We start from the raw sequence: 72,089 nt of genomic DNA on the forward strand, positions 1-72,089 counted from the left end.
CCTTTGAAGCAGTCCATGTGGTAATGCACAGTTCACTGCATGAGTACCTGCGTACTGACTGAATCATTAAACTACTGCTAGGAGACTGCCAGGATGAAACTTTTAAGTTTTTCGGTTTTGGCACAGTGAGTAGATTAGTACATGGTACTGGATCAGTCACTGGAGACGTTTAAACAGTCCTTGAGCTAAGACCTAGAGACACTGCATGATTACCTGGGTACTGACTGAATCATTACACTACTGCAAGGAGAGTGCCTGGGTTAATCTTTTTAAGTTTTTGTGTTTTGGTGCAGTGAATAGATTACTACATAGTGCCAGATGAGTCAGTAGAGGTGTGGAAGTGGACTGAAAGAGTGGTTACTGAAGTTTATAGATATTGTCTAATTAATTTAAAAAGTGAAAGACAAATGTGTAGGTGACTAGAGGCCTGCATGCATACTGGACAGACATTTGAAGCACTCCATGGGCTAAGGCGTGGGTCACTTCATGAGTACCTGGGTACTGACTGAATCATTAGAGTACTGCAAGGAGAATGCCTGGATAAATCTTTTAAGATTTGGGGTTTTGGTGCAGTGAATAGATTAGTACATGCTGCTGAATGAGTCACTGGAGGTGTGCAAAGGGAGTGACAGGGTATTTATTGGAGTATATAGATACTGACTGGGCAAATGAAGGTGTGAAAGACAATTGTGTAGGTGGTTAGAGGCCTGTATGCATAGTGGATAGTCATTTGAAGTTGTCCATGTGCTAAAACCGGGTTCACTACATAAGTACCTGGGTACTGAGTGAATCATTAGAGAAGTACAAGGAGAGTGCCTCAGTGAATTTATAAGTGATTGGCTTTTGGCGCAGTAAATGGATTAGTACATGATGCTGAATGGGTCACTGGAGAATTGTAAGGGGAGTGATAGGGTGTTTGCAGAAACTGTATAAATACTGACTGGGATATTGAAGGTGTGAAAGACAAGTGTGTAGGTGGTTAGAGACCTGCATGCATACAAGACAGACATTTGAAGCAGTCCATTATCTAAGGCCTGGGACACTGCATGAGTACCTGAGTACTGACTGAATCATTACACTACTGCAAGGAGAGTGCCTGGGTTAATCTTTTTAAGTTTTTGTGTTTTGGTGCAGTGAATAGATTACTACATAGTGCCAGATGAGTCAGTAGAGGTGTAGAAGTGGACTGAAAGAGTGGTTACTGAAGTTTATAGATATTGACTAGTTAATTGAAAAAGTGAAAGACAAATGTGTAGGTGACTAGAGGCCTGCATGCATACTGGACAGACATTTTAAGCACTCCATGGGCTAAGGCGTGGGTCACTGCATGAGTACCTGAGTACTGACTGAATCATTAGAGTACTGCAAGGAGAGTGCCTGCATGAATCTTTCAAGTTTTTGGGTTTGGCGCAGTGAATAGATTAGTACATGGTGCTGGATGAATCACTGGAGGTGTGCAAGGGGAGTGACAGGATGTTTATTAGAGTATATAGATACTGACTGGGCAATTGAAGGTGTGAAAGACAATTGTATAGGTGATTTGAGGCAAGCATGCATAGTGGAAAGACGTTTGAAGTAGTCCATGTGCTAAGTCCGGGTTCACTACATAAGTACCTGGGTACTACCTGAATCATTAGAGTACTACAAGGAGAGTGCCTCTGTGAATTTATAAATGGTTGGGTTTGGGTGCAGTCAATGGATTAGTACATGGTGCTGAATGAGTCACTAGAAAAGTGCAAGGAGAGTGATAGGATATTTGCTGGAAGTGTATGGATAATGACTGGTGAATCGCAGGTATGAAAGACAAGTGTGTAAATGGTTAGAGGACTACGTGCATATTGGATAGGGGTTTGAAGCAGTCCATGTGCTAAGACCTGGTCACTGAATGAGCACTTGGGTACTGACTGAATGATTAGAGTACTGCAAAGACACTGCCTGGGTGAATTTATAAGTGTTTGGGTTTTGGCGCACTGAAAGGATTAGTACATGGTGCTGAATGGATCAGTAGAGTAGTACAAAGGCAGTGTCAGGGTGTTTCCTGGAAGTGTATGGATATTGACTGGGGGATTGAAGGTGTGAAAGACAAGTGTGTAGGTGGTTAGAGGACTACATGAATAGTGGATAGGCATTTGAAGCAGTTCATGTGCTAAGGCCTGGCTCACTGTATGAGTACTTGGGTACTGACTGAATGATTTGAGTACTGCAAGGAAAGTGCCTGGATGAATTTATAAGTGTTTGGCTTTTGGTGAAGTGAATGGATTAGTACATGGTGCTGAATTGGTTACTGGAGGAGTGCAAGGGGAGTGACTGGGTGTTTGCTGCAGTGTATGGATACTGACTAGGGAATTGAAGGTGTGAAAGACTAGTGGGTAGGTGGTTAGAGGACTGCATGCATAGTGGATAGGGGTTTGAAGCAGTCCATGTCCTAAGGCCTGGCTCGCTGCATGAGTACTTGCATACTGACTGAATGATTACAGTACTGCAAGGAGAGTGCCTGGGTGAATTTATAAGTTTTTGGCGGGTGTTTGCTGGAAGTGTATGGATACTGACTGTGGAATTAAAGGTGTGAAAGAGAACTGTGTAGATGGTTAGAGGACTGCATGCATAGTGGATAAGCATTTGAATCAATGCATGTGCTAAGGCCAGCCTCACTCCGTTACTACTTGGATATTAACTGAATGTTTACAGTATTGCAAGGACAGTTCCTGGGTGAATACATAAGCAATGACTGCCTTCTAATTCTACCAAAACTTGAGAACAGGAAAGGTTTTTAAGCAGTTATGTGTATGCAAAGATATGAAGTAGCCAAATGCTTCTCTCACAGTGGTTCCCAAATGCACACAGACTCACAGTGTGATTTTAGCCAAGCAACACTATCCTAGGAGTTTACCAAAACTCATTTACTACTCTGGAAGGGGTAAGGGTACTAGACACAATCTATATATTTCAGTACTGCACTTGAGTGTCAAAGCCTGACTCATTTTATCAATACATAAGCAATGACTGGCTTCTAATGCTAGTAAAACTTGACAACATGACCAGTTTTAAAACAGTTTAATGTCAGCAAATACACGATGTTACCAAATACTTCTCTCACAATCCTTCCCCAAATGCACACAGACTCACAGTGTGATTCTAGACAAGCAACACTATCACTAGGAGTTTACCAAAACTAAGTCACTACTGTGAAAGGGGTAAGGGGACTGCACACAATCTACATATTTCAGTACTGCACTTTAGTGTCAAAGCCTGACTCATTTTATCAATGCATAAGCAAAGACTGGCTTTTAATGCTACTAAAACTTGACAACATGACCGGCTTTAAAACAGTTATCTGTCAGTAAATACACGATGTTACCAAATGCTTCTCTCACAATCCTTACCCAAATGCACACAGACTCACAGTGTCATTTTAGACAAGCAACACTATCCTAGGAGTTTACCAAAACTCATTCACTACTCTGGAAGGGGTAAGGATACTGCACACAATCTACATATTTCACTACTGCACTTTAGTGTCAAAGCCGGACTCATTTTATCAATGCATAAGCAAAGACTGGCTTCTAATGCTACTAAAACTTGACAACATTACCGGATTTAAAACAGTTATCTGTCAGCAAATACACGATGTTACCAAATACTTCTCTCACAATCCTTACCCAAATGCACGCAGACTCACAGTGTGATTTTAGCCAAGCAACACTATCCTAGGAGTTTACCAAAACTCATTCACTACTCTGGAAGGGGTAAGGGGACTGCACACAATCTACATATTTCAGTACTGCACTTTAGTGTCAAAGCCTGACTCATTTTATCAATGCATAAGCAAAGACTGTCTTTTAATGCTACTAAAACTTGACAACATGACAGGTTTTAAAACAGTTATCTGTCAGCAAATACATGATGTTACCAAATGCTTCTCTCACAGTGGTTCCCAAATGCACACAGACTCACAGTGTGATTCTAGACAAGCAACACTATCACTAGGAGTTTACCAAAACTAATTCACTACTGTGCAAGGGGTAAGGGTACTGCACACAATCTACATATTTCAGTACTGCACTTTAGTGTCAAAGCCTGACTTACTTTATCAATGCATAACCAAAGACTTGCTTCTACTGCTACTAAAACTTGACAACATGACCAGTTTTAAAACAGTTATGTCAGCAAATACACAATGTTACCAAATGCTTCTCTCACAATCCTTACCCAAATGCACACAGACTCACAGTGTGATTTTAGACAAGCAACACTATCCTAGGAGTTTACCAAAACTCATTCACTACTCTGGAAGGGGTAAGAATACTGCACACAATCTACATATTTCACTACTGCACTTTAGTGTCAAAGCCTGACTCATTTTATCAATGCATAAGCAAAGACTGGCTTCTAATGCTACTAAAACTTGACAACATGACCGGTTTTAAAACAGTTTAATGTCAGCAAATACACGATGTTACCAAATACTTCTCTCACAATCCTTCCCCAAATGCACACAGACTCACAGTGTGATTCTAGACAAGCAACACTATCACTAGGAGTTTACCAAAACTAATTCACTACTGTGCAAGGGGTAAGGGTACTGCACACAATCTACATATTTCAGTACTGCACTTTAGTGTCAAAGCCGGACTCATTTTATCAATGCATAAGCAAAGACTGGCTTGTAATGCTACTAAAACTTGACAACATGATAGGTTTTAAAACAATTATCTGCAAGCAAATACATGATATTCTCAAATGCTTCTCTCACAATGCTTACCCAAATACACACAGACTCACAGTGTGATTGTAGACAGCCAACTATCCCTTATACAAAATACATTTACTAGTCTACAAGATCTAAGGTGACTGGACACATTACAGAACATTTTCTACTACACATTAGTACCAAAATGTTTCTCTCAAAATGATTCCTAAATGCACACAGACTCACTGTGTGATTCTAGACAAACAACATTATCCCTTGCACTATACCAAAACACATTTCTTAATCTACGAGTACTACATTTTAGTGTAGAAACATGACTCATTTCGAAAATTCATAAACAATGACTGGTTTCTAATTGTACCAAAATATAAAAACAGCACAGTTATCTGTCTGCAAACACATGAAAAACACAAATGCTTATCACATAATGATTTCTACATGCACACACACTGTCAATAAGATGTAGACAAAAAAAAGTACTCCCTGCACTTTAGCAGGAGAAACACATTAGTTTGATTAAAATCAAAATAGACCACATACATCCCCTCACAATTAAATAACTCGCCTTTCAAGTTGTTTTGTAGATTAAGAAGTATATCAGTCACACACCAGATTTTCTTATACAGAATTTCTGCACTGTGCACCTGTCAGCAAAACCAAAGAATGGCAAAGTTTTCCTCTCATTTTTCACACATATACATGTAAACATCAAATCACATTCCTTCCCACATAAATTCAAAAGCTAACACACATTTATATTGGTTAAACATTTCAACACTTTCCAAATGACATAAATTTGAACCCTACCCCCAATCTGCCTTCTGCCTGTTACCATAGAAACAGGTCATGGAACACTGAACTGAGCCCACAGGTCACAAGTTCAGCACACAATGTTGCTAATCAAAACAGCAAGTGTGCTTGACTTTTCAACATATCAGCTTATCATATATAATGTTCCTTTCAATCAGTTTTTGTTAACCAATAAGAATCATGCGTTTAAAAAACAGAAACATGCACCCTACCTTTCAGTGTAGAAGATTGTCAAACAACCAATGATTTCTTGTCTTTTTTCAAAACTGCATCTTAGCCACCATCTTAGAAAAATCTTACTTTTCAAACTGCCATTTCATTTACTTACAGAGACCATCTGAGTGCATCCAGACCTCCCTTCAAGATGCTTAGAGTGTGGATTGTGGGACACAGCTATATTTTCTGGAGCCGAAGGTATGCAGAAAACAAAGGCATTCACAAAGACCTAGGTTTGCCAAATGTAGACAATAAATGGATTGGACAGAGAGGGTTAAAGTGGCACCAATTGGTGCCATTGGTAAAATCCTTTATGCATATCCAACACCCTGACCTCATAATAGTGCACTGTGGTGGCAATGACCTAGGCACTTTGACTGGGGTAGGTCTGGAAATGCTAAAGAAGGACACCTTTGCAGAATTGATTTCACTTTTTCCCAAAACTGCCTTTGTGTATTCTAACATATGCCAGAGGCAGAAATGGAACTGGTCCAATCATTTTTGTCCACAGATTGAGAAAGCTAGGAAATATGTGAATAAATCTGTTTCTGCTTTTCTCCGAGACTATAGAATGGGGTCCATTTACAATAACAATCTGCGCTTTCATATGCAAGAGATGTAGAGGAGAGATGGAGTACACTTTACTGATGAAGGAAACAGAGTCTTCCTCAACAACTTTAGACTCTGTATAGGTACTTACTTATGAGTACCAAAAACTCTCAATGAACACAACGGCTCTTTTTAGAGCCACTCAAGAATGAAACACTTAAGCTTGATGTTTATATCCCAAAAAATTCAGTTTTTTTCCTTGGATCCGCGCACACAACGCGTTAGGAACCGCGCACCCAAAGCGAGAGAAACCGTGTACCCAGCGCGTTAGGATGTGTGACTCCTAATTTTTCCGTAAAAAATAAAATAGCCCCTATCACTAATTTTTATTATCCCCGGGGACCCCATCCCCCGGGGTTTATTAAAAAACGTTGGGGACTGTGGGGTGAGCCCCAACGCCCCCACGGTCCCAGCCGGCTGCGTCCTTCGGGAGTCGGCATTGCTTTCCCACATGGGGAGCTGCTAACATGCAGCTCCCCGTGTGGAAAAGCAATATCGTTTGGATTTTGAAAGAGAGAGCAGGTTTCCCTGCTCTCTCTTTCAAAATCCAAACGAAGTTTGCTATGGGAGGGCGGGAGACTCCCGCCCTCTCATTGCAAACAACAGTGCCCCGAGGGTGGGCACCCCAGGACACTGTAGGAGCCGGCCCTGGGGGGGTGGCGGTCCCCAGGAGCCTCAAGGGCTCCAGGAGGGGGGCCACGCAGCCCCCCTCCCTCATTCATTTTTAAAGATTTTGCCCCCGGGATTTGGCCCCCCCTGGGGCTAATTATTAACGAAGCGCGGAAGCCCGCACTTCGTTTTTTTTTTTTCGGCCGGATCCGCGCCCCCTGTGCGCATTTCGCCGTTTAAATCTTTCACACACTTATTTCCCTTACTTAATCAGCATCACTTCTACCGAGGCACAAAATGGCTGCCAACAGTTCCTGGTTTCGAATGTAGACAGACACTTGACAACCAATTAGCATTCAGCGCGTGATCGGGAGGGTGCGCGCTCGGTTCGCAGAGGGTGCGCTTAGGGTGCGCATAGGGTGCGCAGATCCTCCGAGGCCATAGATATATCTTTTTTTTTTACTCTAATTTTCTCAGGAACTACTTACACCATTTATGTAAAAGGCACGAGTCTGAACTGAGGACTACCTCTTTGCCAAATTTGGTGTAATTCCGTTCAGCAGTTCGGGCTATAGCTGGGTCAACAGGTCCCATGGGAAATAGCATGGGGCAAAGGTGTTTTGGGACCCCCCTTTTTTCTCAGCCCCCGTTTGACGAATCACCACAAAACTTTCAGGATAGGAGCGGACCAGAGCTGGCCAAAAGTTTGGAAAATTTCACAAAAATTCGTCAACCGGTGGCAGACTTATTGGGAATAGAATGTTGCGGATTTCCTATGGAAAATAGGTCCTAACTAGAACTACCTACTGGTGACCGCCAGTAGGTAATATATATATATTATATATTCAGCATAAGGTTAGAGTCAGCTTCAACAACAACCACACTGCACTCCCAGGGGATTATTTCATTCAGCTTTTCTTTATTGATGAGTTCACATCAACGCGTTTCGATGGCCTCTCGCCACCTTGTTCACGATAGTGAAAAACCATTTGTTTCTCTTTTTTAACAGACATGTGACATACACAACATAAATGAGGGACTACCAAAATCTTATCATCAATCTGGTGAAAAGGTAGGTAAAAAGCTGCCACCATTTTGGAATGTCTTTTCGTTTCCATGCCTTTTTACACATTTGCTACATTAGCATTATGAACAGCTGTTCCAACACAATGTTTTCATTGGCATATATCGCTTTGAATTTTTTATAAATGCAATTACTTAATAATCACATATAAATTTGTATATACAAAAAACAAACCTTGACATATTTAATCTTTCCGCCTATTCATAAGATAAATAGCAAGTGCTATTAATTATCTCATAAGGTGCTTGTGCTTTTTTAGATGTAAACATTTACACTTAATTTCAATAAAGTGCTAGTGCTCATCTCCGTTTACAAAGTGCTAGTGCTTATTAAATGTAAACATATACTCCTTCTTCAAAAGTGCTAGTGCTTCAAATAAATCAGTGTAAACAATTACTACATTGATGTTAATTTAATCATACAGTACTGTTTAACATTAGAAATAGATTAAAAGGTTTTTTGACGTATATACAATTCCTACCTGATTACCATAAAATGTATGTAGCTCCCTCTTAAAACAAATAGTTCAATGAATATCCAGCATTTTTTACTTCAATGTTAGTTCAAGTGGGATTTTCTCTTTTTAAATCTTTTCCCCGAACTTTTTTTCTTTCAAGTTACTTTGACTTTTCAAATTTTTCTTTAGCAACTGACACATTCCTCAATATAGACAAGTGTGTAGATCTTCATCCACATTCAAGCCCTGTGGTTCCCTACAATCGAACTCCAAAATATAATAGGTTTCTAATTTACGGAGTTCTTTTTCTCGATCCCCTCCTCGTTTTTTCTTGGGAATCTCTGCAATACAACTGTATTGTAGACCTATTGGATCACTCTGATGGAATGTTTCAAAGTGTCTTGCGATTGGATACGTCCTATCTTTGTTTACAATCGCTCTTCTATGTTGCAATACTCGTTGGAATACTGGTAAAGTGGTGCTCCCTATGTACATCTTTTGGCAGGGGCATTGTAAGGCATAAACCACAAAACTGGATCTACACGTTAAAAAGCCTCTAATATTAATAGTTTTATTAAAAGATGTTTTAAAATGCGTCCGATTCACTCCATGCTGGCACGCCTTACATTTAAAACACTTCCTAAAACCCATTTTGCGTGTCAACCATGTGGGTGGTCCCAATTTTTTACTTTCGATGAATTCACTACTCACAATACGATCCTTTAATGATTTGGATTTACGAAAACTAATATCAGGACGTTTTTTCATTTTTGGACCTAGTATTGAGTCATTTTTCACCAAATGCCAGAGTTTATTTAAAATAATTCTGACTTCTTTGTGATTCTTATTAAATGTGGTAATAAACCTACAATCACCTTGTCCTTGTGTGGAATTCCTCTTCTTCTGTTCTGATTTTGAGGGTTCAAATAAAACTTTTTTTCTATCTAGTTTCCTTGCTTTTAAGGCTGCCCCCTCTATCATGTCCTGTGGGTAGCCTCTTTGTAGGAATCTTTGGCTCATTTCCTTTTCAACTTTTAGGTATTCTTCAAGGTTACTACATGTTCTCCTAGCTCTATAAAATTCACCAAAGGGAATACTTCTGATTAAGGGGGCAGGATGAGCACTCCCAGCATGTAAAATCTTATTCCCTGAAGTGGGCTTCCTAAAAACAGTAGTTTCTAGTTTGCCATTAGCAGCCTTTAGTCTTACATCCACAAAGTCTATACAGGATTTACTGTATTGTCCAGTGAATCTCAAGTTAAGTGTATTACAGTTTATCTCATTAATAAACAATTCGATTGATGCTTCCGTGCCCTCCCACAGCACGAAAATATCATCGATAAATCGCACCCACAAAAGTATATTGTCATTCCAGTGTTCCAAAGGTGGGCCCCTGAGCACCTGCTCCTCCCACCAGCCAAGATGTAAGCTGGCATAGCTGGGGGCGAAGCAGGTGCCCATCGCCGTCCCTTGTACCTGTTGGAACATTTCTTCTCCAAACAAGAACATGTTTTTGGTTAAACACCATTGCATCATTTCTAAAATCATTTCATTTTGTTTTAAAAACCTCAAAGATCTTCTGATTAGATAAAATTCAGTTGCTTTTAAACCATCAGTATGCCGTATACTCATATAAAGAGTAGTAATATCAAGCGTTAGTAACAACATACTGTTCTCATCCCATCTTATATCAAAAATACACTTTAAAAAATCAGTGGAATCCTTAATAATAGGAGGTCAAGGTTTTGACTATAGGGTTAAAAAAATAATCTATATACTTTGAAGTATTTTCAAAAAGACTCCCACAAGAAGAAATAATAGGTCTTCCCGGTGGCGACGCAACGTTCTTGTGGACTTTGGGAAGCATATAAAAAACTGGGAGAATTGGATTATTTTGTTTTATAAATTTGTACTCATCTCAGTTTAATAATTCCTCTTCCTTCCATACATCTAATCTGGCATGGAATTTTTCTTTCACCAAAATAAACTCTCGCATATCAATACATACACATATATATTATCTACTGGCGGTCGCCAGTAGATAGTTATAGTTAGAACCGTGTTTCCATAGGAAATCCGCAACATTCTATTTGGAATAACTTTGGCGCCGGTTGACGAATCCTCGCGAAATTTTCAAAATAGGTGGGGCGTTCCGCTCCTACCCTGAAAGTCTCGGGGGGGATTTGTCAAGCGGGGGCTGAGAAAAAAGGGGGGTCCCAAAACGCGTTTTCCCCATGCAATTTTCCATAGGGACCTTTAGTCCAAGGTACAGCCCGAACGGCTGAACAGAATTACTTGAAATTTGGCAGAGAGGTAGTCAGCTCAGGGATGTGCCTTTTGCATATATGGATTACAACAAACAAATGATGGACGGAATGCTGACAATGCATACATTCTCCCCCAGTCAAGAGATCTGGGTTAAATCCATCGTTCTTTTGCCCACTACACCACCCCAGTTTAGACATGGACATATGCAAATCAGTCTTGACCCTGTGCCTCATGGGAACAGTCCAGCCCGAACTGCCAAGCCATGTCTTCCCTGGACCGGAATCAAGCATCCTAGGACCGGTTTCTGGCTATCAGCCGTCATCAGCCAGGATAGCTTGACTCCAGTGGCGTAGTGAGCACGGGTCCCACGTCTGGGAATACCCATCCCACTTAGGGCGAAAAGCGTTACAACAAACAAATGATGGACGGAATGCTGACAATGCATACATTCTCCCCCAGTCAAGAGATCTGGGTTAAATCCATCGTTCTTTTGCCCACTACACCACCCCAGTTTAGACATGGCCATATGCAAATCAGTCTTGACCCTGTGCCTCATGGGAACAGTCCAGCCCGAACTGCCAAGCCATGTCTTCCCTGGACCGGAATCAAGCATCCTAGGACCGGTTTCTGGCTATCAGCCGTCATCAGCCAGGATAGCTTGACTCCAGTGGCGTAGTGAGCACGGGTCCCACGTCTGGGAATACCCATCCCACTTAGGGCGAAAAGATTTCGCCCTAAGTGGGATGGGTATTCCCAGACGTGGGACCCGTGCTCACTACGCCACTGGAGTCAAGCTGGAGTTAAGCTATCCTGGCTGATGACGGCTGATAGCCAGAAACCGGTCCTAGGATGCTTGATTCCGGTCCAGGGAAGACATGGCTTGGCAGTTCGGGCTGGACTGTTCCCATGAGGCACAGGGTCAGACTGATTTGCATATGGCCATGTCTAAACTGGGGTGGCGTAGTGGGCAAAAGAACGATGGATTTAACCCAGATCTCTTGACTGGGGGAGAATGTCTGCATTGTCAGCATTCCGTCCATCATTTGTTTGTTGTTTTGCATATATGGAGTCAATCTGTTCAGTAGTTCCTGAGAAAATCAAAAGTAAAATCATATATATATGTGGGCGGAGCCTAACCACACATCTCATCCTGAGATCTGATTGGCTGTCAGCACTTCATCCAAGAAGTGTTGGCAGCCATCTTGGGACCAATATACATGATAGCACCTCATTAAAAAGCATTGCAGTTAATAGAAGGTTTTTAGACTTTAGTTACATTATAAATCATTTGTTGATGGTACCATACTCATTTTAGGAATTGTGGTATGTTCTAAGGTGATTTCACCGTGTGAAAAAGCCTTCTGCTGGGATATCATGATTGAGAGAAAAATATTTTCTCATGCTTTTCCCACAGAGGTTTGGAAGGTGATCTATAAGCTAAACTGAGAGCTTATTTTCTGTAAATTCACATTATCTTTCTCAGTCATGTGAGAATGAAGTCTGACATTCTCAGTAAAACATGTACATCCAACAAGGGCAGAGACTGTCAGTTGATTCCTTTGTGTTCTACTGCAGCTTCCCAGAGTGTTCCAAACAACAACTAGAGCGCTAACAGTCCTACTTATGATAAACGTATGGCACACCTGAAGCCATCTTGCTTGGATTAAGGTGGTAACTCTTAAAACATTTAATTTAAAAAGGAACAAAATGAGGGGGTTCATTTTTCCATAAAAAGTATGATTAGTGCTGCAGAAAGTAAAATTAGGGCACATTTTGAGTGACTTCTCAAATCCTCTTCTATTTCATTAAAAAATTATGACATGCAGACTGAAACATGCACTTTCAATACCAGCAGCAGTTTTCCCTGGTGAGCAGTAGCTTTACTACAGTGATCTAATGAGCAAAAAGAGTGCTAACATTCTGAATTTATGGCAAATGTGTGACACATCTGAATGCCTTCTTGATGGAATCAAAGTAAAAAACTGAAAGTATTTCCTACTGAGGAGACTGCAGTAAATGAGGAAATTAGGAAACTTCATAACAAATAAGTCTCCCAAGATGGCCACCAGAGACAAAAGAGCCCAAATGTAGCCCAAAATCACCCAGATGTAGCCCAAATATAGCCCAATGACAGAAGTGTGCAAAACACTTAATATTTTGTGTTTTTGCAATGTTATATAGTGCAGACTTGTCAGGTATTGGAGTGCTTTACATGAGCATTGGTTACATCACACAAGAACAAATTCATTTTGGTTGTAGACATGGGGAGACTAAGTGATTTGACCAGAATCACAGAATGTCGAGCTGAAGCAGAAACTGCAACCCGGTTCCCCAGTTGCAAAGTTTGCAGTTCTGGAAGTAACACCACATCCTCTCCCCTAAGTGCAACATTTAATCAAGTGGTCAACTGGATAAAAAAACAAAGATAACAAATAATTTAAAAGTGCTTTGTCGCTATTTGAAAACTCAGAAAATATGTCCTTATTTTAGTCTTTTAGAGCACTAACCATAATTTTGATGCCAATAAGACCCTCTCATATATGTAATTTCTAAAGGAAATGCTCTAGGTATTACAGTTTTGATCACATCAAGATGACGTCAGGCGTTCCACACTTTTGTAATAAATATAGAATGTTAGCAATATAGAATGTTAGCAATCTAGTTGTTCATTAGGATACTGTTGAGAGGCAGAGGCCAGGGGCACGGACTCTGAAAATTGAAGGCAGGTAGGAGGGTGCAAAGTCAACAATTTAACCACACTGAGCAGGCAGGAAGGGCCGTGGCAGCACAACAGACTATGGAGGGCAGTGGAAAGGGGGGCAGGGGCAACAAACCAACAATACAGGACTTGCAAGAGAGGCTGTGGCAATGTAATAGACCATTGTGGGCAGAAGGAAGAGGCAATGGTAGTACAACCATACATGCCAACAGACCCGATTCAGCCAGGAAACGTCCAATGTTTTTAAGCTCAAATAGGCTTTATTTGATCTGTCTCCTGTCTACAATCTCCTCTTTTTCAATGTAACTCAAAGGGGAAAATCAATACCTCAGTTTTTTTTCAAAATCTCCCTCTTACCAAGTTCAAAATGCTCGCAAGTATGGTACATTGGATCATGGAAGGAAATGGGGTAGGGACATGGACTTGGATAACAGAGGACAGGAGGGACATGGAGAGGTGCACCAAACTGACCCTGCAGGGCAAGCATCAGGGTTTGCAGCAGCACAATACACCACACAGGGCATGCGGGACGGGAGTGCAGCACAACAATCCATAGAAAGCAAGAGGGAGGGGACAGGACCATGCACATGGACAACAGAGAACAGAGGGGCAAGAGGCAAAGGTAGCTAGCTGACCATAATGGACAGACAGGAGAGAAAGCTGCAGCAGAACAGACCATAAAGGGCAGGAGGGACGGATCAGGGGCATTACAATGGAACAGACAAGCCAGGAGGGAGGGAGTAGGGGTCTGTACATGTAAACAGAGGGCTGGGGGCAGGGCAGGAGCAGCAAGATAGCCATGGAGGTCAGGCAGGATGGGCACTAGAAGCAAGACACACCATGAAGAGCAACAGTGAGACTGTGATGGCATACACACAGACCATGGAGGGAAGGTGGGAGGGGGTCAGGGGCAGCTAACTGAGCACACAGGGAAGGTGGGAGGGGCCATGGCAGCACAGAAGACCATGCATGGCAAGTGGGAGGGTTAGTGTTAGCACAATGGCTATGATTAGCAAGAAAGAGGGTGCAGGGGCATGCAAAAAGGACGATGGAGGATAGAAGGGAAGGTCAGGACCTGTGCACAGACAAGAAAGTTCAGGGGAAGGGGCCTCACAACAGACCGCACGGGGCAGGCAGGAGGAGCAGTTGCAGCACAACAGACCAGGGAGGGCAGAAGGGTGTGGCAGTACAATGGACCATGTAGGACAGGAGGAAGAGGATAGGGGCATGGCATGTGGACAGGCAGGGTGGAGGTGGCAGGGACAGGTTACAGTCATCTGACAATGCTGGGCAGGTGGGAGGGGAGTGGCAGCTCAACAGAACACTCAGAGTAGATAGGAGTGGCAGGTCCATGGAACATGGTGGGCAAAAAGGATGGAGCAGGGGCATGCACAAAGACATCGGAGGGCAGGGGGAAGGAGAATAGGGGCAGCAAGCTAAGCACAGAGTTTAAGCAGGAGGTCAATGATGGGGCATAGAATTGGGCAATGGAGGGCAGGAGGAGTGGACTGGTACATCGTACTATATTGAGGGCAGTGGCAGCACATCAGACCATGCATGGCAGGAGGGATGAGGCTAGTCCATGGATTCACACAACAGAGGATAGGGAGGAGGGGGATGGGGCAGCCAGCTAACTGTTCAGAGAAGGCGGGTATTAGGAACTTTATTGTTTTTAAAACGTGTGTCTGTGCGAACTAAAATATGAACAAGTATGCAGCATAATCTCACTTTTATTCATGAAGAAGAGGACGTTTGTGACTGTGACTCCGGGCTCACTTGGCAGAAACACCCCCTGACCCTCCACCCCCTATCCCAAAATGTAATGCCCGTGAAAAGGGTAGATGAACACAGTGTTATATAGAACATAGTCCTGAGAGCACGATTGAAAATGAAAACTAGATATAGTGTATGGTATAAACTATGCACCAAAAAGTGTGATATAAGATGAACCGGGCGTGAAATATAATATGCAATACATTGTGCGCAATGACAGATTCATTGGAGAGCGTGAGATAGCACAGGCACTAGCGCTTGCTATGCAATATGCGCCTTGGAGTGTAATATGCACAGGGCAGTGTTGTGTAACCTAACTAGTCTCTAAAATTGTAATATAAAATATGTGCTGGGGAGTGTAACGTTGCATATGCACTGTGACAAAGATATGGATCCCAGATTATAATATGTATGGCATAGCGCTGTGCGTTATAACATACACATCGAGGAAGGCACGTTAGATGCGGCAATATAACCGGTGCGAAGACAAGTGTGGCATGACATATTCACGGGGTGATGTTACAGTGCACATGGGCTAGAAAGTGTCATAGCATATGCACTAGCTAGTGGAATACAACACAGAGGTGTGTGGCACTCAGCAGGCAATGGTGGGTGTAACACAGCATTGGGCTCTGCCAGGAGCGCGCTGTGACTCTCAAGTGATGTTTGTCCCCTTTCCAGAGAGTAAAATAAAAAGTATTACACATCCGGCAGTGGATGTGTGTTTTATTAACCGTGAGGGGGGTTTCTTGCATAGTTTTGGTTGAATTTTTGTCGAATCCTCTTTGAATGGCTTGGCGTGCATGTGTATTAAATGTGCCCGTCAATAGCTACCCATGTTTGTATAAATAAACGACAAGGGTGTCTACCGGGATTAGGCACGGTAGGGCATCAGACATGTCAGAGCTTCACTAGTGGTGTAAATACATTCCACGTGGATTCATTGTATGCATAGTCGCCTTTTAATGAATATCATGCAAATCGTCATGGTGATAGGTACGTACGGTTTGTCCAGCATGTCCTAGGTGTGTCTATAAATATATATTTTTTGAAAATAATTAAAAACTGTGGCCGTCCCTGGGGATTGGGGTCAAAAAAATATAATTAGGAGACAGGCCCTGGGGGATGGGGTCATCAGGGCCAATAAATTAGAACAAGAAGGGGAACCACACAGCCCCCCTTCTTAAAAAATTAAAATAAATAAAAGACTGGCATCGTGCCGGAGGCCACGCCCCCTCCTTGCAGCACTCTGCAAACGCGCCCCCTGGCGAGTTGTAAGTTGGGACATTAATTCCTCTTCAATACTGAGGGTCCCTGAGGGCCAACTAGCCCAACAGGCATCTCCAGTATGCGCCAGGGAGCTGCCTGCAGACAGGTGTTCTGAGGCCAAGCCCCTTTTTACACCTCTCTGCAACGCAGCTCCCTGGTGCTTACTGGAGGTACCTAGTGGTCTAGTTTGATCCTAGGGACCCTTAGGATTCAAGGGGACTTAATCTCTCAACTTAGAACAGCCACAGGGCGCGTTTACACAGTGGTGAAGGGAGGGGACAGGGCCTGAGGTGACATGTGCAAACACGCACTATGGCACGTTTTAAATTGGGGATATCATTTCCCTTCAATACTGAGGGCCCCTGGGGGCTAACTAGCCCACCAAGTGCTTCCAGTAAGCGCCACTGAGCTGCATTGCAGAGAGGTGGTCCAGGCCGTGCCACTTTTTACACCTCTCTGCAATGCAGCTCTGTGGCACTTACTGGAGGTACCTAGTGGGCTAGTTGGACCCTAGGGACCCTCAGGATTCAAATGAACTTAATCTCCCAACTAAAAACGGACACAGGGCGTGTTTACACAGTGGTGAAGGGAGGGGACGGGGCCTGAGTTAACGTGTGCAAAAGCGCCCTGTGGCCTGTTTTAAGAGATAGTTTTAATCCCCCTGCCCTATTATATACTAGGGGCTTACAGAGGAGGTCATGCTAATCACAGGGGGACCCCAACGCATAATGTTCCCTAGTGTATGTAGGTGTTTTCACTGTATTCTAAGTGTCTTTTAACATTGCACTGGCTCTAGGACTGGTTAGTCAGACTCAGTTACCACCAGCATCCGTCTGAAAAAGTTGAGGGTACAGGATGATTTTGCAACAAGGCTTCTTTCTGCTCTTCTTTTTGTTCTTTCTGCACGTTATCCTTCTTCCTGCACTTTTCTTCGTCTTTGAGGACTTCTGATGCTTCTTTCTGCACTTCTTTTTTTTCTTTCTGCGCATTTTTTCTTCTTTCTTCACATGTCCTATCTCTGTAGGCATAGTTATAAATTAGCATTTAAAAAACCTTTGAAATTCACAGAAAAAACCATAAGTTTCAGGCACGTTATAGTTAGGAATTAGCATTTAAAAAACCTCAGAAATTCACTGAAAAAACCATAGGTTTCAGGGGTGTTATAGTTAGCTGGACTTTTCACTTGTACAAAACCATTGAAATTCCCCCGTTATAGTTAGTTCAGCTAACTATAACTCGCGCGCCCGCAATGCACTGCTGATGACGTCACATATTACATCACTCATGACATGGTCAGTGACGTCACTCATGACATCACTGATGACATCTCAAATGACATCACTGATGACATCATCCTTGTGATAGAGTGGCAGACCTCCACTCACCCTAATATAACCTTTGATACACACATTCAAAAATAGAGACTAAAATTTTCAAAACAATGGACATACCAATACCAGTTACAACAACCTCTTCAGTAATTCTAAGATCCACATACACATACACTCATTCACCAACAGTCCTATACAGTCACTCATACATGTACTCACTCATCATATGTACTCATACACCTATACATCCTGTTACACAATGTCACTCATCCATAGAGTTACTCACACACATAGTCACTCATGCTAATAAAGAATCAAACATACATTTACTTGCATATACAGTTATACACACACCACCACACTTACTTCTACGGAAACTTACACATACTTAGTCTTTTGAACAATCACTTATAGAAACACATACTTATTCATACAGGAACTCTTTCAATCTCTCACTCTCACATATACTCACTTATATACACCAACAGTCACATATACTAGTTTAAAACATATGAAGTTACTCATAAAGACACTATTGAGACAGTCATTCACTCACCAACACACCCATACACACACTCATCCACCCATACAGTCCTGCACACATGCTGTCATCAACACATACAAACAGTGAGTCACTCATTCATGCACCTATGCACTACGTAATACCCCCCACCGAACCATGCAGACACTCAGACTGATACTCAAAAAAACAACTAATAACCTATATAGACACCCATGTAGCTACTCACCAACCCATGCAGCCACTTATACACAAAGTGAGAGACTGATACAGATATTTACATATTTAAACATTACTCACTAAGCCATGTATTCACTATGATACACTTAGTCAGTTACACAATCAATTTTTCAGAAAAAAATCATCCATTTAGACACTTATATACCCATTTATTCTTCCATCGACCGAGATATACATATATAAAACATATTTAATTTTCAGAAAAACACACATTCACTGGATGATGTCATCAGTGATGTCATTTGAGATGTCATCAGTGATGTCATGAGTGATGTCACTGACCATGTCATGAGTGATGTAATATGTGACGTCATCAGCAGTGCATTGCGGGCGCGCGAGTTATAGTTAGCTGAACTAACTAGAACGGGGGAATTTCAATGGTTTTGTACAAGTGAAAAGTCCAGCTAACTATAACACCCCTGAAACCTATGGTTTTTTCAGTGAATTTCTGAGGTTTTTTAAATGCTAATTCCTAACTATAACGTGCCTGAAACTTATGGTTTTTTCTGTGAATATATATATACACATATATATATATATATATGTATATATATCTACATAAAGTGAAGTCTGGACTTTGTCTGTAGTGGCAGGCTGGGACACATGCTTTTACTTTGTCACATTCATGGTGGCACAATAAGTGCTGCAGGTCATGAGGGACACTAACTTGCAGGCTCTAGGTACCGCAGGTACCAAATACTAGGGGCTTATAAGTAAGATAGTTAACTTATGCCAATTCGGTATAAGTCAATCAAACATACATTTTGACTGTCAAAGTTCCGGCACTGAGGCATGGTCAGCGAACCTCAATGCAGTCAAAAAATCAACAGCATCAATCCAAAGCACTGGGGGTGATTATGCAAAAAGAGACATAACCAATGAAACATATATTTATAATGTGCAACTGCTGCTTCATAAGAAGCGTCCAGGCATTTGCATAAGTCAAATAGGACACAAATTACAGCTCACCAACAGAACTATCTTCAGCTGTGCCTTAAAAAAACTTTTGCTACAGATGGCCCGAAGGAAGGGCGGGAGGTCATTCCAGAAAATGGGACCAAAAAGGAGGAGGACATGCCCCCAGATCTGGGTCTGCAATATTTAGAGATACATAATAAGCTATGATTAGAAGAGAGGAGAGCCCTTGCAGGAAGATGTTTTGTGAGCTTCTGTTGGATGTAGCAGGGGCCCTTCTGGTAGAGTGGACTCAATGTGATCATGAGAGTCTTAAATTTGTTCCTGGATTTGATCAGTAACCAGTACAGTTATTTCATCCATTGTCTGATAGAGTGTCATTTAGGGATATTCAGAATGAGCCTGGCTGCAGCATGTGTCCAAGCTGAAAGCCAAGCCAGCAGATTCTGGGGGACACTCAGATAGAGTACGTTATCATAATCCAACCTAGAGATTATCAGCGCATGTACAATACCTTTACATGTGTCTATGGGAAGATATTTTAGGACCTTCCTTAATGTTTTTAGCAACCCAAGACAAGTAGCAGAAGTGGCCTGAACCTGGGGTTTGAAGGATAGAGCTGTATCCATAAAAAAAAACCAAGTTCCTGACCACTGTAGAAGAAGTGGGTTCATGCAGGCCCTAACACAGATGGCCAAAGTTTCCTCGCATCAAGTGGGCAGGAGGTGCCAAACATCAAAATCCCAGATTTATCAGAGTTAAGTTGTAAACAGCTGTTACGCATCCATTGAGCAACGGATATAAGACATCCCTGAAAATCCCCAACCACAGTTGCATGGAGCTAATGAAAAGTTGTGCATCATCAGCATATGAGATGATGTTCATACACCAACTTTGAGCAATTGAGGCAAAAGGGGTCAGATAAATATTGAAAGGGGTTGGACTTAATGCTGATCCCTGAGGAACAGCACAGTTTAGGGCTATAAACTAAGAGGAAAAGGATGAAAGAAAGTCCTCCTGCTGTCTATCAGCAAAGTAGGAGCAAAGCCATTCCATGGCACAGGCTGAAATTCCCACATACTATAACTTTTGTGCAAGGATCCTGGATGAGACAGTGTCAAATGCAGCAGAGAGATCTAATAAGATGACCACCGCTTTCCACATACCTTTCTGGTTTTTAAGGGCATTCGATGTGAAGGGGGACAAAATGTGCCTGGTCTTCATTGATAAGCAGGTTGCATTTGATACAATCAATAGAAACAACTTGTGGTTTACTCTGCATACAGAAAAGAAAAGAAACGCAATAAGTAATTGAATGAGGCAACGGAAAAGCCCTAGACTTTGCTCCTCATTGAGGGAGCAATGCCCATTTGAGGGGTGGGAACTGGAGGGAATTGATGCAATGTATTAAGGTAAAAAGAGGTGTTTCAGGGTTTGTCCTGGAGCACTGACAGTTTATCCTGTACATACATTCAGGGTATGCTATATATACTGAATAAAGGGAGCCAGAAGTCCCAAAGACAGAAGAGCTAAGAGTACCTATTCTCTCATTAGCTGATGATGCTAAGTTTGACAATGCCTTGCAAGGCTTTTGAGTGAGCTTAAGTAACATGCTACACTATACCATCTGACATTAGGAAGTTTAAAATAAAACAATAGAAGTGGAATGGCGATACAGTCTAACAATCAACAGTCTCTAAGCTACAGGAATGAGGAAAAATAATCCTTCTATTTTATAAAGGGAATTCAATTTATAAGACACTGATCTCAAAGCAACCATAAAGACAAAGTTAACAAGCATTGTCATTTCAATAGGTCTCGCATTAGTGAAACTTTTAGCTACTGGCATTGTAAATGATTACGTTTGTTAAAAAAATCTTCCCCAAAAATATCCCAGCAATAGCATAAGGAATAAAAGAAAATCCACAAAGCAAGGAAATGGTGCAGTACCCAAGGCTGTTACTTGGTGTCCCTGTGGAGAGGTACTGAACCCATTAATGCAATTATAAAGTGAAAGATTCTAACTGGGCATGCCTTTCCATTTGTGGAATGAGTTATTACCACTGGGACCAAAGAAACAGCTAGCAGCACTGACTATAAGACTAAGAATGAGGACTTACCGACGGGACCAGAGAAGCAGTTAGCAGCACTGTCTGGAGGACTTAGAATGGAGGAATTTCCAATCGGACCAAAGAAGCAGCTGTAGCACTGTGTAGAGGACTGACAATGAGAAATTACATCTGGGACCAGAGAAGCAGCTGCAGCACTGCCTAGAGGACTAAAACTGAGGAATTACAAGTGGGAGCAGAGAAGCAGCTGCAGCACAGCGTAGAGGACTTAGAAAGAGGAATTGCCACTGGGAACCGGTCCCAGGATGCTTGTTTCCGGTCCAGGGAAGACATGGCTTGGCCGTTCTGATTTGCATATGGCCATGTCTGAACTGGGGTGGTGGAGTGAGCTAAAGAATGATGATGGATTAAACCCAGATCAGTTGACTGGGGGTGAGTGTTTGATTTGCTCAAACGCTCCGTCCATCATACCCTCTGGTATCGCTTTGTTTGTCCTAAGTTGGCAGGGTATGCCCAGACGTGGGTCCTTTGCTCACTTTGCCACTGGATTCAAGATAGCCTGGCTGATGAGGGTTATGAACCCGAAACCGGTCCCAGGATGCTTGTTTCCGGTCCAGGGAAGGCATGGCCTGGCAGTTCGAGCTGGACTGTTCCCATGAGGCACAGGGTCAGACTGATTTGCATATGGCCATGTCTGAACTGGGGTGGTGGAGTGAGCTAAAGAATGATGATGGATTAAACCCAGATCAGTTGACTGGGGGTGAGTGTTTGATTTTCTCAAACGCTCCGTCCATCATCCCCTTTGGTATCACTAGGAACAGAGAAGCAGCTGCAGCACTGCCTAGAGGACTAAGAACGAGGAATTACCACTGGGAGCCGGGAAGCAGCTGCAGCAATGCCTAGAGGACTAAGAACGAGGAATTACCACTGGAAGCAGGGAAGCAGCTGCAGCACTGCCTAGAGGGCTAAGAATGAGGAATAACCACTGGGAGCAGAGAAGCAACTAGCACCACTGGCTAGAGGATAAGAATGAGGAATTGCCACTGGGACCAGAGAAGCAGCTGCAGCACTGCCTAGAGGTCTAAGAAAGAGGAATTAGCACTTGGAACATAGAAGCAGCTGCAGCACTGCCTAGAGGACTTAGAATTAGGAATCACCACTGGGAACAAAGAAACAGCTGCAGGGCTTAAAATGTAGAAATTACTAACGAGACCAGAGATGCAGCACTGTTTAGAGGACTTAGAATTATGAATTACCAACAGGAATAGAGAAGCAGCATTGTCTAGAGGACTTAGGATGAGGAATTACTAACTGGACCAGAGGAGCAGCTAGCAGCAGTGACTAGAAGATTAAGAATGTGGAATTGCCACTGAGAACAGACGCAGCTGCAGCACTGCCTAGAGGACAAATAAAGAGGATTTAGCACTGGGACTATTATAAATTAAAGCGCTTGTAAGAGAAGTGGGACTACAGTGTATGGTGAAGTGGTTGGCTGGCTGTAAAGTTACCAAACATTAAAAGATGTACCGAAAAAGGTTGCAGTGAAACGCAATGTAAAGCTGTGAAAGCCCTTCGGTAATAAATAGACTGAACCAAAATAAGGTGAGATGAACTGAAATGAGTGGCTGCTGTATTTTTATATAATTGGCATTCTTTAGGAAAGGGTACTAAAAGATCCTGTTATTTACAATAAGGCACAGAACTTCAAGGTGACCTTCTCTTTTCCACGTTCAAAGACAGACTTACAGAGAGTAGGATTTCGAGCCATTTGCCTCCCTCCCCCTTGTAAACACTGTGCTTGTCTGATCTCAAGATGCCCTTTTCTCTGCAGCTCTTGGTGCTGCTGTACCTTTACAATGCGGAACAGTGACTCAGTTACATTGAAAATGGAATGTCACCATTTCACTGGTGTTTCGAAACCAGCAGAATGTTTCCTCCTGGTACCTCCTCCATCCATGGTTGCTGAAACCCAACAACATTTCTTTCAAAATAACTGCCCAAAATACCATGTCAAGCCAGTGGTGCTTTGCAGTGCCTTGTGCAAAGCCGGTAGAAAGCGGGCAACTTGAATCTTTTATTGATTAATCTACCCTGCCCAAAGGTGCAAGGATGCGTTTTGTAGCTAAAGTTAAGGTGGGGGAGGTGTCGGTGAGGACGACACTGGTAAACATTTTACCACACCAAGGTTTTTAGACTGCAGTTCGCAAGGTATTTTTAGGTCTCGCCTGAGACCGCGCATGCTGTCTCTTCGAAACATTTAGTAAGTGGCTTTTAAAAGTGCCACCAGAGGCATTTGGTGGCCTAAAGCTTGAGTGCACGCGAGCGTGCACGCCCGCAGCCGCCATCTGCCTTCCTGTCATGGCTCATTAAGCCTCCTCCACCCCCTTGCTGTCTGCTCTCCCTTCTCCCCCTCCCTTCTCCCCCCTCCCTCCTCGTTAGCTTGTTATTCTTAACATCGGAAGCATCTGATGTGAATTCTTCAAGGAGCAATTCACTTCCAACTAAGCCAATGCCGCCTCAGACAGTAGACATTTTCTGGTGCTTTTTGTGTGTTTCTTTTTGTCGCATTTGGCATATAATCACTGTATATAACGTTACACCATTAAGCACTCTTAGATCTTTTTCACTATGCGGTAACTTGTTGCACAGTGCCCGTTTTTGATTTAATTATTTAATTCTTTAATTTGTTACAATTAGCGTCTAGTTGTATTAACTTTCTCCACCCTGCTTTGCTGTTTTCACACTAGTTGCCCCGTCTACTGTTGGGGTTTCCGTTTGGACTACATACAGTTGGGACGGGTTTGTGGGGTTACATTGCACGTCAGCCTGTTCATGCAAGCCACAGCACTTTACCTATGGGATTCCCTTAACCAGCACTGCGCTGTGATTAAGCCATAAGCCCTATCTTTCATTGAGATCGCACTCGCATCTCACCGTCTTTATGGCGTTTAGCTCCGATGCTCGTCAGGCTTTAATGCGAACATATGCTAGTTCACGTGTCTCCTTCACCTTTTTATTCCCCCACTGTGCCGCCACTCTCATTTCTTTACTTCTTTCACTGTCCTCAGATCCTCTCCCATTTCAGCATCGGATATCTATACACGATTTGGGGCATTGTCCTGATTGTGCATGTCATGCTCTGCTGCAAAATTACAGTTAATCAGTTTGCACTGTCATTATATTTCACGTTCACCGTAAAACACACGCATCTCGTCACTCCTAACGTAATGCAACTCAGTTACCTGCCTATAAAGCTGCTACCTGCACGTAGCCTGGTCTGTGCCCGTGTCTTCTTTGCTGCCTGCAACCACTACGGGACTTGCTGATGACATATATTTCCCCACATTTCATGATTTTCATAGTGACGTGACCAAGATTGCAAGCTTTTGTGAAGCTGCAACAAATTTCATAGACTTTTGCCAAGTATACATTTCTGTGCAATTTGTATGGACTCATTCAAAATATGGAACCATCTTTATAGTCAGTGAAGAGGGAGGCCTCAGCAGAACAGGAATATATGTTTGCTATACATGAACGCACACATGTATAATCAGATCAGACTCTTTATTTCCAAGAAATGCATTCTTACAGAAATATTGCACATTATTCAATTCATTGACATAAGCAATTACAAATATCATAAAAAGCTACAATAAATAACAATTAATTAAATCAATACAGCAAACACAGAACACCAACCTAAAACAAATATAAAATGGTATATAAATTAAAATATCTTAAAATTAATTGAGAGATCTGCAGCCCATTATCCCACACATATCAAAATATTTGAAAACGCAACAGTTTAACCAACACATGCAGAGCTCATTCCATCAGTTAAGGCTACAGGAGAGCATTATACAGGCCTACATAACATAAACCGGCAGAGAGACAATCCATTTAATACAAGCATTGGCATTGCCAATAGGTTTCGCTTTTGGGACCTTATAAGTATTTAGTTATGCAGCACAATATCCTTGGTGCAACAACATCAACTGTTGCATGGCTAAACACTTATAAGGTACAAGGTTTAGCCATGCAACAGCTGATGTTGTTGCACCAAGGATATTGTGCTGCAAAACGAAATACTTATAAAGTCCCAAAAGCGAGATCTATTAGCTATGCCAATGCTTGTTAAATTTTGTACTTGTGCAGGGCACATTAATGAAGAATGTCGGTCATGTCTTGTCATATATGTCTGTGGTGTTGTGATATGTACTCATGTTATTGTGTTCTTGTGGATGGAGTGACGGAGGCCTCTGCACGTTGTCCATCACTGTGTGGCATGCATAGCTGCATGTTTGCCACCCGAGACGTGCCATTGTGCAGACAGCCGAGGAGTGGAGCTGTGCGTCTGTCATGCCTCAAAGATGAGCAGTTACATGTGCGTCAAACTGATCCAAAGGCCATAACTCCCGTAGTCTGAGGTGTAGTTGGCAGTTAGCTAGGCCAACAAATAAACTTACCTGATAAAGGGTGATTTTGAAACATTCATGCATTCAGAGTACATCTGAGTGATGGCACTTTTCGCACCATATGTTTACCAACTGGAGCACTCCTTTTAAAAAAGTGGTGGACGCATGGAACCACTCCTGCAGAAGCAGACTGATGGCCACTGATACGGAGTTTATAGACTTATACCTTCGGAGATTCATAAAGGTTCTTTCAAGGAGAACACACTCTAAAACAATTGCCACTGTAAAATACTTATTTTTGGATCCAATTTATTTATCATGCAATGGAAAACAACAGTAATTAGTTCTCAACGCACAATCGTGTTTCTTTTTTTTATCATGACTCGGGCTTCCTTAAACAAATGAGGTTAATGCCATTTATAATTACAAGTTTAGGGCGGGGTTTAGTTAGGGTGACCAACCGTAAATTTCACGGACCGTCCGTTATTTTAGTATGATGTCACAAGGCGTCCATAATTTGAGGTCCCCAAATTACGGATGCCTTACAGACATCAGAGCAAAATCGAAATGGAAATTTCAGTACGGTTTCCCTGTGAGAGGCCCCATGACTTTAAAAGATTTCACTCGGGGCCTCTCGCACTTATCTTTTAAACGATAGAGGTTGCCTGCAGCAGCCCCTCCTGGACCTCGCGCAGACTGTGGACTGGCCCATTGTCATTCTGAGACTGCAGCTGATTAGCACTTATAGAATGACAATGGGCCCAATTGTAGTGACAGCATGTGCCTAACAATTTGCTGGTGAAGATGGCTGATGACAAGGGTTCTACACCAAAGCTGAAAGATCTGGCTTTCCTGAAAGATAAGTTGGAAGGATTGCAGCGTTGGGTGGATGAGGACGTGCAAGCTGGCTGACCCAGTAATGATCGTTGCTAAGTTCTCCATTTCTGAAGGGCTTCCTCGCGGGGTATGTGGTGGCCTAGCTCCAACGCTCATCTGTCTCAGGGTTTGCTATTGGTGACTGCACCGGGATCTATGCAGCTCAGAACTATGCTTTTCCAAACGTGGAGCAAACTATCCGTGATTACCATAGCTCTTTGAAGAAAGGGCGGCTGGACTAGCAAAGCACCCCAGATATTGCAGCTCTCATGCTGCTAACCTTAGACAATATGCACAGTGAAATATTTGCACACCTTCTTAATGAGAGAATTATATGCTGTTTTATTGTTGACTTGGACAGGTGTTTGACAACTCAGCCGGTCTGCTCACACACTACGTATTAGGAGACTTAGTTTGAGGGTCAATACTGGAACTAAGGAGCCTTTTCATTTCCTTTTCTGACCTGAAGACTCTTAAGATATAGTTGTATTATTTTAATAGTTGATGTATAAAGAAAAAGTTGGCTTTATTTCAGCAGAAATCTCTCATAACGGAAAGTGTACATTATTTCAACTAGTATCCAAAGGTCAAGTTGTTGTTGATGCTTTTTCTTAAATTCTAAAGTAGCTCTGAATTGCAAAGCAGAAGAATGTGGGTCTGCTGCAGCCAGATTTGTACTCTGCTTCTCAATGCTACGAGGTCTCTGCTGCAGTGTTTTTGTTTGGGAACATAACTTCTGTCGCCTAGTTTCTTGAAAGTACGGTTCAGTAAAAGGCTGCAAATAAGAAACCTTCCTGCTCTATACTCAGCAAGTGGTTTGGTGCCTTTACTTTATTGTAGCATTGAAGTTTTGTATCGAATTTCAAGGTCTTCAGTTTGAAATCTTTAAGGTTTAGGACTAACTGTATTAACCCCTTCAGTGCCCGCCCCTTTCCCCGCCAAGTGCCGGCCGTTGCATTAGCGGGCGGGGACTATGACGAGCTGGACTCGTCATGGGCACAGCGCCACCGCGGCCCATGACGAGTCCAGCTCGTCATGGGCACTGAAGGGGTTAAGTTTGGCCCAGAATCATCACAACTATCTGCATGCTTATCAAACAAAGCGTATTGTACCATAGGTCTGAATTTGCTATAAAATGTGTTGTTCCTTTCTTGCTCTGCTTAATAAATTATGTAGCGAACTTGCTAGTGACAGCATGTGGTGTGCCTTCTCCTGCATCGGACTAGGGCAAGGCATTCTGCTTTTGTCTTGGCACCATGCCGGAGAACATAAAATAACTAACAGCGTTTTCACTGTACATTTAAAGGTCAGATTTCAACATACAAATAAAAAAATACAATTTAATTTTTGTTACATTAGCACAAATCTTGATTGCAGAAAGGGCCTAATGTCGCTTTGCCAAGCTGTGCACATACTGAAAAACTGTGGAGTGCACGATTGTCCCAACCTTATATCAACTAATTTTGACTTGTATTTATTTTGGTTGTCTATTTGCATACTTGCATATTATTGTGCCACCTCCTCTGAGATGTCTGTAAAACGTATGTTTTGTCTCAAATTTTTGTCCTGAATTTGGACCTTTTGTCCTGAATTTTGACCCTTTGTCCTGAATTTTTACACTGACCGTCCTGAATTTACACCCATGCCAGTTGGTCACCCTAGGTTTAGTGTTTCACGAACGGAAGCGCTGCCATGGTCCACCCACTAACTAAGTACTACGTGGCTCGTTGTTGGAGGTCCTGGGAGTCACAATGGAAGGGAGAGCTACACACTGAATAAAACCTTTCACCTCGATACAGGTCCTCGAAGAGTAAGGGACCCTCTGCATTGTTGTGATATCAAGATGCCAGACTCAAAGCAAACCATGCAGGCAGCCGCGGTCCGTGCAGGTAACAGCGGTGGGGTGGTGGGGCTGGGTAAGGGGATATTTCGAGGGACGAGGCTGAGGGAAAATTTAATAAATAATTAAGTTTCCCTCTGCATCGTCCCTCAAAATCCGCCCTTACCCAGCCCACCACTGTTACCTGCACGAACCGCGGATGCATGCAGGGGCAAAATAAAACAAGCAGGAGGGGTGGGGCAGTGCACAGAACGGAGGAGACGCCCTCATAATGACTCCGACTACAGCTAATTGTTTCAAAGAAAATACTTTCAAATAAAATATAAACCCAAAAGCAGCATTCAACTTCAATATCTTACATACCTTGTGATGCCGAACCATGAAGGAGCAAAAAAAAAAACAAGTGGGAGAGGAGGGGGAAGAGCAGGGAACAGGCACCCTTGGAAGCCGTTATCTACAACTAACAGGGCTGTCAGTAATCCAACATAGGCTTGCCGCGCTACTTAAATAAATTTAAAAAACAAAGCGATGGGGGAGAGCATGTCCTATAGCAGGCAGGGAAAAAAAATATTTGCAATGCAATAGGTCTCGCAATTAAATGCGAGACCAATGCCGCCTTTGTACCGGCTGCTTCGAAGGAGAATGTAAGCAAAGCACGTCATGCCTACAGTAAGAGAATTTCAATAAATAAAATAGTAATTACAGACTTAAGAACACGTACCGTGTAACAACTGAAGTAAAAGGGCCAGTAAACAAGGGAGGTTACAAAGGAAGAAAAGGCGGTGTCAGGAAGGAACTAACAAGCCTATTTATGAATCAGAAGTCAGTATGTACAAAGGACAATAACACAAGTCAATGACAAATATGGACGGAGAGTGGGCGGGGCTTCAAGTACATACCCTAATACAGCGTGCCTCACAGAGCGAGCAGAGCATGCCCGCTGCTGCTAGGCTCGACCTAAAAAGGTCAACACCTCAGAACGTTTGAAGTAGATACTTGTAAAAACGGTCTTGAGAGGCTGCGGTGCCCAATGAGATTGCACCCAGTACGGTGCGTTAACCATCTGACTATTTGATTATAGACATGTTAAGATCAGGTGCATTTACTCTGCCCTTCAATGAACTGGCAAAGGGATAAAGAGTATGTTATGTCTATTATATTCCCATGATAACTGACAAGGAGTCAATATATTGTACATTTTTTGTCATTTTAATCTTCTTTATAGGGCACTGAACTTAGGAGGGGCACACTGCTTCCACCATTCACGAAGATGCAGATGTATTCTGTAAACAGCTAATATTTAAAATGTGCTTTTAGACTTATGAGGTCATTTATACTATGGCGATCAATTCCGCAGGCCGGTCGATGCATGGAGGACCCCACTGCCCTATCGAAAATGCTTCTCTGGTGTGATGGAGTATTTTTGTCCACGTGGGGCACCATGCAGTGGAGTCCTTCTCTATATGATTAATTTTGTTCTGCAAAAATACCTCCCAAATGGGATTTCTGTTCAGAAAAAAAAAACTATCTGTAAGGAATTTCAAGGACATTTTTATTTATCCCTGTGTGGGTGCACTACGCTTTACATGCCGGTTTTGGCCAGGAAAATTCAGTGGCAGAAGCTCTGGCCTAAATATGGCAGGGCTTCTGGTAATGTGATAAAGCAGCACTTTGATGCTTCAACCACCCGGAATAGGTGTCCGACAGTAGAGCAAGAGAGGTTCTGCCATCAGAATCCTGGCAGCTGCCACACTGCTAAGTGAAGAAGGCAACAGCAAGTTTGGGGGTATGGGAGCACCAGCCATTTGTGGCTTGGTTCTCACTTTACCACACCATATATGAAACTTTCAGAAAAGTTAATAGGGATATTACATATAGCTTGCACATTTGGTGCTGTTATTCTATTGTTGCCCTTAGGTTTAGTGATTAACATGCACTGCTTTGCAAATGAGTGTTAGGTCTTGATAAATGGGTAGATTTTACGTTCTATCAATATAGAGGCTAGAACATTATACAGGATTAAGGATTTAAGATGGACATTTTTATTTTGCTTTACATTTTCTGTGTATTAACATTTAAAATGTACTGCTAATCTAGTGATGAAAATACTAATGAACTTGAATTGAAGCTGAACAAACTCAATGCATGTACAGAAAACAAAATGATAGTTTTGACCCCATTATTTGCTACGCCTTCCTCCCACCACCGCTCCCACTTGCATGCTGAACCCTTTTTTTGTGCTTGGGCTGTTTGCATTTATAGTTATTTTTTCCACAAAGGTGTCCTGGCCAAATTTTTGTCCTTTTCCCCTCTCGTGTTGGAGAATGTAAAGGTAGCCAAGGTTTGTGGATTTCCCTGAAGGTACCTGAGCAAATAGCCAAAGCATTGAAAAATGTTTTTTTAATTGAAAGAAATAGGAAAAAGCGCCGTGCAAGAAAGAGTATTTTTTTTCTAAAAAGACATCAATTAAAGGATTACTGTGCTATGGTCTCCAGCTTCACTGCTTTCCGTAACAAGATGCATTATAAAAACAATTGCAGAAGTGTTGTGCTTTTTTCTAGAAGCCTATTGGTGAATCCATAAAGCTATACACTTGTAAAAGTGTGTAACATGTGTAGATTGCTTATAGTTAACAGACTAACATGTCAACCGCTCAAATCAAATTCATTTTCCTATTCCCCTACACTAATTCACCACTAATCCTTCTTGGGTTCCGGAGTACCATGCTACTCGCCGAAAAGTGTTTCAACAACCTCATACAGGGTAGGAAGCACTATATAAATGCAAACCCTTCCCTTTTCCCTCTTACATCTCTCTACTATCCTTATCAATCCAAATAACAGACTAACATGTCCACTGCTCGAATTAATTTCATATTTCCATAGCCTAATTCACCACTAATCCTTTTTTTAATCTGGAGTAGTGTGCTACTCTTTTTTTCAATTGTTTTTCTATCATTTTTTATTAGAACAGGAAAATATAAAACAATCTTAATAACATCTAAAAAAGCGTAGGTAATAAATAGCTTACAGCAAAACAAGCAATTGACAGGTCTAGTTAACTACAGGTAAAAAATCCAGTCCAAAATAAATACATGATGAATCTTATCTATCAAATATACAACATATTTCTTAATGGTCCCCAGTTATAAGATGGCTAATAACAAATATATACTCCCTAATTATTATTTTTTTTTATCCATTTCATACTCTCTGATCTAAAATAAGAAAATACAGTGGATGACATTCTTATATAAAGTGCATATATGTATATAGCTGCTGATGTATTTCTAACCATTTAATTTTTTTTAATAAAGTATAAAGTGCAATGTGCAAGAGAAAACCGAAAACCAATTTTAACGGATATGTCAATGACATGCATTTTTTTAAATGTATTGTTGTGCTGATAGGGGCCATAAGGACCCAAGTTTTATGATCAGTTTTCAACAGCAGCCTCATTAGAAGAAAAATTACTCCAAATACCCCTAAATCTTACTGTCGCTCCAATATGTTTAGCATAGGCTTCCTCTACTCTACAGGTCCTGGACATTTTATTAAACAATGCTCAATGAAGGGTTGTATATTAGTTCTCCAATTTTGAAGAATAAGTGACCTGGCAACTGCGATAGTAATTAAAGTAAAGTACTGTTGATATTTTGTAAAGCATTTCACTTCTCCAGAAGAACCAAATAGCACTAGCATGGCTGATGACTCAAAATCAAAATCAAAACCCAGCTTTATTCGATTTTGAGAATTAAAATCATAAAAGCAGACATGCAGATAAAAACAACAATTAAAAAGCAAGACATAGGTTAAATGTAAAAAGTGTCATTACACATCACATAGAAATATATACAGAATAATAAAGTTGGGTTCATGTAGACCGTATAAAGTTCCTTAGGCAATGGTATCGCCCTGACTGAATCAACCTATGGCGGGAAAGCCCATCACTGAGCCAGTACAGTAACAATTTTCCAGCTTCTGTAGATACAAGAAGGCTGGACGACATTGCCTCCATTCACCTTGTTTTAGGAAAGGGATCAGCCATCTGCGTCTTTCATTAACATAATATTTACAAAATAAAATTACGTGTAGTGTGGTTTGCGGTGAAATGTTATCACATGGGCAGCGGCAAAGATCCCTCGACCAGTCGTTGGTGTTTGGGTGAGTAATAAGGCGATGGAAAGACCCAAATCTAAATCTGGAATGCAGGTATCTGTCATAACCTCCTGCCACACATGTTAGGTATGGTTGAATCTCAGTTGTAACAGAGATAATTTGGTGATGAATCACCGTATTTTTGTTCAGTTCCAGGGCTAGCCTAACTTCTTCAAGGTGGGTCATGCAAGTTTTTTGAAAATCCTTTCGATTGGTAGAGGTCATATTATCAGGTGAGGAATAAAAGTCTGGGCGTCCAATATCCTGCATGAACTTTTTGACGTAACTAAGCCAGGGTATTTTATCCACATTAACCAGTCTCATGGCACCAGTTAATACTTCCCTGTTAAGACCCGTGCTAGCTGATGTCCAAATTCTGTGCCATAGCAGAATTGGTTGGATTTTAATTAGGTTAGTGATGTAAACGGTTCCTAATTCACTATGGCAATTGAAAACTGAGGTGCTAACTGGGACTCCCAGGATGTACCTAAAAAAAACATTTTCGATACATTGTGTCGACCTACAATCCCGGAAACCCCATATCGCCGCCCCGTAGATTGCTATGCTTACGCATTTTGCTTGATAGATTTTTAGCAGCATTACGGGCGGACGTTTCCCCAGTTTTCTCGAGAAGTTTTTTAGAGCGGCTATAGACTTCATAAAAAGTAAGCTCCTGGCCTTAACTGCTGCAGTCCATGAACCTGTTCTATTAAAAAGGACGCCCAGGTAGCTGAACAGGTTGGTGGTTTCCACCCGGTTTCCACCCACCTGATAACTTCTAGCTTTGCTTTTCATCCCCCCACAAGTCATGACGAAGCTTTTTTTTGCATTCAGCTTAAGGCCAAGCCTATCCATAAAACACGTGTAAAAGGAAAGGGCCCTCTGTAAACCAACCTGTGTGCGAGACATAAGTACTGCATCATCGGCATAGACGAGGGAGACTATCGGGCATGCGTTAACTATCGGGGGATCCCTAGTGTGTGACACCAGCTCCTGCTCCAGGGCGTTGGTATAGAGTGAGAACAGGAGTGGTGCCAAAACGCAACCTTGCCTAACGCCCCTCTCCACCCTGAATGGCTCCGTGCACTCTCCCTTAAGTCCATAACGAACTTTTGCCCTTGCGCCTGAATACAGCTGTCTCAAAAAAAGTAATAAAACAGGGTCGACTTTTAGTTCGTTGAGGACTTCCCACAACTTGCTATGTATTACACAGTCGAAGGTGGCTGAGAGATCGACAAAAGCCAGGTAAAGTTTCCCTGGCTTTGCCTGTGTATATTTACCAATTAATACACTAAGATTCAGGATCTGCTCATTAGTACCTAGCCCAGCTCTAAAGCCATATTGTACATCGCTTAAAATATCATTTTCTTCTGTCCATGCTTGTAAGTGATCAAGGACAATTCTGCCAGCAATCTTCATTAGGGAGTCCAGCAAGGATATTGGGCGGTAACAGGCAGGGTTCCCTCGCTCGCCCTTTTTAAAAATGGGAACTGTAATCGATTCTGAACAGGTGCCTATAAAACCCTTTTCACAACATGCTTGTAGGACTCTTGTCAAAATGGGACCCCAGATCTCCAGGTTTGACTTATAGAGGTCTATTGGTATCCCATCCGGGCCAGCGGCCTTACCTCCACTACTAGCCTTCACTGGCACAATCACATCTTGGAGTGAAATGTGTAAATGGATTGGGCTAAATTTCAGTTTTCCACTAGCAATATCTTGTTCCTCGTCATTAGACTCCACGTCACCCTGTAATGAGTACACGTTAGTAAAGAAGTCTATCCAAGTTCTCTCATCGATTGCTACTTCGATGGAAGGTACATCCAGGTTATTGTTTAAAAATGGGGCATTCACAGCCGACCAGAATTTCGAGCTGTCTTTGCTCTCAGCTGCCTCGCAAAGGTTTCGCCATACTTTATCTTTCAGCTCAGACACCCTAGATTTTCTTGCAGCATTGTACAATTTTCTGCAAGCCCTAATCTCGCTGCTATCTCTTTTAGAGCTATGCAATGCTCTCTTGAAATTTGAGTAGCATTTGGTGCAATTTTGGTCGAACCATCCCTTCCTGGGTTTACCTATACCTTTGCCTTCCCTGGACAGCGTACTTTTCACAACCTCAGTGATGCTATCAAAGGCTTTTAATACATCGTCATGCGATGGTTTGTCACTTAAGCATGTTAAGATGGGATCTATTGCCTTAGAGACAATTTCGTAATTTAGCTCGGTGGGATCCCGGCTGGCCCATCGGATAGCATAGCCGTTTTTCCTACCCAACTCTATATTCTGCACCCATGCAGATCTATTACGTGAATTCCGAGGTACGGAGTTAGAGGCTGCTATGTTCACGCTAATTGCCAGGTGATCGCTCATTATGTTATGATGGATTTTATAGCCTTTCACGTAGCTGACGTGATGATTTGGAATGAGGATAAAATCAATAGTTGATCCGGCACCTCTACCTATAAAAGTGTGGCCAAAATCCACCTTGGGCGTACATAGGCAATTAGCAAAGCCAAAATCGTTTTTAAACATGAGCTCATTTAAGAGCTCACCTTTTGTTGTATGTTGAAAATGGGCCAGAGGGTCATTATTATTCAGGGTTAGACCACATTTTCCCAGATCCGCGAATGGGCACAAACTGGTATTAAAATCGCCACCCCAAATGGGGATTAAAGTAGTATCACCTCCTAGTTTTAGATTGTTTATGTCATTGTTGAGATTTTCTAATACAGTCCCCAATTTATCCTTCTCTACATTATTATAAAAATTGATTAAAACCAGGACGGTGCACAAATCCATATGTATCAGGACAATTTGGTAAAAAGTATCTGCACGCACCATCTCTAAATTACATGCCCCCAACATATTCGATAAATATACACATAATCACCCTTTCGGTCTTCCAAAAGTTGATCTAATAGCAGGTGTGTGATATGTTTTAAAACCATTTATGTGGACTCTATCAATAACCCAGGTCTCTTGTAAGCATAGGACATCAAAATGACTGACAAAATCCAGCCAGGCCGGGTCGTTCACTTTATGCTTTAGGCCTGCCACGTTCCAAAAACAGACGCTACAAGTTCCTGCCTGGTGGTCTGTTGGGTCCGCCGTGATCCCCAAGGTGATGTTTGTCCTAGATTCAGTACTATCTTCCTCGTTCACTTGTTCTACCACAATTAGGTCCTGCAAAATTGTCAGGCCCCGCTTTATGCTAGGGGGAGGGGAGGGTGCCCTCTGGGGTTGTGAGCTGTTAAGTGATGGTCATTCATTCTCGTCTAGAGCAGATAGGGGGCCGAATCTGTTTGACACTGCTAAATTGTAATGAGAACCCTCCTTATTCCCACGGTACTGGCCTTGATTTTCCACTGGATATTTAGATGGGAGGTGGTAAAAAGAGTCCAGCGGACGTACTTGAATGCTGGTGTTGGAGAGGTTCGAATGGTAGGTTCTTGACAAGATTTCACTAACAAGGGCTGGTGAACCTAGCGATAACACTATACAATCTCCTTTATACAGTTTACAACTAGTTCCAACCCAGTCAACTCTCCTCACCATCTTGAATTCCCTAAAGAGTGCGTTTGTTAGGCCAGTCCTATTACCCAACCAGTTTACAGTTTTATTTCTTAGGGCTTGCCAGGTTTCAGTTGTTGCTGGGTCCAGTATAGGTACATTAGCTAAGATGATTGTGTATGGGGTAGCAGCCGGAGGGAGGTTGAGTGTTTGGACTCTGCGGTCCACCATCTTGTTAATGTTTTCTCCCCCTTTACATTTATCAAGAGATTTATGACCTGTGATACCCATCTCGTTATACCTAGAAGGCTTACCGACTACTGGGGGTCCACTAGTATTAGCCATGGGCCCGTGTTTAAACGGGTCCAGGCGACCGTCCTGCCCCTCGGCTGCTAAAGCGCCCCTATCGGGCTCCAGAGCTGCACCGCTTAGAACCACCCTCTCTGTTTGTCCGCTACCTCCCCGCGGCCTCTGAGTCTCCACGCCTATCCCTGCAGCGTCGTTAGACTGGGCCGCTAGCATTTTTTCCATCCCTTTTTCCAAATTTTCTAGCCTGGTAGAAAAGGTGTTCATTGATTGCATGACGAACTCCTTTAATTCTTTGATGATTTTATATAATTTAGCTGGGTCACATGGGGAGTCACTACATGGTTTTTTCCCCTTTGGGGTGCTCATACTCTGTTGTGCATTATGTTTGGTGTGTTTCGATTTCCCCGGGCACTTTTTTGGCTGGATCTTAGTTTGTCTAATGGTGGGGGTTGGATGGATTACAACCACTTCCTCGTCGGGGGTAAAGTTTGCTAGCTTTGAAATTGGTACGGTGCCTTCTTTATTAGGTAAGGAGAGGGGATCACAGGCAGTTATTCCTACAAGGGCGGCATCGTTATTCTCCAGGATACACCCATTGAGCTGTTGGACGTGATTAGAGGTACCAGGGAGATCCCTCGTTCCCGCCCCTTTGTCCCTTGGTATGTTACTCTCCGTTTTCTTTAATTGGGCTGATAGGGGATCTGCTGGGTCGATGTTTAATGTCTCTTCTACTGAATTGATCTGTCTTTCAATGTCCCCGACAGCCCCTGTTAGATAATTTAATAGAGTCATGTTGACCTTCCTATGTTTGCATGGTACTTTAGGCGAGTGATTCGCTATCTGTTTTCTTTTCCCCATTACAACCTTTTAGGGCGTCTGTGATTTCTCGGGAATAAATGGATTTAACACTCAGATTTAGTACCCTTGGTGCAGAAATACCCCCTAAATACTCTTTTGATCGACTTGATTTACTTAAAAGTCGTTAGTAATTAATTAAGACAGTTTTGGGAAAAACAAATATGACAGATATGCACGCAAACGTCCAAAGAAGGGAATGTCCAAAGGTGCTAGTTGTGCTAAACGCCCAATAGTCCCAACTTGCCCGAAAAATGTCAGCAGTCCAAAGAGGGGGAACAGGAAAGTGGGAAACGCTCCCGCAGTGCGAAGCAACGGAAATGATCACAGTACCTTAATCAACAGTCTGAGGGGAAGGACAGGTATCCGGGAATCCAGGAACATACGAGTTAGAGGGGTAGCCCAGCCCAGCCTCCTCCGGGCGATGACGGGCAAGGACGGGCCCGCCCTTGGCCCGCGCGCGTCCCGCGCCGCGAGGCTTTGCTGGAGCTTTTATGCGCATTGCAGGTTGTTGCCGCCTCCCTCCTGGGAACTATGCCTCCTGGTAGACGGAGTCCCGGAAAAGTGCTGGTGCCTGAAGGTGCTTTGTGCGCGTCCCGCGCCGTGAGGCTTTGCTGGCACTTTTATGCGCGTTGCAGGTTGTTGCCGCCTCCCTCCTGGGAACTATGCCTCCTGGTAGACGGAGTCCCGGAAAAGTGCTGGTGCCTGAAGGTGCTTTGTGCGCGTCCCGCGCCGCGAGGCTTTGCTGGCGCTTTTATGCGCGTTGCAGGTTGTTGCCGCCTCCCTCCTGGGAACTATGCCTCCTGGTAGACGGAGTCCCGGAAAAGTGCTGGTGCCTGAAGGTGCTTTGTGCGCGTCCCGCGCCGCGAGGCTTTGCTGGCGCTTTTATGCGCGTTGCAGGTTGTTGCCGCCTCCCTCCTGGGAACTATGCCTCCTGGTAGACGGAGTCCCGGAAAAGTGCTGGTGCCTGAAGGTGCATTCTGCACGTCCCCAATGACTGATGACTCAATTACCAATGATAGAATCCGAGAAATTTCAGTGAAAACCCCCTTCCAGTATTGCTGTAAATTATTACATTCGTAAAATATATGCAGCCATCCACCGTCCCCCTCTCTATTACATCTGAAACATTGATTCAGGCTTGTTCAAAACGTTTTAGACAATCTCTGGAGTGTATAATATAATAATCATCTGGATAAAAAGTTCATCCTTTTATAATTAGCGCCTCTGAGTGCTTTATTCGCTAATTCGCTAAGCTGTTTCCATTCTTTGGTATTAAACTTACAACCTGTTTCTGAGTACATTTTTAGGAGCTCTTTCATCAAAATTTCATCAGAATTGGCATTTTAATGGAGTAACCGATACCAACACCCAACCCCAACCATTTTATTTGCCATCTGCTTAGTGATTTGACATACTGTCTCCCTCAGCATTGAATAATTAGTTTTAAGAAAATTCACTATTTGTAAAAAACTCATAAAGAGAGCAGTAGTCAACGTAGTAGCCCACTAACGAACTGTTTCCCAGGTAATCAATGTCTCATAATTGTAAAAATCCCCAAGCTGGGAATAACCCAGCCCTTGTCATACCTGATCAAGCGCTCTAGGCAATGTAAGACCTCCTACTGCACAGTCCTGAATAGGGGTATATGCATGGAATGTAGGGATATCTAATGACTTAAAAAATAACTGAGTTCTCTTAGCCAGTGTGAGTATCACCTTATATTTTGTTTTCTTAGGGAGTTTCGCTAGTCGTAAAAACACAGGGAGTTCTATATTACTTTCCTTCAACATATGAAGCAGTAAGAAATTATCAAAAACTGAATTTTTCTCACCCAATTGGGTGAGTAAATTAACTAAAGCAGCCTGATAATAAGTTGAAAAATGTGGGTGTGCCAATTCTCCTGAAGCATCCATTTGTAATGTAGTTATCTTAACTCTAGGACGTTTATTATTCCACACAAACTTCCTAATTATTTGACCAGCTCCTTAAAATAATGATTCGGAATTTTCAAGGGAAGATTAATAAAAAGGAACAGAAACAGTGGAAGCACTGACATTTTAACCATGGAGAGCCTCCATATTAAGGACAATTGGAGCAAAGACCATTTATCTAATAGTTTTTTTACTTTTGTAAGCATATTAGTATAATAAAAAAATTAGTTGCCCAAAATTATTTGTGACGTGTATCCCCAAATATCTAACTGGATGCGGTGGTTTTAGCTGGATAGAAGCTGGACTATCCGAATGGGTCACATTGAATGTTAAAATTTCGGTTTTCGCTTGATTATCTTTGTAACCACCCACCTGTGTAAACTTTTGGATTTCATCCAAAGCATTCTGTACATTATCTGCCCCTGTTTTTAGATATAAAATAATATCATCTGCATAAAGCTTAATTTTGGCCATCCCCTCAATGGGCGGGAGGATCATTGAGTTTTTCCGGATCTTCGCAGCTAGGGGTTCAATGAACAATGAAAAGAGGAGGGGGGATAACGGGCATCCCTGGCGAGTGCCACGTTTAATCATAACCTTACCGGCTTCTGCCTAGTAATAAACTTTTTTTAACATCAGTAAAAATTGTAAAGGAAACCCAAACTTTTGCAAAATAAAAAATAAAGCACTCCAATCTACCAAATCAAAAGCCTTTACTGCATCCATCATCATAATCACCACATTAGTCTTATTAATAGAAAAATAATTGATGGCCTGTGTTAAAAAATATTTATTGGATGCCATCAAACGTCCTGGGATAAAACTATTTTGATCGTTATGAACCACTTGTTGTGCACAAGGAGCTAACCTTTTTGCCCAAATTTTCATGAGTAATTTATAATCTGTATTTAACAGACCAATGGGACGATAAGAACTGGGATCACAAGGATCTTCATCTTTTTTAAGAAAGACTATTAGCACAGATTCCTTAAAACTATTGGGAATATCAATACTTTCTTTTATTTCATTGAGCACCTTTACTAAAAAAGGAAGTCATTCATCTTGAAATGTCTTGTATACTTCTACAGGGATCCCGTCAGCTCCACTGGACTTGGCATTAGGCATACTTTTTAATGCTAATTGAGCTTCTGAAATCCCAATTTGGGCATTCAATGCCTCTGAAAGCTGCTGCGATAACAAAGGCAGCTCCAAAGTATCAAAGTAACTCATTAAATCTGCCTCATCTATCCCCTGGGTTTCTGCATAGATTTGATTAAAATGTGTAAGGAACACCTGAGCGATAGCTAATTTATCATCTTCTAGCATGCCTGTTGAACGATTTTTGATTTGACTAATGAATTGGGCAGCTTTTTGAGATTTCATAGACCACGCCAGAAATCTACAAATCTGCTGACTTTCCTTGTAGAGCTTTTGTTGGTAGGCCTTAATCCCTGTAATCTCCTCGATTAAAAAGAAACCTTTCAATTTGTCCTTAGCCTTTGCTAACTCTTGCTGCTGTGCTTTTATAATTGGCTCTGACAAGTTTGTTAAGGACACCCCCCTCTAGCCTTCTCTATGGCAGTCTGAAGTACCAAAATCTTATGTTTCCGTAAGTTATTTATTCTTGCCTTATATGATATAGCCTGGCCTCTAAAAGTAGCTTTAAAAGCCCCCAGACCATAAACAGAGGGGCTGTGTTTAAATTAAGCCTGAAAAACTCTTTGATGAATTCTCTGGTTTCTGTTAACCAAGTAACATCTTGTAATAAAGATTTATCAAATTGCCATCTGGACATCTTTTTTAAAGTGCTATTTAATCTTATTGTAAATGAAACTAAAGAATGATCTGAAAAAGAATTGGCCACTAATTCTGCCGGGCCATTGGCAACCAATTTATCGACTAAAAAATAATCCAGTTGTGAAGCTGATCTAAACCTTGGTGAGTAGCAGGTAAATTGCAAGAGTGTAGGATGTCCTAGTATCCAAGGGTCTGTTAATGAGAAATCTTTTGTAAGGCTGTTTATTAATTTTGCGGTTTTCGGCTTTAGTTGGCGCTTCACCTTGTTTGATGTATCAAGTACCAGGTTATGAATGAAATTAAAATCACCCCCCAAAATTAATATGCCTTCCATTCGTACTGCTAATTGATATATTTGACCTAATGCTGCAGTATCGTCCTCATTAGGACCAAAATAATTCACCAGGTTCAGAACAGCTTCCTGGAGCTTAACTTTCACCCGAAGCCATCTGCCTTTCCCATCTCATTGCACCTCCTTAACCTGCCAGTCAAGGGTGTTCGCTAGTAAAATCCCTACCCCTCGGACAGCCAAATTAGCAGAAGAAAAATATGCCTGTGAATACCTCTTGGGAAGTGCTATTTTCGGGATATCAGTCCTAAGATGTGTTTCTTGTAGAAAAACAATCTCCGGAAGTGACCCAATTTAAAAGAGCAACGCTTTTCCGCGGGTTAAGTAATCCATTGACATTACATGTCACTATTTTTTATGTTCTGCATTTATTGGTTTCATTTTGTTTTGACCTGCCATATTCTGTCTTTTTTTCCCTTTTGTTTGGCCTGCTGTATTCTACATTTTTTGATTCCAAATGACCTGACCTGATCTGCACAATTTAGAGTTATTCTTTAAAATAGTTTATAATTTTCTTGTTCATTTTTTTACAATTGCTATACCCACCCCCACAAAAACCCCACCCAGAACACCACTACACCTGACACCTGGAACCTAACCCAGAAATGTGGTCATCCCCTCATACCCTGCAAACCACATCTCTCCCTCCCTTTATGACAATGGGGCGCCTTGTTCCTGCACCCTAGGTGATCTACCCCCATCCAACAGTGAAAGTGCAGCAAACATAAATCAAACATTTAGCAATTCCCACAGATTCATTTTGCAGTAGTAATCTCTCTCAATAGCTCCTGAGCTTCCTCTAAACTTGAGAGCATATGGAATTTTCTCCTAACCAACACCCTTAACTTAGATTGCTGTGCGATGGATGCCTGAGCTCCCTGTGCTTTAAATAGATACAAAAGCTTCACAAACTCCTTGCGTCTGTGCGCTGCCCCTGAAGACATATCTGGAAAGATCTGGCATTTAGTCCCCTCGTTAAATGAAAACTGTCTCTGCTGAATCGCTTTAGTCAAAATATTCTCTTTTATTCTATAGTCTGCAAAGTTGGTCAACATTGTATGAGGGTACTTGGAATTGGGAAAAGGGTGAGCAGGAACCCGATGTGCTATAGTTAATGTCAAATCTTCAGTGAAACCTGGGAGCACATTTTGCTTAATGAATGTTTCCACCCATAGATGAGTGTTAGACCCTTCACTCCCCTCCGGCACGCCAACAATCCGAAGATTAGAACGGCGTGAATGGTTTTCCAATTCTTTGAGCTTGTTTACAAGGATAATCTTATCTGCCGTCACTGAATTGATTTTCTGGATCGTGGAGCTCATCTGATCCTCAAGGTAAGTTATCCTTGACTCCGCTTCTTGGAGTCTTACGGGAACACCTGCAATTGATTCTTCAACTTTTTCCAATCACAGATGGAGTGTGGCTGTCTCATGCTCCTGGGACTTTTTCATATCCTGGATCTCCTCCAATATGAGATTAAGTAAAGTTTTAATTTCAATCTGTTGCGAGTTGGCTCCAGTAGATGGAGATTCAGAATTCTCTTTTGAGCTCTTATTCTCTAAATTGATTGCTTGACCTTGTAATTAAGAGCCTTTCTCCATTGTTGCATGGGATTTTTCCTGAAACTGTGACCAGCTCTCTAGCAGTTGTTTCAAGATGTCATCTACAGCTGATGATCGTTCAGGGGCAAATGCTGATCCGATGAGACCAATGGACTTGCCTGACAGTGTGGCAAGCTTCTCTCCTCTAAATAGGCAGATGCTGAAATTTCCAAAGTTGAGGTTGGAATTTGGGAAAGCGGAGATATATGTAGCATCTGAAGAGAATTAATTGCTACGTCTTCTTCTGGTGTCACTGGCAGAGCTGTACTTAGATGTGGCAATATTTGAGCAGCTATATGTTGCGTGCTTATTTTCTTAAATAGCAGAAAATTGTTACAATTCTTCAGCTCCACCTTTTTTTATCCCTGACGTGGATTCACTGATCTGTCCCTTCTCACCATCATTAAATCCATCCATCACAGGAGTGGGGTCTTCCCGCCTTTGCTGTAACTCAGATTTTGGTACAGACAGATCTTCAACCGAACTCTCGGAGCGGAGTTTAGTCCTGAAAGATTTACTGTGCTCGGGGCTTTAGCCAAAGTTAATGTCCCCTTAGCTTGCAATAGACGTTTCTTGGCTTTCAGTCCAGATGCTGCATCAACTTTGGCTACAGCATTTGCTTGTTTCAGATGTCTTCCCATCTTTTTTTTTTCCCCTTATGTTCACAAGCCGTCACCATTACGGAGTTCACTGCAGTCTTTCCCTGTGGTGGGTGGAGCAATGATCACCTGAGCTACGGAAAGGCGGGAGTCTCCGTAGCCATCCCCCGACTCCGAGTAGTGTGCTACTCGTCAGAAAGTGCTTCAACATCTCATCTGGAGTAGCCAGCGCTATATAAATGCAAACATTTGCCTCTTCTATTCCTCCATTATTCTTCTCAAACCAAATACCAGACTAACATAGCCACCGTTCAAAATAATTTTATATTTCACAATACTAATTTACCATTAATCCTTTTGGGTTCCGGAGTAGCGTGCTACTCGTCGAAAAAGAGCTTTAACGCCTCCTCAGAGGTAGTAAGCACTATATAAATGCAATTAAAATAGAATACATCACAATATTTCTGTGATGGGAAAATCCTGAATCTGCTGGTACCCACAAATTTACTACTACACAGCTTTCTCACACTTCTACTGAAAAGGTAAACTTACTTGTGTGATTGGGCCTATTTCCCAGGACTATCATACACAAAAACTGTGACTGTATGAAATAATTGTGGTCTTTGCATGGTCACAGGATTAGTCTGTTCTTGTTTCAGGTTATGAGCCCAAACTGATTAAAAAAGACAAATAATTTCTGATATGGAGGAGGTTTTCCCCACAAATTCTGAAATCATTTCTTAAAAAGAAAAATATTTCTGTAGCAATGACCAGAAGGATTTTCTTTACTAGTGTGGTTGTGAACTGTTCACTTCAACAGCCCTATGGAGGTAGCATGCTTGATGTGAATGGTTCGTTAAGTGCACCAATGAGGTTAAAACCATTGAGTTGGTTATTTTGAAGTTTTTATTTTGCATGAATTTGGTCCAAGGGTATTATAGTGACTTATATAAGCACCAGATTGGATCATACAAAGTCTTTTTTTATTTTCAGGCATGCTGAGATTAGGCGATTTGTTTAGAATGACAGAAGGTTGAACCAACACAGAGACTCAAACTTTGTTTCCCCAGTTCCAAAGCTGTCAGCTTTGGCCGTTAGGCCAAATCTCTTCCTTATGTACATAAGTTGAATTGTGATGTATTGTTGTGTCATGTATTACAAGATTGTGAAGTCTGTTTTAATGGTTTTATCCTAATTGAGCGTAATTAAATTGAATTTCCTAAGGCAGGCTTCGTATCCTTGAAAGATGTGTGGATCAACTCAGGTAACTGGGGCTCAGGAGAGTAGAAAGACAATTGAGGACATCATTCTATTGAAGGCCCTCGATCATCTAGTCGCATGGCCTGATCTGGCAATGTTCAGCATCCAGAACCACCGAAGCAAGGGCTATTGCAACCAGTGTGTAAAAACATTTGCCATTGAGGAACAAAGAATGCAGTGCCATCTTTGTGAGTGACTCAACACAGTCACTCTAGCACCTAGCAGAAGAAGGGCACTAAAAGACATTCACCAGTGACAGAGATGCATTGCTTGAATACATGGCAGCCTTCATGGGCAAAGCTAGCCTGGTCTGCCACGTGGAGGGCCACATCCACCTTTCTGACAAAGGGGAGTGCATAACAAACGAGCACTATAACTACTTAAGACCATCCTGCAGTGTTTGACAACAAAGATTCACCATCACTGACTGTGGAAGATCTAAATTCTCCACCAGATCGATAATGTTCAGGAAGCAAGAGACAGTCATCTGTTCCATCTCCCCTTTTTCCTGCAGATACTGGTAAAATTAGAGGAACAGACTTTGGAGTTGGTGTGGAAATGAGTAGAAGTCAGATCTCCTCAGGCTCAGATTCAAGTCATTTCTCATCGTCATCATCGTCAAGCTCTCCCTATCCCCTTACCTCTTCTTTGAGTCAGGTAGGAGTCGTCTCCATATTCAGGGGGGGACCAGAAGAAAGGGCAAAACACAGATAAACCCAACCACGAGTCCTGTTTCCAATAGCAATCCTTCAGTAGAAAGGCAATGGTTTATTTCATTAAAACACAACGTGTGTGGTTTGAAATTACAGGTGCATCACTCACAGCATTACTAACGGTCCTGTTACAGTCGGGGTGGACACCCAAATCCTCTTTCATTTAAATTTGGCTCTGTGCATCCTTCCAGACAATAAGAGACCACAATCATAAGCTGTAGCGGAAGCCGCAAGTCATAACAAGTTCAAATGCCAACCGAGAACATAGGGACCTCAGGACAGTGTTCCACAGCTAAGGTAACAATGGCCAAATCCAAGGTCCGCTCTACCGCAAGAGCTGGAGGCAAAAATGATGCTAAGGACACACGAAGAGGACATCGTTTTTCACCTGGTTGCACGCAGAGTCTCAAGCTGGGAAGCCAACCCCAGGCTCCAGAACACTGGTCGAGATAGGAGGAAAGGAACAACTTTCACTAGGAAGCCCAGTTTTCACTCCAGGCTCCAGGGACACAGGGAAAGGGAGCAGCTGACAACCAGAACACTGTGAGACTTAGAAGATAGGATTTCCACATAGTCAGGGAGCTAAAATACCATGGAGGTTTGTAGATTAGTGCCTTAGAGGGGGCTATGGAGAAAGAAAAAGAGCTACAGAATGGATTGGCCAGCAAACACATTTTATTTTTAACTTTCAGGACTAAGGTCCCACTGGCCAACAGTGCACACAAAACTACCTCCAAGGTGCCCCAATTCTCCACTAACACTTCATCTTCCAGAGCTTCCATCTGCCAAACACGTTTCATGACACTTTCACCATTCATACACTCAGCTATGCATGCCAAAATGCACTGGGCATCGAATTACACACAAACACGCGCATACTCTCACGCACTTGCATAAAAACAGCCACGCAAAACTCAACAAGACGATATCCCATGGTTAATGCAACAGCAATAGTTCTGAAACACTAAATGCAAAATATGTTCTAAAAGATGTTTGTTTCTTATGACTGTTCACTGCATTTGTGCCCACACAAAGTTTTTGACATTTTGAATTGCGAGTGCAGAGGATGATCATTAAAAACAAAATCGATTAGTAATAGCTTTTTGTCCAACAGTGATCTTAACGTTGTCTAAATTAGGCATCTACTCTGAAATAAACTAGAAAAGCATTTCTACAGTCCATTAAAAATTGAAGTAAACATATTCCATGCGCCATCCTTTGCACGTCTAGATGAATGTATATAGCATCTACTTAGCTATCAGAATTCAGCACATGTTATATAAAACGTTAAATCAACGTCGTGGTATAGATTTTCTTCTTATTTCATAGCCATTAGAAGTGGCACTTCAAGCAGTTTGTTTCTTTTCCTAAAGATACTTTGTGCAAAAACCGGCTAAATGAGGAGAATCTGTTGTTTACAATGAAAACCTTAAGCGTTGCAGAACAATCTCGGCTGGGTCACATTAGGACATTTTTGAATCCTCAGTTGATTACTGTGTTCTGTTATGCTAAGTGTACTCATTAAGCTAATCATTACTAATAATATGGCTTCCCAGCACAGAAATATGTATGTATGACACATTCAGGACAGTAAACCAACGAGACCAGATTTGTAAAAAGCCAGGAAACGAATGTGTTTCTGAAAGCTAGGTGGGCAGACTGTGAATGAATGATCAGGGGCAGGAAACTCTCTAGAACATCAGCCTTTAAATATATGGGGGCAGATTTATGTTTCCTGGCGCATCCCTGCAAATCAGCAGGGATGCGCCAGGAAAGATGCGTCACGCAAGTTTACCCTTGCGCCACCACAGATGCACCGCATTTACAATACAATAACCAAAGGAAATGATGGACGGAGTGTTGAACATTGCAAGCACTCACCCCCAGTCAACTGATCTGGGTTTAATCCATCACCGTTCTTTAGCCCACTCTGCCACCCCAGTTCAGACATGGCCATATGCAAATCAGTCTGACCCTGTGCCTCATGGGAACAGTCCAGCCCGAACTGCCAAGCCATGTCTTCCCTGGACCGGAAACAAGCCTCCTAGGACTGGTCTCTGGCACTTCAGCCGTCCTCAGCCAGGCCTGCCCGAATCCAATGGCAAAGTGAGCAAGGGACTCACGTCTGAGCATACCCTGCCAACTTAGGGCGAACAAAGCAATAACCAAAGGAAATGATGGATGGAGTGTTGAACATTGCAAGCACTCACCCCCAGTCAACTGATCTGGGTTTAATCCATCACCGTTCTTTAGCCCACTCTGCCACCCCAGTTCAGACATGGCCATGTGCAAATCAGTCTGACCCTGTGCCTCATGGGAACAGTCCAGCCCGAACTGCCAAGCCATGTCATCCCTGGACCGGAAACAAGCCTCCTAGGACCGGTCTCTGGCACTTTAGCCGTCCTCAGCCAGGCCTGCCCGAATCCAGTGGCAAAGTGAGGAAGGGACTCACGTCTGAGCATACCCTGCCAACTTAGGGCGAACAAAGCAATAACCAAAGGAAATGATGGACGGAGTGTTGAACATTGCAAGCACTCACCCCCAATCCACTCTACTCCATGCATCACCACTAAAGGCAGGCAAAACAGGCTGCACCATGTTTAGATCAACCCAGAGTCCAGCACTTACAGTAGGAAGCCTTGCAGCCTTAGGCTGCCCTCCCGATGCCTCTTTCTGCACCATCAACACATCAGTGTCCTTCTCTAAAACAGGCACTTTCATCCGCACTGAGAGTAGCTTCATCTGCACTGAGAGTAGCTTCATCATCAGATGATTCCTCCTGGACAGAAAAATCACTGCCAGTATCTTGCACTCTCTCCTCCTCTCCCTCAGACGCACTGTCAGTCTCATAATCATAGTCAGAGGAAGATTCCAAAAGCATACCCACCACCTGCTGATCAGTAATTCTACGGCTAGCCAAAATCCCTACTAACTCCAAAACTATACCACTCACTTGCCAGAAGCATCCAGACTCACCACTACCTACTCTTCACAGTCAACAATATCCCACTGAAATAGAAAAAGAAAGGAAAATTACACATATGACAATGCAAAACACATCACAAAGAATTTCATGCTCAAAACACCAACTAAATATGCTACCATTATGTCACCAATTACAAAAAATACATTCATGCAGAACAACCACTGCCAAAACTGCAAACAAGAATAAAAAGCTTTGCACTAGAATAAAAAGGAGAAATAAAACATTACAATCACATATGCAAATAATGCACCAGTCCACACACAATCCACCTGGCAAGTTAAGGGGAAGTTGGGCCTAAAAGTATAAGGCGGATCTGCCCCCAAGGGGGGCAGAAACAGACAAAATATTCACCCCTGTAAAAGGGGAGCAAGCCTTGCCTAAGAGTGTTATATTTCATATCGGTACCCTAATATAGGTCCAGGGAACATCGTACTCTTTCCCTACATCATCTCCCCTTCATTTCATATGAACAAGCCTTACAAGGACAGAACTCCTAATAAGGACAGAACGCCTTATAGGGAGAGAACCCCTTATACGGATTGACTCCTTGTATGGACTAAACCTTTCACCTATTTCCATGCAGAGGGAGGGTATTTCCCAATCAATAATGCTAAGACGTCATCCTTAGCACATATGAATAATTTATGAGAACACTACCCGGGGGGGGGGGGGGTATACTTCACCTCTCCTATCTACGCACAAGGTTTAATCCCATAAGTCCTTCTCATACTAAACAATGGCTAACACACGCACAAGGACTGTATAAATACAGCACCACTTGCTATCAGTAGTTAGAGGGAACTGAGACTTCAAGGTCGACACACTGACCAGAGACGCTGAGACTCTTGCATGCAGTCTCTCCAGCTGACAGTGGTCTAAACATCCCTTGAGGGGTCTCCAACTCAAGACCAGGATGAGGTCCCACACTCTCATTATTCAGGTAATGGGGTTCGACTAATTCCTAGTGGGATTCTTGGCTCTTAGGATTATTAGCTCTTTCACACCTACTCACATGCTAGGTACACTTAGGTACATTTATACAGGCATCATAGGAGTATGTGCTTTATTTTATAAATGCATTTTGTATTCATGTGAATGTTCATGACTATTGCAAAATGGTAGAACTGTACTATTCCTTTTTATTCACTATACTGCTGATCCTATATCTCTGCTACTGTGTAACAGTTGTAGCAGTGCATATATTTTACACTAGAAGAACAACAGTGCACTAAATTCTTATTGTAAACACGCTTGACTGTTTCTTCTGTGTATCGCTCTGATACAAAATGAGCAAACACGAGTGACTGGGTGAAAAGTAGTATATTGTGTCCACGAGTCTGAAGAATCAGGGTTTGTTGCGTTCTGAGGTTGCCAAAAACTAATCTCTCTGATAAAAGGAGATTCTAGTGGCACTGTGAGCTAGCTAATGCAAACTAGGCTAACATACGCGGTGGGGGTGCACAGAGTCAGTCTACCACCCGACACACAGTGTATTGATCCAAAAGTGCAGGTCCTGCAGAGGTACTATAAGAACTACACTACAAGAGGCCATTCCCCAACACCAACAATTAAAAACCCTGGTGTCTAGTGGCTTCTGTGCCCCTTGGGTACAGATGGGCCTAAACCATATGGCTCAGCTGCCTTTAAAGAGGGCAGAAATGGCCACAATAATCCCCCCATAGAGGGGAGTGACCCTTGCCCAAGGGGCCTCTCCAGAACAATTGTTTTTTAAAAATGGATTCTAGTGGCTTCTGCCCCCCTTGGGGACATCTGGGTCTAAAAACATATGGCTGATCTGCCCCCAAAGAGGGCAGAAATGGCAACAATAATGCCCCCATAAAGGGGAGCGACCCTTGCCCAAGGGGCCACTCCCCAAAATCCAAAATCCCTGGTGGCCTAGTGGGCCACCCAAAACTAAAACAAATCTGCCGATCTGCCCCAAGGGGGGGCAGAAATGGACAAAATAATGCTCCCCAAAGGGGAGCAATCCTTGTCCAAAGGGCCACTCCCCGCAAACATAACCCTGGTGGTCTAGTGGGTACAATATGTTTTTTAAATGGTCTGATCTGCCCCCCAGGGGGGCAGAAACAGCCACAATAATGCTCCAAAAAGGGGAGCGACCCTTACCCAAGGGGCCACTCCCCACAAATATATCACTGGTGGTCTAGTGGGCACAATTAAAACACAAGGGGGAGTGCATAACAAACGAGCACTATAACTACTTAAGACCATCCTGCAGTGTTTGACAACAAAGATTCACCATCACTGACTGTGGAAGATCTAAATTCTCCACCAGATCGATAATGTTCAGGAAGCAAGAGACAGTCATCTGTTCCATCTCCCCTTTTTCCTGCAGATACTGGTAAAATTAGAGGAACAGACTTTGGAGTTGGTGTGGAAATGAGTAGAAGTCAGATCTCCTCAGGCTCAGATTCAAGTCATTTCTCATCGTCATCATCGTCAAGCTCTCCCTATCCCCTTACCTCTTCTTTGAGTCAGGTAGGAGTCGTCTCCATATTCAGGGGGGGACCAGAAGAAAGGGCAAAACACAGATAAACCCAACCACGAGTCCTGTTTCCAATAGCAATCCTTCAGTAGAAAGGCAATGGTTTATTTCATTAAAACACAACGTGTGTGGTTTGAAATTACAGGTGCATCACTCACAGCATTACTAACGGTCCTGTTACAGTCGGGGTGGACACCCAAATCCTCTTTCATTTAAATTTGGCTCTGTGCATCCTTCCAGACAATAAGAGACCACAATCATAAGCTGTAGCGGAAGCCGCAAGTCATAACAAGTTCAAATGCCAACCGAGAACATAGGGACCTCAGGACAGTGTTCCACAGCTAAGGTAACAATGGCCAAATCCAAGGTCCGCTCTACCGCAAGAGCTGGAGGCAAAAATGATGCTAAGGACACACGAAGAGGACATCGTTTTTCACCTGGTTGCACGCAGAGTCTCAAGCTGGGAAGCCAACCCCAGGCTCCAGAACACTGGTCGAGATAGGAGGAAAGGAACAACTTTCACTAGGAAGCCCAGTTTTCACTCCAGGCTCCAGGGACACAGGGAAAGGGAGCAGCTGACAACCAGAACACTGTGAGACTTAGAAGATAGGATTTCCACATAGTCAGGGAGCTAAAATACCATGGAGGTTTGTAGATTAGTGCCTTAGAGGGGGCTATGGAGAAAGAAAAAGAGCTACAGAATGGATTGGCCAGCAAACACATTTTATTTTTAACTTTCAGGACTAAGGTCCCACTGGCCAACAGTGCACACAAAACTACCTCCAAGGTGCCCCAATTCTCCACTAACACTTCATCTTCCAGAGCTTCCATCTGCCAAACACGTTTCATGACACTTTCACCATTCATACACTCAGCTATGCATGCCAAAATGCACTGGGCATCGAATTACACACAAACACGCGCATACTCTCACGCACTTGCATAAAAACAGCCACGCAAAACTCAACAAGACGATATCCCATGGTTAATGCAACAGCAATAGTTCTGAAACACTAAATGCAAAATATGTTCTAAAAGATGTTTGTTTCTTATGACTGTTCACTGCATTTGTGCCCACACAAAGTTTTTGACATTTTGAATTGCGAGTGCAGAGGATGATCATTAAAAACAAAATCGATTAGTAATAGCTTTTTGTCCAACAGTGATCTTAACGTTGTCTAAATTAGGCATCTACTCTGAAATAAACTAGAAAAGCGTTTCTACAGTCCATTAAAAATTGAAGTAAACATATTCCATGCGCCATCCTTTGCACGTCTAGATGAATGTATATAGCATCTACTTAGCTATCAGAATTCAGCACATGTTATATAAAACGTTAAATCAACGTCGTGGTATAGATTTTCTTCTTATTTCATAGCCATTAGAAGTGGCACTTCAAGCAGTTTGTTTCTTTTCCTAAAGATACTTTGTGCAAAAACCGGCTAAATGAGGAGAATCTGTTGTTTACAATGAAAACCTTAAGCGTTGCAGAACAATCTCGGCTGGGTCACATTAGGACATTTTTGAATCCTCAGTTGATTACTGTGTTCTGTTATGCTAAGTGTACTCATTAAGCTAATCATTACTAATAATATGGCTTCCCAGCACAGAAATATGTATGTATGACACATTCAGGACAGTAAACCAACGAGACCAGATTTGTAAAAAGCCAGGAAACGAATGTGTTTCTGAAAGCTAGGTGGGCAGACTGTGAATGAATGATCAGGGGCAGGAAACTCTCTAGAACATCAGCCTTTAAATATATGGGGGCAGATTTATGTTTCCTGGCGCATCCCTGCAAATCAGCAGGGATGCGCCAGGAAAGATGCGTCACGCAAGTTTACCCTTGCGCCACCACAGATGCACCGCATTTACAATACAATAACCAAAGGAAATGATGGACGGAGTGTTGAACATTGCAAGCACTCACCCCCAGTCAACTGATCTGGGTTTAATCCATCACCGTTCTTTAGCCCACTCTGCCACCCCAGTTCAGACATGGCCATATGCAAATCAGTCTGACCCTGTGCCTCATGGGAACAGTCCAGCCCGAACTGCCAAGCCATGTCTTCCCTGGACCGGAAACAAGCCTCCTAGGACTGGTCTCTGGCACTTCAGCCGTCCTCAGCCAGGCCTGCCCGAATCCAATGGCAAAGTGAGCAAGGGACTCACGTCTGAGCATACCCTGCCAACTTAGGGCGAACAAAGCAATAACCAAAGGAAATGATGGATGGAGTGTTGAACATTGCAAGCACTCACCCCCAGTCAACTGATCTGGGTTTAATCCATCACCGTTCTTTAGCCCACTCTGCCACCCCAGTTCAGACATGGCCATGTGCAAATCAGTCTGACCCTGTGCCTCATGGGAACAGTCCAGCCCGAACTGCCAAGCCATGTCATCCCTGGACCGGAAACAAGCCTCCTAGGACCGGTCTCTGGCACTTTAGCCGTCCTCAGCCAGGCCTGCCCGAATCCAGTGGCAAAGTGAGGAAGGGACTCACGTCTGAGCATACCCTGCCAACTTAGGGCGAACAAAGCAATAACCAAAGGAAATGATGGACGGAGTGTTGAACATTGCAAGCACTCACCCCCAATCCACTCTACTCCATGCATCACCACTAAAGGCAGGCAAAACAGGCTGCACCATGTTTAGATCAACCCAGAGTCCAGCACTTACAGTAGGAAGCCTTGCAGCCTTAGGCTGCCCTCCCGATGCCTCTTTCTGCACCATCAACACATCAGTGTCCTTCTCTAAAACAGGCACTTTCATCCGCACTGAGAGTAGCTTCATCTGCACTGAGAGTAGCTTCATCATCAGATGATTCCTCCTGGACAGAAAAATCACTGCCAGTATCTTGCACTCTCTCCTCCTCTCCCTCAGACGCACTGTCAGTCTCATAATCATAGTCAGAGGAAGATTCCAAAAGCATACCCACCACCTGCTGATCAGTAATTCTACGGCTAGCCAAAATCCCTACTAACTCCAAAACTATACCACTCACTTGCCAGAAGCATCCAGACTCACCACTACCTACTCTTCACAGTCAACAATATCCCACTGAAATAGAAAAAGAAAGGAAAATTACACATATGACAATGCAAAACACATCACAAAGAATTTCATGCTCAAAACACCAACTAAATATGCTACCATTATGTCACCAATTACAAAAAATACATTCATGCAGAACAACCACTGCCAAAACTGCAAACAAGAATAAAAAGCTTTGCACTAGAATAAAAAGGAGAAATAAAACATTACAATCACATATGCAAATAATGCACCAGTCCACACACAATCCACCTGGCAAGTTAAGGGGAAGTTGGGCCTAAAAGTATAAGGCGGATCTGCCCCCAAGGGGGGCAGAAACAGACAAAATATTCACCCCTGTAAAAGGGGAGCAAGCCTTGCCTAAGAGTGTTATATTTCATATCGGTACCCTAATATAGGTCCAGGGAACATCGTACTCTTTCCCTACATCATCTCCCCTTCATTTCATATGAACAAGCCTTACAAGGACAGAACTCCTAATAAGGACAGAACGCCTTATAGGGAGAGAACCCCTTATACGGATTGACTCCTTGTATGGACTAAACCTTTCACCTATTTCCATGCAGAGGGAGGGTATTTCCCAATCAATAATGCTAAGACGTCATCCTTAGCACATATGAATAATTTATGAGAACACTACCCGGGGGGGGGGGGGGGGTATACTTCACCTCTCCTATCTACGCACAAGGTTTAATCCCATAAGTCCTTCTCATACTAAACAATGGCTAACACACGCACAAGGACTGTATAAATACAGCACCACTTGCTATCAGTAGTTAGAGGGAACTGAGACTTCAAGGTCGACACACTGACCAGAGACGCTGAGACTCTTGCATGCAGTCTCTCCAGCTGACAGTGGTCTAAACATCCCTTGAGGGGTCTCCAACTCAAGACCAGGATGAGGTCCCACACTCTCATTATTCAGGTAATGGGGTTCGACTAATTCCTAGTGGGATTCTTGGCTCTTAGGATTATTAGCTCTTTCACACCTACTCACATGCTAGGTACACTTAGGTACATTTATACAGGCATCATAGGAGTATGTGCTTTATTTTATAAATGCATTTTGTATTCATGTGAATGTTCATGACTATTGCAAAATGGTAGAACTGTACTATTCCTTTTTATTCACTATACTGCTGATCCTATATCTCTGCTACTGTGTAACAGTTGTAGCAGTGCATATATTTTACACTAGAAGAACAACAGTGCACTAAATTCTTATTGTAAACACGCTTGACTGTTTCTTCTGTGTATCGCTCTGATACAAAATGAGCAAACACGAGTGACTGGGTGAAAAGTAGTATATTGTGTCCACGAGTCTGAAGAATCAGGGTTTGTTGCGTTCTGAGGTTGCCAAAAACTAATCTCTCTGATAAAAGGAGATTCTAGTGGCACTGTGAGCTAGCTAATGCAAACTAGGCTAACATACGCGGTGGGGGTGCACAGAGTCAGTCTACCACCCGACACACAGTGTATTGATCCAAAAGTGCAGGTCCTGCAGAGGTACTATAAGAACTACACTACAAGAGGCCATTCCCCAACACCAACAATTAAAAACCCTGGTGTCTAGTGGCTTCTGTGCCCCTTGGGTACAGATGGGCCTAAACCATATGGCTCAGCTGCCTTTAAAGAGGGCAGAAATGGCCACAATAATCCCCCCATAGAGGGGAGTGACCCTTGCCCAAGGGGCCTCTCCAGAACAATTGTTTTTTAAAAATGGATTCTAGTGGCTTCTGCCCCCCTTGGGGACATCTGGGTCTAAAAACATATGGCTGATCTGCCCCCAAAGAGGGCAGAAATGGCAACAATAATGCCCCCATAAAGGGGAGCGACCCTTGCCCAAGGGGCCACTCCCCAAAATCCAAAATCCCTGGTGGCCTAGTGGGCCACCCAAAACTAAAACAAATCTGCCGATCTGCCCCAAGGGGGGGCAGAAATGGACAAAATAATGCTCCCCAAAGGGGAGCAATCCTTGTCCAAAGGGCCACTCCCCGCAAACATAACCCTGGTGGTCTAGTGGGTACAATATGTTTTTTAAATGGTCTGATCTGCCCCCCAGGGGGGCAGAAACAGCCACAATAATGCTCCAAAAAGGGGAGCGACCCTTACCCAAGGGGCCACTCCCCACAAATATATCACTGGTGGTCTAGTGGGCACAATTAAAACACAAAAATGGCCTGATCCACTCCCCAGGAGAACAGAAACAGCCGAAAACATTGCCCCCCTAAAGGGGAGGGACCCTCGACTAAGGGGCTGCTCCTCGCAAACAGTCGATCACTTTAAAAAAAAGAAATCCATGGGGTCTAGTGGGCATTGCTGTTGCACGTTCGCGCAATCGTGCAGCAGGAATGCTCAAAAGAGGCATTGGACGAAAGGAAAACCCTTTCCTTTCCCCGATGCCTCTTGTTTAAATACCCCCTCCCCAAGGAGAAACTCACCTTTTCCTCCTTGGATGCGCTGGAAGCAAATAACTTCTAGCGTGTCCGGTTTCATGTAATGACATTGATGCGTGGGGCGTGCTGACATCATTAGATGATGTGGAGGGGTGGCAGCATTGAGGGCGACCCATGGAGGAGCACCAGCACTTCCCTCGTGGGTGGATGCTAGGACGGACAGGAGCAGTCCAACGCACACGCCCACCGTGACGTCGACAGCTCTCCGCTGTCCGACGCACAGAAAGGGTTAATCAATCTTACAAGAAAAAATGTCTATCAGGATAAGATCGAAAAGGCAGATAATAACCTAACTGAAATTGAATACCACTGTGTAGTACCACTCTGTATACCCTTAGGCCACACAGTGTAAGCAACAGTCTTTCTTTTTTTTAAACAAAGTTGCAGAAATTAAAATTAGTCTTGCAGCAATTAACTCTTTTGACTTTTGCCCTCCCCCTTCCGTTGACATTAATTGTGATCTTTCCTCCTTTGAACCAATTTCGTTAGAGAAATTGTTAGAAATGGGGGTCTCTAGTTTGTAATGGTTTGCACCTTTGTCCAAGTAGGGACCCTTCTTCCCAGACATGGTAAGGGGGAACACTTCTAAAATAACCCCTGCTCACCCCATTGGTAGCATGGCATGGGCAGACAGGCTTATCTCAGAGGCAGTGTGCAAAGTATTTGGGCATGCATACAGTAACACAGTGAATTCACTACAAATGGACACCACAACAGTTTTGAAAAATATCAAATCTTTATCTAACTAAACAAAACCAAAAACGACAAAAATCCAACATACAGTACTTAAAAATAGGTACTTTGCAAAATAACCTTAAAATTGCCAAAATATCTCAAAAACACAGTTCTTATGAGTCTGTAGCTCCGTCCGGGGCTACGGCGATGCTGAAAATGGCAGAGTCTAACAGTTCCACACGTCCATGTTGGTACAGGCCAGCTAAAGGGTTGATAAACTCGTAGACAGTACCTTTTTCGTTGCGTCTGATCCCGTTAGTATGAGTTGGTTGGGGCAACTGTTGCGGTTGCTATGTGAAATGTAGCGGTGCAGTGTGCGTTACCATCAAGGTGCAGTGCAGGCAGTGGCTCGGTGACAGTCGTCCAACAGCGTTGGTGAGACCGGGGCGGCAAAGCAGAGTGAGGCGGTGCTCAATGCAGTGTTGGCAGGTCACAGTGCAGGTAATGGAGCCATTCAATGTTCCAGCAAACAGCGACAGTGTTGGTGAAGTCCAGGGGGAAAAGTGAAGCAAGGTGATGTGGAGTGCAGTGCCCACAGGATGCGGTGCAAGCAGAGGCTCGGAGATGGTCAACCAAATGGCATTGGTGAGACTAGGGTTGCGGTGCAAGGTGCGGCAGTGCCTGCAGGGCACAAAGCCAGCAACGTACTCAGTGGCGGAGTTGGCTGTTCTTCTCCACTGTGGCAACTGAAACCCACAGTTCCGTAGACGGTGCCTAGTGGGATGGTGAAGGCTTTGCTATTCCTGAGATTTCTTGAACAGGGGGCAAGCTCTAATTCCAAGCCCTTGGAAACACACTTAAAGCAGAACACACACACAGCTCCTCTCCTTGAGAGAAACAGCTACAGCAGGCCAACCCCAGACAACACACAGCAAAGGGGCTGTACTTCTCCTTCAGCTTTCCCAGCTCTTCTCCTTGGCAGAGGGTCCTCTTGACTCAGAAGTTAGTCTAAAATTCAGGGGTCTGGGCCCCAATATTTATATTTCAAGTTCCTTTCTTCTCTGGTGCAGAGAAGCCCTGTGCTCAGTCCAAACCAGTTCTGTCCTTTCTGGTGCAGCTTTCCGGCAGGAGGTGGCGACAGCATTGTGTAAGGTAGACCAGGCCCATTCAGATTAAAGGAAATCTCCTCCCGCTACACAAAATGCAGCCCAGGTCTATGCAGCCCAGCCCTGACTCATCCAGGAAAGGCAGGACACACCGTGACCCCCCCACCCCAGTGGCTGCCTACAGTGAATACACATCCCCAGCCCCTGTCACTCCAAAACCAGACAGTCAATGCACACCCCAGCAGAGAGACAGAGGATGGCTAAGCAAGAAAGTGCCTACTTTCTAAAAGTGGTATTTTGAAACACAGAGTGTAAAAATCATCCTTTCTAAAAGATGCATCTTTAGATTCTGAGTTCAGGCTTACTAAATTTCACCTTCCTATCTTATCCCAATTTGAAGTTATATTTATAATATGTTATAAATAAACTCCCATTCTATCCTATGGGACAGAGAACCTTTCAATGGTGAAAAATGCAATTCCCTGTAGTTCATCATCAGGACATGTTACACACATAAAAACATGCCCTACCTTTCACAGACATTGCACCCTGCCCACAGGGGTACATTGCGCCTACCTTAGGGGTAACTAACATGTAAGAAAAGGGAAGGTTAGGGCCTGGCAAGTAGGTGTACTTGCTAGGTCAACATGGCAGTAACAGACTGCGCACATACACTGCAATGGCAGGTGTGAGAACCTTTTGCAAGGCACTTTTTTGTGTCGGTGGCACAACCAGTGTTGCAAGGCCACTAGCAGCATTTGACTCACAGGCCCTGGGCACACACAGTGCACTGTACTAGGGACTTAGTTGTAAGTCGAACAAGCCAATCATGCAAACACCAACCCACAGTCACAATTTATAGAGGGACCAGCAAAAACTGAAGTCCAGCACACAGCAAAAACAAAGGAGGCAGAGGCAAAAATATAGGGGAAAACCATGACAAGGATGCCAGGTCTAACACGAGTCGAGATACGTCATACTTAATCTAAGATTGGGATCTCCTACTGATCCTTGTCCTCCATATGTCCTAGAAAAGGGAGTGGATGTCATCAACCCAGTGCTAAATTCCCTTCTTAATAGAGCTCTGGCATCCAGGAACACTCCCTCCATCTGGAAGCAGGTTGAGATTGTAACACTCTTGCAAAAGTCCAACGCTGAGCCGAATATTTTAAGTAACTACAGGTCAATCTCCCTATTACCAGCTTTATCTAAAATTGCTGAAAATGTTGTGAGACATCAGCTTTCTAGCTATATAGATCCCAACAGTATCCTTCAAACTAGCAAATCAGGGTTCAGACCCAAATTTAGCACAGAAACAGCCCTTTGGAAGTATCTGAGGAGATCAAATATACCTTATGTTTAAATGTATTTATTGGCATTTGCAATATTTCAACAAAAGTAGCAATACATGGGTATAAGTGCAATGGCCGATCTTGTAAGACCCACGAGTATCATCCTAACAACAAAATCGAGGGGAAGCATGCTGTCGCTGAGAGTGAGATATTCGGACCCAGCAATGAAGTTAAGTAATTTCACAACAAAACCAACAAATGAGAAAAAAAATAAAAAAATAAAAAGAATGCAAAAACTCCCACCAACTTCCCCGCCTGCCCCCCTTCCTTTTTCCTAGGCCTGGTGGTGTAATGGTGGTCGATGTCGACTTGATCTCTAGTCCATGATGTACTCTATGTTGTGGAGTGTGAGGCAGTGTCTATCCAAAGGTCCTGTAAGCGAAGGACGCGTAAGTATTTCGGTTGGGTACGTTCATGAAATTCAGTGGACAGTAGTGAGATGAACGGCGCCCAGGTTTTGGGGAATGAGTCCGTAGAGTTCTTCAGGGTTGTAGTAATGCATTCCATCCCCAGGATGTGCCAGATTCTGTGCAACCACCCTGTGTGAGTTGGAATGGTGGGGGACCCTCAATGTGTAAGTATATTTTGTAGAGCTGCGCCAAGTGCCATTCCCATTTGATGCCCCCTTCTACTTTTAAGTGGATAGGTGATAGGGTTAGGGAGGCCCAGGATAACATAAACCGGTAGCCGTGGGATCTCTGTGTCAAACAAAGTATCAATAGAGTCGAGAATAGATGTCCAATAGTTCTGAAGTGCAGGGCAGTTCCATAACAGGTGTAGAATCGTGCAGGCCTGGTCACAACATCTCCAGCACTGCGGGTTCTTGGCAGGGTTGTACCTATGTACACGAGCAGGGGTGAGATACCAATATGTCGCTATCTTCGTAGTCGTTTCTATGCTGGCTGCGTTATATGCTGTGTCAAATATACCTTAGAGGCAGGGTGCAAAGCAGTCCTGGTTTTGTTAGACGTCTAGGCTGCCTTTGATACTGTTCCACATTCCAGGCTGCTTTCTCGCTTTTGCGATATTGGCATCAGGGGCATGGTGCTAAATTGGCTAAGATATTTCCTTGAGGACAGATACCAAGAGGTCTGTATGCCTCCTTTTTCCTCTAGTAAGAGTATTGTCTCGGTGGGAGTGCCCCAAGTCTTGGCCCTTACTCCTATGATGTTTAACATCTACATAACTCATTTGGCTACTCTGGTCGAGTCCTTTGAAGCCAAGATAGTGTGCTATGCCAACGATACTCAGCTACTCTTCCCATTTTTAGAAAGATCAGACATTGGATAAAGAGGCCATCAAATCCTGCCTAGCTGCGGTCTTTCAGTGGATGGGTTTCAATCAACTCAAATGTAACTCTGATAAGACTGATTTTCTCTGATTTGGTTACAATTGTACTCTGATCTTTCAAGCTCGCTGGGCGGAGAGACTCCTTCACCTAATACTCAAGTTGATCTAGTAAAGAACATGAGTGTTAAGACTGACAAACACCTAACCCTTCAAACTCAAGTTTGAAGGGTTAGGAGGTTGTTGTTGCCATGTGATTTGGTTTGATGCGCACGGCCACAAAAGTGTTACAATTCCTTTTCTTACTCTTTAGGTATACTATTCTCCTCACCCTGGTAGTGTCCAGATTAAATAACAACAATCCTCTTTATGCAGGACTTCCACAATACCTGCTGCAGAAATTGCAGACTTTCCAGATTGCAGCAGTTCATCTGACAGTCAATCTACCTAGATAAGTGTCAATGTTGACCCATTTGAATAACCTACACTGTTTACCAGTCAAAAAAAGGATCATGTTCAATATCATGACACTCAAGCACAGGACTCTCCACCAGTCTGGTACAGATTACCAGCCCTCTAGGATTACATTTTACTCTCCCCTTGGAACCCTGCAGCCATCTTCTGGTCATTTTGCTAAAGTTCCTTGGTAAAAGCAAGCAAAATGGGTGTCAGATCCTTCTCCATCTTGGGTCTGCAAGCGTGGAACAGGTTCCCGGCAGAGTTACGTCAAGTAGTCAAAGAATGTTATTATAAAAAACAGCTGAAGACCTGGCTTTCTACTCTTTAAATGCAACCCTTCTCTCTCTCTCTTACTTTTCCTCTAACTCAGGGACACTCCCATGAGTAGCCGCGTGCTTTATAAATTCTGCTATACATTCACTCATTACGTCATGTCGGTAATATCAAATCTGTTTGACTAGATATCCTATTGCAGGAGCCCAGGACCATAGCGAACAAACATAATGTCAACAAAACACTGAGATCCAGCACTCCACAACGTTATTTTGCAATCATGTAATATATCAGTCCATTCAGCAGGTGTGATTTCACAATTGTTTCTTTATTATATTCTTCTTTTCTTTACAAATGTAAAAGACAAACAGCGTAGCCGACGCGTTTCGTCCAAGCGGACTTCTTCAGGGCTACAAACAAACAGATACAAAATATCTTACAAACATGTCTATCAGATTACATACAATTTAAAACATTTATAATATTAAAATTCTGTATACAATGGATCTCAGTGTTTTGTTGACATATTGCTGGATCTTTTGATCCTAAGGAGGTTTAGGGGTATCTAACCTCATGATCCGTGGCACCTGAAAAATATTGATAATTTTTGACCTAACTAGATGAATTGGTGTATTGAGATACCTACCTTATACCCAGTTTCGTTTGTGTATTGTGAACAAACATAATGTGTCTGTTGTTTGAGGCTCTTGTTTGCCTGCATTTCTTTTAGCACAAAATGCATTCTTATGTCCAAAATAGATACAAGAGCACACTTTGCGCTAAAATATAGAGATAAATGTTAGATTTGTATATCACATAATTTCGTCATATTTTTTCTAAAATTTTTCATAATTATGCAAAAGGAAATCATGCAAATATTGCACACCCCTAGTCTTAGCTATCATTAGGTGGTATATTTGACTTGTATATTAATAGGAAACAGGATGACCTTTGGAGGAGTGGAAGTGACAGACTGTGCATATAGCTGTGCCTCCTGGTTACATTTGTATGCTTCGCCAACTGACCCAGTACATTTTCCCCTAGTGAATTTTATTCAACAGAAGACAAGATTCTGTAGGACTAGGGATTCATGCAGACTATTGATAGTTTTTTTAAAATAATTTTGTTTATTGATTTTCAATATGCATACAGTACAAATCAAAATCAGTAACAGAAACAAACAAAAAAAATTAAAACAAAACAGTGGTGTGTAATTGACCCCTCTTGCAATCTGTTTATTTGGCAGAACATTTTCCCCAAAAACTTAAACAACAAAATAACACACAGTGGGCTCAGCGATGCACCATATGGCTGACACAGACTACCTCTGCCGTCCAATAAACAATCATGTAAGACTATACAGAATTTGACAGTAATATACAATTGCCTACCACAATGTCCCCAGGTAGTGCAACCAGGTTTCCCCTTTCCAGCACACAATGAAGGACTACGACATAGTGCATGTACACAATACGTCACCCAGGATCGACAGTGCCTCCACCTGCCGTGTCAGTTACAGAGTTAGTGGATCGAGCACGAGCCCAGTCAATAAATGGTTCCCATATATCTCTGGGTCTGGAGGTAGGTGGCATTAGTTCCCAAAATATAGCAAGCTGAGTTTGTCCGTATGTAACCCCCCGAACACAGTCTCCGACCGTGGTTTTCCTCATCCTGCCCCAACATAAAGTTATCTGTCGTTTGGCAAATAGCAATAACATTGCATGTAATTTGCGTTTTCTCACATGTGTGTTTCTAACATATCCCAACAGTCCGAGCAATGGTGATGGGGTCAGTGCCAGACCCAAAATGTGATTTATGGATTCAAAAATTTGAGACCAATATTCAGTAACGGCCGGGCAAGCCCGCGCCATATGGAGGAAGGAGGCCTCCGGGGCTCCGCAGCGCCAGCAGCAGTCGTCGTGTCTAATCCCCATTTCAAATAAACTAATCGGCGTTCTATAGTAGCGATGAATAAATTTGAAGTGGATTAGCCGAAGTTCATAGTTAGGCGACAATTCCGTCATCTGGGCACAACAGTATATCCATTGGTCATCAGACAAAGGGGGAACTAACTCAGTATTCCACTTAAGGCAATCATCGGAAACAATCACAGGTGCGTCTTTCTGCATATGAGTATACAGTCTGGTGATAAGCTTGCGTGGCGATGGCGTGACCAGCAAGTTTTCTAGGGCAGTCAGTGGCACGGGCTGGGATGGGAAATCAGCATGTAACTCCCAACAGGCTGCACGTAGTTTAAGATATAAAAACGTCTCTCCGAAAGATAACTTCTGACCTTCTACAGCACTCGGGGGACCTCTGAATTCTCCGCCTGGGTAAAGATTAGCAAAGGTATGAAGCGACATAGTTTGCACCACTTTGGCAGTGATTTCATCCCTGACATTGGGAAGCAAGGGATTCTGCGCTAGGGGGTATAAAATCTGCGCGCCTGCTCTTCTACGTAGTTCATCCCAGGCCCATCTGAGGGTCTCAGTAGTATCTATGCAGTCTGTGGGACGCTTACATTTTTGATACACCGCCACCGTAAGTGGAACAGGCGCAACCGCATCTTTCTCAACAGCCACATGAGGCTGAAATGGCGTCTGGTGGACCCAGTACTGCAAGAACTGCGCCTGTGCACAGAGCGCATATAACTTCATATCTGGGGCACCCAGCCCTCCCTGCCTGGTAGGTGGGGATAAAAGTTCCCAGGACACTCTAGCTTGGCCTCCAGCCCATACCAAGGAGATTAGCAAAGAACGCAGTGTCTTGAAAAAGGATTGAGTAAGTATAAGTGGGAGATTAACGAATAGATACAAAAATTTAGGGAGGACAATCATTTTAGTCAATGCGATTTTCCCAGCCAATGAAAGTGGCAGCTTAGCCCACAGGTTCACCTTGTCCTTTGCCATAATTTAAATTCCACAAATCTTGTAAATTTCTGATTATCCAAACTCCTAAATATTTCACAGCATCATTTTCCCATTTCAACGGGAACTCCGAGGTAACTACCTTAGTATTGTCAGTGAGTGGAAATATCACCGATTTAGACCAGTTAATGTTTACTCCCGAAAGGCCCCCAAATTTGATGAGCTCCCTTAGCACTACATCCAGATTGTACTCAGGACGCAGAATATACAGCGTAATATCATCGGCATACAGCGAAATCAAAAGGCTCCTAGCTCCAAAGCCTATGCCTTTGTCGGTATGGTGTTGCCTGATGCGAGCTGCCAAAGGCTCCATCGCAATGGCAAATAGTAAGGGGGACAGCGGGCATCCCTGCCTAGTGCCTCGAGCTATATGGAACGGGGCGGAGAGCATACCATTCACTCGCACCCTAGCCAACGGCTCAGTGTATAGCAATTGCATCCATTTAATGAACAGGGGGCCAATGCCCATTCGTGCCAAAATTCGGAAAAGGTATGGCCATTTAAGCGAGTAGAAGGCCTTTGTGGCATCCAGGAATACCACTGCTGCCTGAACATCAGGGTGCAGATAATGTAAGACTGAGAAAACCGTCCTAAGGTTGTGGGATGTAGATCTGCCAGGTATAAAACCCAATTGATCCGGTAGCGCTATCATTGGAAGTAAGGGTTGCAGCCTATTCGCTATCAGCTTTGCCAAGATTTTAACGTCAACATTAATAAGTGATAGTGGACTATATGAGTCTAATTCGGTTTCTGGTTTGCCCGGCTTGAGTAAGGTGATAATGATAGCTTCACGCATTGACTGAGGCAGAATGCCCGTTTCATGCGCCTCCCCATACACCGCAAGGAGTTTGGGCACCAGTTCTTCAATATAGGTTTTATAAAATGCGGTCGTCAGACCATCTGAACCGGGGGCCTTATCCAAAGGCAGGCTATTAATAACATCTTTGACATTGTCCACTGTGAATGGCAGGTGCATATATTCTCTGTGTCTATCATTAAACCGCACCACCGCCACAGAACCCAGAAATTCCTGCATACCCTCCAGACAAGCAGTTTGTGTGGCTGTGTAAAGGTTTGTATAAAATAATGAAAACTCATGTAAAAATCTCCGAGGAGCCCCTGACAACGTCACCCTGGGGACTCCTGATCTCTGGGACAAAAGCTGCGGAGCGGGGGGCACGAAGCATATCAGCCAGCGTTCTCCCCGGTCTGTCTCCTTCCCCGTACCTCCGGGCCTCCGCATATTTCCCCAGAAACTTGACCTCCCTCTGTGCTGCCTCTCCATATTCTAGCAGCTTGACCTTCAACTCCGCCAAAAGGGCGGCTTCCCCATCTACCTGTATCCGCGCCTCCATATCCTTAATTTGTGTCTCAATACTAGTCAAAGTTGTTCCAATGGCCTTGAGGACGCCCGCCTGTCTAGAGATACACTGACCCCTAATGACCACTTTAAACGCTTCCCACAGTGAGGCCTCCGTGTCGACGGACCCTGTGTTAAGTGTGAAGTAGTCCATAATGTCAGTGTGTATTTCTTCTTTGAATGCCTCATCTAAAAGCGCCTGTGAGGGCAGCCTCCAAGCGAACGCCTTCCGTGTAGTGTTGGGCAGGGAGAGGGTCAGCAGGCATGGCGAATGGTCCGATAAGGTCCTCGATAGATGCTTAACGTCCAACACCCAGCTGGCCACATCTTTCAACATCAACCAATAGTCCAATCTAGACCAGGCACAATGGTGTTCTGAGAAGCATGTGCCCTCTTTAGTCAATGGATTGCGAAGCCTCCATATGTCCACCATATCCCCTTCGTCCAACAGGGCATTTAATACCCTGCTAGCCTCAGGATGGTGTGTCCTAGCTATGCCCTGCCTGTCTAAGTCATCGTGAATAATGGCATTGAAGTCTCCACCCCCGAGGGACGTGGTACAGCCCGTGACCCTAACTTTAGCCCAGACGTCCTGAAAGGACCCAGGGGAGTCCATGTTGGGGCCATATAGTGCTACCACTGTCAGTAAAGTGCCAACCAAATAGCCCAGAAGTATGACGTAACGTCCATCAGGGTCAGTATAAGTCTCTCTTTCCCTCCAATCTATGCCTCTCCGCACCAGCACAGCTACTCCCCTAGAGAAATTCGAATATACTGACACATATGAAGAGCCCCAACGCCTATGTCTGAGTTTTGTCGAGTGCTGGGATTGGAGATGAGTCTCCTGCAATAAGCATATGTCGACATTGTGGCGTGCGAGATACGCATGAACCAACCTCAACTTCTTACTGTCGTTAAGGCCTCTGATGTTCCATGTTAAACAATTTACCATAGTCTCGTGATCGTCAGCAAAGGTGCATGCGCATCGCCCCCCCGCCCCGTCGGACAAATAGTTCTGTCTTTGCGGCTAGAATCAGTCCTAGCAATCGACAGCCACACACCAACAAACACACCCCAACAAGACCCCCCCTTGCCCCCTCACCCACATCAACCCCCAATCAGGTTGAAGCAATTCCCCCCCCAAAAAAAACTCAAAGCTTTATGTTTCGGGGAAACTTCCCATGGGAACGTATGAGTACCGGCATACTTCCCTACCGTAGCAGGGTGGCCGAGATACTGCAAGAGATCAAACCTGCACTGCATCTATCCAGACAAAGCACATGGTCTTAAGGTGGCATTCACTATAACCATCTCTCATCATGCGATTCCGATCACCTAACCCGCTTTAACTGTCTCACCCCGCCAAGTTAAAAAGGCACAAGGCGTGGGCGCAGCTGATATCTCACATCTAAAGTGTTGTGAACCATTGCCAATCATTAGAACAATAGGAAATTCAATGCACTTGTGTGTATCATAAAGAAATGGAGCCTAGACGTCTGGGATCTTAATATACAGAATGTCAGTTCGCGGAATTATGAAGATTTGTGTATGGGAAAAAAGGAATACACATGTAACATAAGAAATACAAATGTCTATTTCAGTCATTATCACTTCGCTGCCGTTCCCCTGCCGTAGCTGGACCTGGACATTTCTTGTTCAGCTTGCCACCCACATGTTTGGCAAATTTCAAGGCTGATTTGGCGTCAGTGAAAAAATGAGCCGAGCCGTCATAAGAGTCTTTGAGTTTGGCAGGGTAAAGCAGAGAGTACGGTATCTGTGCCTGCAATAGGATCTTCTTTGCCGGTAAGAATTCTCTTCTAGCAGCCTGCACCGCTGGGGTGAAGTCCGGGTAGAAGGCGACTTGGTTGCACTGGTGTGTGATTGTGCCCATCGTACGAGCCTGCCTCAGCACCACATCTCGATCCTGATAATAGGGCCCTCCAGTGAGTGCTGCAAATATCTGCCTAGACTCCTGTACCAAGGCTCAATCAGGGTCTCACCGCCAGTCACGCACAGCAGCCAATCCCCTCCACGGCCCAAATACCTCACCACTGCCACGAGGTTCACCACTTCTAGATTTCAAGTATAATGGCAGGGATTATGTTGGCCCATTGGCGCCCCATCTACATTTCGCCAGCCTCATATGCCTCGGAGTTCCGACATTTCAGCCCACATATCGCCGTGGATCCCAAAATAGCAGCGAGGGACAACTTGGCAAGGTCGCTGTGGTGCAGAATCAGCAAAGTACACCGCGCGTGTTCTGCAAAGCTCCAACGGGCAGCCTCAACACTCACAGCCGCTTCCCACTTATGCCTTCCTCTCCCACCACGCTGTAATCGTGGGGGCACTGATCCAGCAGTCTAAACGATATGTGCACAGCACACCGACAATGGCGCCCCAGGTGCGTTCCAGCATCATCAGTCCCTCATGCTTCTACCCCTCCAACTCAGGCAATGGTCGCGGGCGCATGCCTGCAATTATCTTCTCCACCCCTCTCAGCACCTCACAGCAGGACCGGATGGCACCTCCATTGAATTTGCACCGACTCCACGGCAGACAATGGAGCAGGAGGTCGCGGCCCAGCGTAGCGTGGATCTTGCCTCACCTCGCAACTTGCAACTCCCCCAAGCCACCTCCAAGCGGCGCGGCTCCGCAGCCGAAACGGCCCTCATCTGCCAGCCCTTGCGTAGGTCACAGCGCTCCGCCCAGGGGGAACGACGTTGGCAGCAACACACGGATGATTTAGGCCCACGGTGGGACCGCAGCCCAGAGTAGTCAAGGCGCCGGGCGCCGCTTCCAGGCACAGACACCTTCCACCGCCATGCCGCACTCCGGGGCTCGGAGCGCAGCGATCCGATAACAAACTGGGCCCAAACCTTCACCGATCGTAACCTTAAGGTAGGCGCCTTCAGAAATGCAGAGATTGCATGAGGTTGTTTATGTGCGGATTGACAGACGTTAGGTTCTCAGCCGGCGGAGCTCTCTTACAGAGCTGCCATTCCGCAGCTCGGCAAGCCACGCCCCCACCAGACTATTGATAGTTGATGACGATTAGCCAGTATGGCAGGAGCAGAAGTATTTTTTTTGCTGAATTCCTAGGAGCGTGTCTAGAGCCTAACTCAAGCTAGATATGATTAATTCTGCCTGGGAGTAGGGTCTAAAGACCCATATCAAGTAAACTGCATTTAATGTGCATATATGTGATAGGCAAGGTGATGGTGTGCTTTATGAATGGTTCTCACAGTGGCAGCAAATTGTGTGTCATACAAAATTGGGGTCCCTGGAACAAAATAGAGGCCACTCTACTTTCATGTCATTAAATACCTTATAAGTAGGGCTCCCGGTTTTATGGTATTTATTTTTTGACATTTCCATCTGTATTTATCCATATTTATTGTTTGTTAACTTTATCTGCATTTATCCATATTTATTATGGGTTTTGTGAAAAAAATAAAGCTGAAACTGGTGTATTTCCACATTTATTTAACCAATAAATATGCAGTCATGCTTGAATGCCTGCCAGGTTTCAGTGATATGAACACCTGCATAAGATAAATACATGCACTTATAGGCTTCAACCTGTGGCAGCTGGTGACAGTTTAAAGTGGTGGGACTAAAAGTCCTGGATGAGTGCCCTGTGGTGAGCAAGCAAGTCGACTGCCTTAAGAGGGATATGGGGGTTCTCCCTGGGAAACGTTTTTAAAAAGAGTTGGCAAATGGTCGATTTTTCTAGCAAATTTGAGAAAGCAAGACGGTTATTAAAGCAACAGTCAAAGTGTACTTATGGCATCAATAAAGAGATTTCTTATGATAATGATGTAGATAGCTGCTCATTCAGTATAACAGGAGAACTTCAAAACAGAGATTACAATGCAATGAGTAGCACACAGACTTCTGTATTTATTGATATACATTTCAAAATGAAACCTACGGAGGAAATACAAGTTATTGTGATTTGTCAGAGTGGACCCAATGAGACAGCAAGGAATAAATATTTAAAATGCAGTAGGGTACCCTACAAGGCACTTTGCGTCTCATTCAGGTGATTAAGAAATATGATCCCATCACCCCATTCAGACCTAGGTGAGAGGAGTGCAAAGTTAGACATTTTCATCTACAAACTTTGCTCAGGTTGCAAAGTTGAAAACAAAATGTGGGGAAACTCTTCAAGAAGTAGGTTTAGCAGAAGAATACAATCCCAGAAATAGCACAACTTTTTGGGAAGAATTTGCCTTCTAAAGGGAGGAATTTGCTTCTGTGAGAAATTTTGTGCATGATTTTAACACGAAAGCATAGTTGGTTGAAGTAAAACAAATTGTTAAACTTTGGGATTAAACTATATGTGTCATCCACCACAATCACTACAGGACAAAAAGCGAACCAGCAGAAGGGAAGTCTTTGCAATCAGCCCCTTTAGAAGAGTTAGAATCTGGTCTTCCAAGCTGAGGGGACGAAAACGGGTCTGGTCAATATACATACAAAGCCTGGAGATGTTCTTTTGTTTCAAAGGAAAGACAAGGTTTTGTGTCAATTCAACTTATTGCCAACATAATAACAACCTTTACTGCCCTTTCAGTGGAAGAAAACAGCAGATTGGTAAATGCTTAATCAGTCAAATAGAAAGCACCCTAATTCACCTCTTTCTGGCCACTGACTACCCTTCTTTGACAACCTGCCTTATGGGAAATCTGGACAATTATGTGCAAACCTATGAATTCTAAAGAATGGTAGGGCTAGGGCATAGTCAGGTATGTATTGCGACTCAAGGCTATGGAGGTTACAGTGGAATCTTTTTTGACAGTTTATTGTTTACTGGTCTGAAGACGGGATAAAAGTTGGTAGGGCTGGGACAGAGTTAGACAAGCTATCACAGAAGTCCACTACGAAAAAGTGGAACTTTTTTTAGAAGTTTGTTGGTTCTGGTCTGAAAATGAGTAAAGGCTGGTAGGGCCGGGGCAGATTCAGACAGAGTATGGCACTACAATCCATGGACCCAAGCTACAGTTGTTCGTTGGTCTGGAGATGTGCCCTTCCAATCCAGCCAGCAGAGTCCTACCTTGACCTCTGGTTATTAGAAACTTCTCAGAGCATTGTGACACTGATAGTTACCAGTTTGAGGCTGACTTGTGTGCGGGGTGGTGCACAAAGGGAACTGCTGGGCGTGCACCACAGTGCACTGAGATGTACACTGTAATGAATGAGGAGAAAAAAAGGGTCAAATCATCTTTGTTTGAATGGCACTCGGTCACAAAGTAAGGGCTATCGTGCCCATTGATGTCTGCCCCAGGGTGAAAGAGACTTAAGGAAGAAAACATGATTCAGGCTAAAGTCAAAAATTAAAATTTGACCAGGCACTAGCCGCTCTACATAAATCATTCTAGGGTGTGGCTCCCACTCACTGGAAAGAACTCGCTACGTGAAGAGACTAGATTCTGACCATCAGACGTGAAGAAAAGCTGAGCAGCTTCAGAAAAAAAACTAAAAACGTGTCTTTTATACTAACACCTAAATGAATGATAGGCAGTCTATTAGTTGCACCGTCCCCTAATCCCGCCAATCCTGGTCAGCTCTTGCCACTTCAAAACCACCCCCAACACCCCTTGAATCAAATGCTGTTTAAGATAAACAGACGTTGTGTAGTGTTCTTACTTAAGGTTTCTGTGCCTCCATGTTAAGTTGATGATGTCAGCAGCTGTGGGTGTTCTTTTAAAGAATGTGTACTGAAGAGAATGTTATGCGTTGAAGCTAATGTCAGTTGCACTGGCTTGGCTGGAGGATGAGGTCTCAAGTTTACTCTCTACATTAAAGAGCCCATATTCAAACTACTGCTTCCTG

At 43.4% G+C, this 72,089-nt stretch overlaps 1 pseudogene; it reads left to right on the forward strand.

Moving 5' to 3' along the window:
* Positions 1–26,793: 26,793 nt before the first annotated feature.
* Positions 26,794–27,133, forward strand: LOC146832813 (SLC35A4 upstream open reading frame protein pseudogene; annotated as a pseudogene).
* The last annotated feature ends 44,956 nt before the right edge of the window (positions 27,134–72,089 follow it).

Source organism: Triturus cristatus, chromosome 4_2, assembly GCF_964204655.1.
Source record: "Triturus cristatus chromosome 4_2, aTriCri1.1, whole genome shotgun sequence".
Taxonomy (NCBI): domain Eukaryota; kingdom Metazoa; phylum Chordata; class Amphibia; order Caudata; family Salamandridae; genus Triturus; species Triturus cristatus.